At 45.0% G+C, this 71,776-nt stretch overlaps 1 protein-coding gene and 2 long non-coding RNA genes across 5 annotated transcripts in view; 1 reads left to right on the top strand and 2 right to left on the bottom strand.

Annotated features, from left to right (window-relative positions):
* Positions 1-16,515: 16,515 nt before the first annotated feature.
* On the bottom strand, positions 16,516-46,472 carry HS3ST1 (heparan sulfate-glucosamine 3-sulfotransferase 1). 3 transcript variants are annotated; one of them, XM_074350273.1, is made up of 3 exons: positions 45,802-46,472; positions 45,419-45,502; positions 16,516-17,977 (listed from the first exon to the last, which is right to left on the bottom strand). In XM_074350273.1, exon 3 carries the CDS (start codon positions 17,865-17,867, stop codon positions 16,932-16,934), a length of 936 nt encoding a protein of 311 aa, XP_074206374.1. In that variant the 5' UTR covers positions 17,868-17,977; positions 45,419-45,502; positions 45,802-46,472; the 3' UTR covers positions 16,516-16,931. The 3 variants fall into 3 exon arrangements, with proteins under 3 accessions (XP_074206374.1, XP_074206366.1, XP_074206376.1); XM_074350265.1 differs by having other exon boundaries at positions 45,419-45,499; XM_074350275.1 differs by lacking the exon at positions 45,419-45,502.
* Positions 46,101-50,479, top strand: LOC141574639 (uncharacterized). The gene is made up of 2 exons (XR_012501563.1): positions 46,101-46,238; positions 46,504-50,479. It is a non-coding gene; the product is annotated as an uncharacterized LOC141574639 (long non-coding RNA).
* A 20,979-nt stretch (positions 50,480-71,458) lies between these two features.
* The window catches only part of LOC123613686 (uncharacterized), a 5,950-nt gene continuing 5,632 nt past the window's right edge, over positions 71,459-71,776 (bottom strand). The window contains exon 3 of the long non-coding RNA XR_006721073.2: positions 71,459-71,568. This is a non-coding gene — a long non-coding RNA (uncharacterized LOC123613686). The remainder of the gene's footprint in view (positions 71,569-71,776) is intronic.

The raw sequence follows: 71,776 nt of genomic DNA, 5'->3' as shown, positions 1-71,776 counted from the left end.
GAATAGCGGTGTGACCACAAGCAAGTAACTCAGTCTCTCTGAGTATTAGCATTTTATCTGCTGGATTCAGATGCCAGATGAGACGGTGTCAGAGAGCTCTGTGATCAAATGGAGCCAAAGAATATGATCCAAAACTCCAGGGATGCAATACAGCCTAGAGGGGAAGGGAGCTATTGGACCAACATCATTTGTTAGTCTCCATGTGATGGAGAGCAAGAGATGATGCCCAAGAGGGGAGATGCTGGACCCTCTGCCTGGGTTCACGTGCCCAGCTCTACCACCCACAAGAATTTGCCAAAGAGAAATTGCACTGGGACAAAACATACCCTATTTCTTTGCCAGGCTTTACTCTGTGCCCAGAGTAAACAACCAGGAGTGTATATAGAGTACAGCTGAGCTGAAGAAATCCGGGAGACTTCAGAAAAATCACACACATGGTCCTCACTGGGAACTTTCATGTGACGCCAAATAATGTATTTTCCCACCTCAGGGCTGCACGCTTGCCCTTCTCTCTGCTGAGAGCCCTCTTCCCCACCCTCCACAGGTCTGGCCCTTTCTCATCCCTCAGATCTCAGCTCTCTTGCTTCAGCCCACTCCCCTGTCACTGGCAGCCCTGTCTAAAGACACACATCTGTCATCACAATCTCATCATCCCGGGATGTTGTCCTCAAAGCAATTACCACCCCCGTGTGCATGTGCTCATTTCATTTTCTGTCTCTTCAACTAGATTTCAAGCTCCAAGAGAAAAGGAACACCTCTTTCTTGTTCACCATTGTGTACTGATGTCTGCCATATACAGTAGCTGTATAAATATTTGCCAAATAGATAAATGAATGAATCGACAAACGAATCCTGGGAGGAACCCCTCAGGCAGGACATGGGCAGATGCATTCTGCATAAGGGAGGAAATCATGGGAGGGCAGGAGGAGGAATATTTTATCACCAACATCATTTAACATCACCAGTGCACGGCAGTGATAAGAAGCAAACCTGCTTTTCATGACTGCTTTTAAACTCTGGATGTACAATGTGCCCCTCGGTGTGATCATCGAGGGCAGAATTCTCCCTCTGCCCTGCCCTTGAAATGCCCCTGGATTCAAAAGTAAGTCATCCTCTCAATGTGGAGAAAGAAAATGCTAAATGAAGGCATGTGGGGGAACACCAATATCTATCAACTGCCTACTAACTACCTAAATATTCCTTCAACAAACCTTTCTTGAGCACCTGGTGTGAGGCCAGTGCTGTGTGAGGTGCAAGGGAGACAAGGGGACACAGGCCTCCTGACGGGCTTTGCACCTGGTTGGGGACTTGGGCCCATGAGTGACCATGACACTGAATGGTCAGGCCTGTCCCACCGGTGATATTTTTATAAACTGCTTTGGGGATGCTATGGAGGTGCTACGTCCTTCCACTTTGAGGACCAGGGGAATTTATATCTAAGAGGTGGTATATCAGCAGGGCTGTGAACACCATGCGGGCCACTGCTGGGTAGCAAAGGGAGGATCATGTTTTGAGCAAGGCAAAGAGGTATAAAAAATTGAGTCCTGTTTGGGAATCTAGGCTAGTGTGTCTGGCACTCTTCTGTCTTAAAATGTGACCAAGTACATAGACGAGCAGAGAAAGAGGACAGGAAGGTAAATTGGAACAATCTTACAAAAGGCTTTGAATGCCACATTTAAAAACCAAAAAGCAAACTTACCTTCCATCAACGGGAAGCCGTCAAGGCATGTAAAGTAGGACTAACTCCCCTGTGAGGTCACAGCCAACGCAGAAAACGTGAACTCCACGCAAAAGCCAGCCAGCCAGGGAAACGGAGCTCCCGACGCCATCCACCTGCTTTCTGCATAGATGTTCCAGCCATTTATTTACTGCCTTTTATCTAAACTCAGAAACTCATTCATGCTTATTAATGACTGTCTATACTATATGACAAGTGTGATATTTAAAAACGAGAAGTTACTTGAAGTATGAGATTGCCAAAGAAACTACAAATTCCTCCACATTTGAAATCTTCTCAATTCTATCAGCCCCCATGGCGTCGGAACCAGAGATGAAACTCCAAGCATTTTTCATAGGAAGAGGAACCAAGCATGAAGCACTGCAAACATCAGTTGCTGTTGTTTTATATGCTATGAATATGCCAAGGTCTTCAACAGGAAAGGTCCATTGTCTCTAGTGTAGTGATAGTAAAATACATAATGTGATATGATTATGCATATATTAAAGTGATGCATATGCAAGACAAGGGTGAGAGCAGGGAAAAAGGGGAGACAGATTCTGTGTTGTATGATGGGGAAAGTTGGCTTAGCATGAGACAGTCCTGGATCAAACTCCAGCCTCAGTGTCCTCTCCTTTTAGGAATCACTGCCACGTTTCAAGGAGACAGAATGTATCGAAGACATTAACTCTATGTCCAAGTAAGGTATTTACACATATAATCCAAATGATGGTGCCATCGAACCCTCCTGCCTTAATTACAGGGTCTCATTTCTTCTCAGTATCTTCCAATTCTTTCTTGGATCCCCAAAAGGAGTATATTATGTGCTTACAATTATCAGCTCATTGTCACTGCCCTGTGCATTGTTTGTCTGGTTAAGCTTAAGTTGTGTCATACAATGTAAGCTTTCTACAATAGCAAGACCCCTGAATCTCAAAGCGTGACATCCGCAGTCTGTTTGGCTGGGGCGGAAAGTGCTGGGATGTGGACACTGGCTCACTCCCCCATATGGAGCTACCTTTTTCACTGGACCCTAAGGAAACTCAGAATTCCACAAACTCTCCCATGAAAGCAGCTCCTTTAGCTACCCTCTTTCACATCCCCTCTTCTGCATGCAAGTCTCAGAAAACAAACTTTCAAACAACACCTCCATTTCTACAATGATGAGGTGTGATTTGCAGAACATTCTGAATCCATTTCCTTTCACTAGTCCCTTGCCAGACCCCATCTCTAGACCAAGACAGTTCTGACTTAGCCATTCACACCACACCAGTGACTGACCAATGTGACATGTGAAACAGAAAATAAGTTTGCATTTCCAAATCCATGCTGAACTCTTGTCGCTAAATCCTGCCAGGATGGAAGGATGACTTCGAGGAATAACATCTGTATGTAGAGGTTCTCAGGATGAAGGCAGCAAAGGAATCCTTCAGTTTCCCTGTCTAAGAGCATAACAAAATGGTTACAGCTTTTAAGAAGGTTTTTTTTTTTTTTTTTTTTTTTTTGGCTTCTACCCAGGACAATTTCAAAAATTTAAAGTCCTAATTTCAGGCAGAGCAGATTGTTACTTAAAATCTTGGCACAAAGAAAAAGGAGAAGAAAAGAAAGAAAAAGAAAAAAAAAAAAAGGAAATGAAGGAAGATAAGGAGAGAAGACAAAACTTTCTTCTTTTCCGTAACTAGGAGAAGTTACAACATTTTAGAACTTGCCAGGGACTTAGAGATCATCTAGTTCTATGACCTTTTTCAGAGAAGGAAATCTGAGACTCAGAGATGTAAAGATATTTGTCTAAATTCACAGAGCCAGCAAACAGATGAACTAAAACTTTGTGTAGCACTTTTTGCAACCCCCTGTTGTCTAGATAAACAACAGGTTAGGTGAGAGAAAGACTCGCTCTGGGATTTTCTTACCCAAATTTGAACTGGAGAATCTAGCCGCCCACCCATTGGTATAGAGGTACTTGCTATCTTGTACTGAGAGAACCATGCTTGTTCGAGCTCCTGGCCACCAGCCAGAGATGCTGGGGTCTGGAAAGGCATCAGGGGGACTGCAGTGAATGGGAGGGAGATGCCCAGCTGGGAGGAGAATCTTGGCTCTCCACTGAGGATTGCGTAGGAATCCTCAACAAGAAACTGTTGAGAAATCCCTCTAGGATGATGAACATCAAGTGCGGAATTGCAGGCCAGGGTGAGACACTGATGTGCACAAACAGTCCATCAAGCTCCCTACTTTGTTACTCTTGTTTTTCTTCCTCCTCTCCCTCCCCCTCCTTCTTTTTCTCCTTCTTTCATAAACACTGAGGTGATTCACACTTTCAGGTATCTAAACCCTAGTGATTTAGACATCCTAGCATCTAATTTACATGGAGTGCGTGGTGGTACCCATGGTGTAGAGAGAGACCTTGTACATAACTGAGGTCTTTGCAATCCTTCACTGTTCCTTCTGGTCACTAATCAGGAAGCATATGCTGCCCTGAATGGATAAAGTGTATAGAACACAGAGCTGGGGATCAAATAGACTCTGTCCCTGTCTAGCTGTGTAGCTGTGTAGCTGTGTGTCTTTGAGGAAGTTATTGGTTGTCTCTGATTCTCACTTTCCACAGCTGATGACAAGGACAAATCACAAACCTCAAATGGCCCTTAAGGTTGGAAGGCAGAAAGAAACTTAAGCCTCAGAGCTGTTAAAACCAAAATTTCCATCCTTACCACCTCCACTTCTTAAACAGCTGCACTCCCTTCCAGAGGCCCCTGGGTGTGCCTGAGGGGCTGCTTGAAAGGAGTTTGTTGATCTTCCTTTTATCTTGTGTCCTCAACCCTAGGCTCTTCAAAGACCAAGAGTCGGCATCTTGGAGCACATCAGAGCTCTGGTCCAGAGCCCTGTGTTTAACGAATAATGGTCCCCAAACATGTCCACGTCCTAATCCTCCGGAATCCTTGAATACATCACATTATGTGGCAGAGGGACTTCGTGGATGCGATTAAGGTAAACATCTGAGATAAGGAGACTGTCCTGGGTTATCGGGGCGGACCCAATGTCATCACATCACAAGGGCCCTCATACGAGGGTAGCAGAGGGCAGACCTGAAAAAGGGTGGGATGGGGGCCTGCTCACCATGGAATGGAGACAGTTTCTAGGAGCTGGAAAAGACAACGAAAGGGATTCTCTCCTTGAACCTCCAGAGAGAACAGATCCTTGCCAGCACTTTGACTTTAGCTCACTGAGTCTGATTTTGGGCTTCTGAGTTCCAGAGCTTTGAGATAATAAATCTGTATTGTCTTAAACCATTAATTAAGTTTATGATAATTCATTAGAGCACCCATAGGAAACAAACACAAACACCTTGGTGGACCTTCTGGGTTAACCAAAACCCACCTGTAGGTGAACAACCACTCCTCTACAAGGCAGACACTCTGGGTCCTTATTGTTATAAAAATAAGCCAAAGAGGATTTTCGTGTATTGGTTTCTAGGTTGTTTATTTCTTCCTGGCAGGCTGAGACCTGTTAGCTCAAAAGCCTGCTGGCCCCAAACTTAAACTTTCGCTCACCCAATTATTTTAAACGAAGCTCAAACAAACAGATTTTGAGTCATTTGGAGCCTCCCTGGTTTTTGTACTCTGGGTAACCTCACCCAGAAACTGTTAACCACTCATAAGGGAGGGCCTCGTAGTTACGAGTCCCCAAGCAGCGGTGGCCCGTCGGAGTTCTCTGACCCGGGGACTCCCAGCTATGCTGCTGGTCATGTTCCCTGGATACTTCAGCCCCTTTCGGCCCCCCGTCTCCCCCAAGAGTTCTCTGGCTTTTCTCCCCTTCTGAGTGGTGGACCCCTTGCCCTAAGCCTCTGGATCGTCTCATGCTATGCAGACAGTCCCCTCTCACACCACCCCATCCAAGCAGCACTCAGTAAAGCATGTTATGTTTTTGCCTCTCATGGTCATATATATATTTTCCTTTGATAGCCTATACTCACAAGCTTCTCTTAGGAGAAATGGCCCCATGTCCAAGACTGCTTTTAAACTACTGACTTTTGTAGGAATCAAACTAAACCCTAAGGTGTAAACTTCTCTCTCTGCATAAGACTAACGTATTTGTAAACCATACATGTATATGTAAAATATACGTAGAAAGTTAAATACAGAGCAAACTCGTGTCCAATTATATCACTTTTTTTCACTTGCTGTCTAGAGGGAATTGTTACATGAGACAGTGTTACACCTTCAATCAGTGCGCCTACATGCCTCATGGTTGTCAACAAAAAATATAGTTTAAGGTCCCCCTTATTTATTTGTTCTTTCTGTTTTTTTTTTTAAAGAGAGATTATGTGTATCATCTGCTTTTGTTTAGTAAGGAGCTAATCTTTTTTTTTTTATATATATTTTATTTCCAATCGTTTGGTCAGCTAAGCTCAGCTCTTGATGGGAATTTTTTGTCAACCAGAACTGACAGAGCCGTGGGTGAATGTTCATCCTGGTGAGCTCTGACTGATGATCACACCCACTGAGGTTGTGAGGCTGAGCATTTTGCAGGTAGGTTGGGAACAACATGATTTGGAGAGCCGATAATGTACTTCTCAGGAATGGATGACATTGAAAACTGTGTACAGTAGCTGAAATTCTAAATATAAATGATTTATTTGGTTTGAAGCTAAGTCACCAGTTAGGCACGCAAAAAGTGAGTGCAATTAGGCTACTTTACATTAAATATCATACTTATTTCCCATCTATAAACTGATAAATAATGCAGCAATTGGAAACTGGAATGTTCACGCAGTGAAGTCACCCAGAGTCAGCACTTCTGTGGAAGTCCTTTTGCATAGGCCGCAAATGAGTCAGGAACGTGACTGCCCTGCTTGCAGTTAAGTAAAAAGTTACCAGAGGGCCTAAGATTGGATTTATGTCTTTTCTTATGTATACGCATATTTTTGTATCTGTGGTAAGAAATACAACATAATTTGACATTTTAACCATTTTTAAATGTACAATTTAGGAGCATTAATTACATTCGAATTGTACATCAATCCCCACTATTTCCAAAACTTTGTAATTACCCCAGCAGAAATTCTGTACTTATTTAATAATAATTGTTTATTTGCTCCTCCCTCTCCAGCCCCTTAATAACTTCTAATTTACCTCCTGTCTCTACGAATTTGCCCATTTGATGAAATCATTCAATATTTGCTCTTTTGTGCCTGGTTTATTTCAATCAGCATAAAGCTTTCAGGTTCCTCCATGTTGTAGCATACATCAAAACTTCATTCCTTTTCATGGCTGGGTAATATTTCATTGTATGGCTAGACCACATTTGTTTATCTAATTATCTGTATACAGACACTTGAGTTGCTTCTACCATCTAGTGGCTGTGAATGAGGGGCAGATTGAATTTTAATAAACAGATAGGCATGGCTAAAAATATCCTTTGAAATTTAAAACATTTTCATGTCTCTTTTTCAAAGTTGCCATACCCCCGAGTCTGGGGCATGGCGGTTGAGAATTAAGCAGGTCATTGTACATTGAGAGAGGAGGGAAACTGAATTTAAAGGAGTGATATTGGTACAAATGAAATAAATGACAGCTAATAGAAAAATAGTCATTTTATGTCCTTGGGAAATTGTTAGGTGCCTTCCCTACCAAAACAGGTAAGTTTCCAAACTATTTAGTGAAAGAAAATTTTTCTTTCTAAATTACCTTTAATTTGTATCTGTCATGTGTAGAGAAGAAAGAAGCAGCGAGGCCATTCAAATGCATCTTCTTCATTATTTGAATATTTCAGAAAAAACAAATAGAACTTTATTACCTAGAGAACTGTCTGAAAAATTGTGTTTGCTTGTCAATGGCCTGGATTTATGTTTATAATTAGAGGCACAAGAAGATCTCACTGATTTTGGATGTGTTGACCTTGATGTTCATAATGAGCAGTGATACCTGAAGGGTGTTGTTCTATTTCCAGCAGTCAGTTCTTTATTCACAGACCCTTTGGTGGGAGACACAGGAAGTGTATTAAAAGAACAATGAATTCACATGTGTTGAATGCCTACTATGTGCTTGGCTGTGCGCACAGCAGCCTTTAAGATGCACAATTCCTTAAATAAAATCATATTCCTATTTAACATGGAAGCAAACTGATCCTTAAAATAGTTAATCACATTTGTCCAGCATCACCCACAATTAATATCAAGATTTAAAACCTAGTTTGCTTACTAGGAAGCAGGTAAACAGTTAAATAGAAGGGAAAAAAAGTAAATCACAGCTGAGTTGGGTACTTGAAGTGCAAATCAGAACTAGTATAGTCTTTAATTGTGTGGAAAATGTAAGATTGCTACTAAAGATAGAACTTCCAAATTAAAGGAAGTAGAAATGGAGTTGGCCATGCATTCTCTCCTGAATGCTGTGCACAGCTTCTAACACACAGTGTTAAATGTCTTTGCAGCTTTCTTTTGTGTTTGACAAATTATCTAAGAGATCCTGTAGGTCTGCCTACATAGAGGACAGAGTTTTCCCAGCTGATTCCAGTCCACAGTCTGTTCTAAGTGTTTCTCTTTCTCATATAGTTTGATGGGGCTATAATAAAATACAGCATAAGCAACACAGTGTACGTGCCTCCACTCTACTTACGCAACAGATGATTTATGCAAAATCACTTAATCACTGTCACATACCATCAAAAGGTTGGAACGAAAATAGGCAAATGCCTTAGGTCAAAATGGTTGAAATTACATAGGAGGCTCGAGGACTCATAATAATGATAACTTACATTTGTATAATGGACTCTAAGGTCCATGAAAGCTCACACCTATATTAATCTCCCTTTAAAATATGACCAAAAATCCATTAAGTAGGTGTCTGCCCATTTTATTGTCAAGGAACAACCAAGTATGGCAGCTTGTCTCCAAAGAGGTCCCCCAGGGAACCACACCTCCTATTATTCACCTCCTATGGAGTCCTGCCCACTGAATCTGGGCTGGCCCTATTGAAACAGTACCCTGTGGGGGCAGTTTCACTATGCAACACTTGCAACTTTGGCTTCACTCTCTTGGAACACTCACTCTGGGGAAAGTCGGCTATCATAGAAGAAGTTCCACCAATGACCATAAGTCTGCCAAATTGTAAGGAAGCCCAAGTTGGCCACATGGAGAGACAGAGAGAGACAAAGAGAGAGAGGGAGAGAGAGAGAGAAAGAGAGAAAGAGAGGGTAATGTCCAGCCAGCCCCCAAGAATTGCAGTCATTCCAACTGAGGCATCAAATATGTAATTAAAGAAGCCATCTTGGATTCCCAGTCAAGTCCGGCCTTCAGGTAACTTCAGTCCTAACCACCATCTGACTACAACTGGGTGAGCGCTCAAGGAAGAACTGACCTGTTTCCATCCCACCCACAGAACTATAAGGGATAATACCTTGCTGCATTAGGCCACTAAATTTTGGGGTAGTTTGTTACGCAGCTGTGAGTAACTGGAGTATCAGGTCTACCTAGCTTTTATTGTTTTTCCCATTGCACCCAAAACACTGCTAAATGAGGACTATAGCTTTAATCAGCCACTAACAACTGGATATCTGCTACCTGCAAAAACCTGTGTGAGGCACTGGCTTCACCTGGGGACGGCGGAGAGTTAGACAAGTGATTAGACATCATACATACAGTGTCGAAGGTGTTAGGAAGTAGCTCTGAGTTCTCACCTGCATTAGGCTGTAGCTAACTACATGAGCACCGACAGTGATTTAGCTCCTCCAGGGCTCGCAAACTTTTTTCTCATAAAACAAGAAAATTAGCTTAAATGACTTCTAAGACCCCTTTCAATTCTATCAGTGGATAGGTATCAGCTGATATTTATCTTGAGGTTGTTGAGTGGGTTTCAAAAAAGATGTAATTTATTTTTAAGACACATACATACACACACATTCATGTGTTGGAAAAATCTGGAACAATACAAACCAAAATGTTGACAGTGATTATTTCTGAAAAATCTTACTTGAAGTATCTAGTTTTCCTACAACGGACATGTATTCCTTGGGCAGCAAAAAGTCATGCATTTTGTTTGTTTTTAAGAGAGAGTAAAGTGAGTTTAAGCTGAGAAAAATGGCTAGAAAGTAGATTTAAGTCTTTGTGTTAGTTTCTTATTACATAACAAGTTACTACAAACCTAGCAGCTTAAATCAACATGCATCTCAGTTTCCACGAGGCAGGAGTCAAGCTCTCAGCCAGAAGCATTCTCATCTGGAGCTTGGGGCCCTCTTCCAAGCTCACAGGTTGTTGGAAAATCTGAGTTCTTTGCTACGGGAGGAATGCCACGTTTGTTTTCTTGCTCATTGTTGGCTGGGGACACTTTCAGTATTGCTGGCCACTACAGTCCCTTGCTATGTTCCCCCACTCCTAAGCCTCTCACATGGCAGGTGATTTCTTCAAAACCAGTAAGAGAATTTGTCTCTCCAGCTGCTAAGTTGGAGTCTTAGATAATGTAACAGAGTCACATCCCAACAACCTTGCCATATAATGTAACCTGTTCTGCAGAGTAAATATCCCATCTTATTTACAAGTCCTGCCCACATTCAAGAGGAGAAAATTACATAGAATGTGTGCACGGGGGAGGGGAATCTTGGAAGGGGACATTCTTGACTTCTGACTACTATGTCTTTTTTTACTGATATTTATCATAAGTTCCTAATATCTATTTTTTTCCTTCTTGGTGCTCTACACTCTTCATGGGCAGGTATGTTGGGGAAAGGATTCTCTTTTGTACAGAAAGGTAGGGAAGCCTGGAGGTCAGATATGCCAGCCATGAAGACAGGCAACCCAGGGAGCAAGTCTGGCTCTGCTATTTACTAGCCATGTGACTGGGAAAATTACTTAGTATCTCTGTGCCTTGGATCCCCCATCCATCCATAAAATGAGGTTAATAGTACCTGTCTCAGAGGTTGATGTGAAGATTAAATGAGATAATTACACACCCAGCTTTTAGTTAGTATTCAGCCATTATCTCATTACCCTCTGTAGGGGATGTCACTGGTCATAAGAACTGAATTACTTTTCCATATTAGAAGAGGTTTTATACAAATACGATCTCTTATATTTGTACATTGGCCACTAACCATGCAATGCCCACAGAATCTCTGTGAAGAAGACATCATTCATCCTGTTTTACAGAAAGGTACCAGAAGTTCAGAAGTTAGAGAAATTGCCCAAGGTCACATAGCTGTGAAAAATCTCCCTGTTCTTCAGAATCGACAGGCAGTATTCTTTGCAGTATGCCGACATGCGAAAGCGGTCTGAGACTTGTTCTTCATGACATCATGTGGTAGAACTCATATCCACTGGAGGAAGCTAGGGGAACAGAGATTTAGTTACAGGAAGTGTGAATGTCAGTGGCCAATTTGGAGATGTAATGGGTTTCCCTGGAGAATACTGGATTCTCCCCTAGTGCAGTTTCAGGAAGCAGCTGTGTAGTGTGGCACAGTGGAAAGGGCTTGGGCATTAGGATGATTCACTTAGTTAATAAATATTTGTAATTCCTATCTCAAGCACTGTTCTATTTGCTGAGGATATGACGGTAAGAAAAACCAATGAGCTTGGATTAATTATTTCTTCCCGGCTTTTGTAAGAATTAACTAAGACAGTATACTGTGAAATGCTGTCCGTGCCTGGCCCAGAAGAGGTGTTCCCAGGAGGTCAGTCAGATCACGAGGCTGGGATGTGGTACAAGGGTTTTCACTTCAGACTGACAGCCAGGCTAGAATTACAATTCAATCTACAAACAAGAACTTCCTGTCTGCCATGTGCCAGGCACTGTCCCAGGTGCCAGGGTGTTGTGGTCAAGAGGAAGAGACATTCGTGCACTAGCTCTAAGTGAAATACTTATCAAGCAATAGACAGGCAACATCCTGTAGCACAAGTAAGATGGAGTGATGCCCTCATTTGTGGGAACCAGGATGCTCTCCTGAAGGTGGAGTTTGACGTTGATGCATTGACACTACATTGATAGTCTGGTAAACCAAAGAAGAGACTACTCCTTGGTAACAATTGTGTCTCTTCTTGTATTTAGCATTTGTATGTGTCAGAGAATACAATGGACTCATCCCCTATGGTCTGTTATTTAACTGGAAAAATTGCTATAACTCTGTGGGCTGGTCATTATTATTCATGTGAAATACAAACAGAATAAGACATTTAGGCAAGTTTACTATCTTAGATTGGATGCCCTAGAAGCAAAGCCTGAGTTGGGGATTCCTGTATTCTGGGGCAAGTCATTCCCTAGGAGTGGGGTTACAGAAGTCATGAATAAGGCCATGCGGAACATGGGATAAAATGGAAGAAATTAAGCAAAAGTGTAATTTCAGGAGAAGTCTAACCTCAACCCGATCCAAGGAGGAGTTCTGGGGCATGAGCTGTACCATCGAGGCTGTCCTGCCTGGAGACCAGGGGGCCGGGCTGCTACCCGACAGCTTGACTTCTTGCCCCACATCGGTCCGTCTTTAGTCACAGGCAACCCCGAGGGAAGCAGGAAAGCAGGGCGGACATAACTTCCCAGGTACCTCCAGGTAAGGTGGCTTCTGACAGCTAAGAGAAATGCTCCAGGAAACAGTACAGACTGAGCAATCAGCAGCCAGCTCCTCTGGTGGTGGGGATGGGAGCACTTCCCTGGTACACAGAACCTGGATGGGGCACCAGCAGCCAGGGCTCCAGTCCCGAAACTGGGAAGTGGATGAGGAAACCAAGGCCATGGGTGCCTCTGACTGTTTCAAAACCAGTCTGGGTGTATTTCTCAAAGTCCTAAATGCTCTTAACCACCAAGCCCCATACCCACAGAGTTTAGTTTTACTTCATCTCATTGAATTCTCCCCAGAAGAAAGTTAAGTCAGTGTCAGCCCATTTATATCAAGAATGGAACAGGTTGTGAGAACTGGAACCTAAGACCACATGGTCAATAATTGGTAGAGTTGGGATTTGTACCTGTCTTCTGGTTCTGTTTTTTTTCCTCTCCGGTTACCTAACTGGGAAAACTGGGGAAAATGGAGTGAAGATCTTGGTATCAGGGTGACCTGAAGGACCGAGGCCATGTCTTACATGAAAATATTGCAGTCAAGCATCTCAGTCAGGAGAGTCTGTAGCTTTGGTCCTCACCCCTTGTCTGCCATTTGGAGAGCTCCTTTGTTGTGCTCTGATCTTTAGCTTAAGCTCAGACTTCCTAAATGAACGTCTGCCAGGAAGGAATGGGCTTTATCTTGTGCCCTTTGTATCAAATCCCAGCCCCTCTTTGCTTGAAGACAATCTGATACACCTCTCTGTGCATCCTGGCGTTCTACACGCCCATCACTTTTCCAGGAGCTGCCTGACACACACTTGCGCTTTATTTCACCCTCCCCGATCCACAATTGCATAGACTGAAAAGTAGCGGAGCGTGGACATTGGACACTAAATTCTGGTTGTAGCAGTCAACGGCTCTGGCATCGTGGGCAAGCCCTTTAGTCTCTGACTTTGAGTTTCCTCTTCTGTAAAATTAGTGCTATGCCATTTCCTATGTCTCAGAATTGTCACATAGATTAGAAGCGACATATTTAAAATGCCAAGCACGTCGCAGGTATGCAATAAGTGGTAGTTATTTTTATATGACAGATACATCTGCACAGGAGACAGAGACACAGCGGTGCCTGCTAAGTAAGCTTCCACCACTTGGAAAAGTGGATGTCAAGGCCACAGTGTCTGACCCAGAGTGAGTTTTCAGTGTGTTTAACCCGTCTCCATGCCCTGTAGACAAGTCTCTTGCCTGCTTCTTCCTGCCGCCCTTCCCCTCCCCATCACCCAGGGATGATGGATGTCTTGATTCCTCAAGCTGCCCTGGTCCAGAGTGCCCTGCTCTGGTTACATCCATTGCCTCCTGTGCTCCAGCTCCCTGGCAATTCCTCCAAGAAGCCCTCCTGTGGAGAGAACAGGGTCGTGTGGCCCACAGGTTAAGTGATCCGGGTCACAGCTCTGCCCCATGACCTTTGGGAAGATGCCTCATCTCTTGTGCCTCCTTACCAATGGTATGGCAGAAGGTGCCTGTCATCTCTCACCTTGATTGTCGACGATACGTGACGACTCCTCCCCCTTTCTTCTAAAACAGTGAGGGGAGGTGCAGTTCTCATGCCCCAGTTTCCTCTTCTCTCTAAGGGGACCAGTTGATTTCTCTCAGGGATGTTCTTGTATTAAATGAGAAAGTACCAAACACACAGCACTGGCCAGCAGCACACAGGTGGAGCTAAAGGCCTTTCCTCTGCTTTTCAAGCCCTTCCTTTTTTTTTTTTTTTTTTTTTTTTAATTTAAACACGGAACAGCCTCCCTATTCCTTCCATATTCTATTGTTGTTGTTTTAAATTTAAACACAGACTAGCTAATGGCTATTTGTTCCTGCATTAACATTCTCTTTCACACTCTTGAGAGCTTAATACCATGCTAAGCACATAGTAGGGCCTCAAAAGAAATATACAATTTTAGTGAATACTGGAACTCTTGGCAGCGACCTCTGATCCCAACCCTGTAAGTAGCAGGCGCCCCGAGGGTTGGTCCCTTCTGCCCTCATCTCTCTCCCGCTGAGCACAGTCTCCCGGGGGAGAGAGAGCAAGGCACTGGTGCTCAGAGGCACATCACCATTTTTGCTAAAGTAGCAAATTTTCAAGCTGTGAGCTGATAACCAAGTAGCATTAACAGGATTTCAGCACTATCTGATCCCTGGGGGAAGGGAGGGGGCTGTCCTGACTCAGAAGCATCCAGTGAGGTGAAGACTCCACATGCATAGCTGAGGCTCTGCTCAGCTGCTCCCAGCTTCCTATCTGGAAGGTCATCACCCAAAGGCCCCCAGGCAGCCCCCGAGCCTGGGCCAGTCAGGGCGGCAACCTCACTACTTCCCATCAACATCATTCTCTCATTGTAAATAGACTTAGTGTCAGGCATGTTTGGAGAGGGATCAGGTGCCCATCTGGCTCCGGAGCCATTGCCTCTGGGCATCCGTGAAGGTGGGCCTTGGTCTACTGCAGGATCTCCCGGCACCTGACAGTGCTCGGGTGAGACCTCAGTGCTCTGTCTGGAGCAATGGCTTCACACTGCTTGTACCTTCCAAATGGCTGGCTCAGGTGGTACCCTAAGTAGATGAACAGAAATAGCCACTAGGACCCCCCTGCCCCCTTGCCCATTGTGGACCTCCATGAACACATTTTCAGTCAAGACCCACACCCCCAAATCAACGACTGAATGTATACCTACCAATATTTAAAGTGGATCATCCCCTGTTATCAGCTGGGTCAGCCGCAGCAGCTTGATCATGTCTCCAGTGCTTGGTCCTCCCCTCCTCCATCCCTACACACCACCTCTTGCCCCGACAAGGTGGGCTTCAAGCCCTCCATCCTGTTAGGTACAGGCATTCATAAGTGCTTTGCAATGAGCATCCTCTTAGGAATCAGAAAATTCATATCAGGGTCTCCACTCAGTCTCCAAATTCCTGGGCATCTGTGATAACTCGATTTCCCCTTTTGGGGCCTCCCATTTTTTTATTCTTAAGTGAGGGTGATAAAAACAAGATCCAATGATGTGTAACGGGGGGATGTGCTTTGCAGGCTGAAAAATACCCTGCTGGACGCCTGCTTTATTTCCGCCGCACCCTCTGGTAAGTTGGGTGTTTATTGACAACCTCAAAGAGGGTTGAAGAAGGCATTCTCTCTGCTGTCTGGGCAAGGCCAGGCACGGGGCACGGGCCAGGCTAAGGTCAAGCCTGCTGCAGCTGCTGGACTCCAACCAAGGGGACTCACCTCCCACAGAGCACTTCTGAGAAACCCTCAGCCTCACCCTTGCTCCTTTTGAGTTTAGAAAGAGTCAGGTAGAAAAAACAAAAAATACAAAAGACCTGTGCTTTGGCTCTAAGTGAGCTCTGAGCCCTGGCTCACAATAAATGCGACCTTGGGCAAGTTCCTTACCCTCTTTGTGCCTATTTCTTCCTCTTTGAACTTGCCAAGATAACCCCTACTTCCTGGAATGGCTTGGGGAAATTTCAGTGAGTCCTCATGTATGAGGCCCATTTCACTCCTCTGCCTTCAGTGTAAACTATGTCAGGAAAAGGGTTTATTTTGCTTGCCTATATTTTTGGTTTTACTGTCATGAATATATTTTGCATTCACAATAAGAAGAACTCCCAGTTTATTTAATTCTGTAAAAGGCTGGCAGAATGGAGAATGCATGAAAAAACTGAGGCTCCGAGGGTCTTCTGTGACCACTTCCAACAACCTAGTTGCTCGAGGCAGAAGTGAAACTGAAATCAGGCCTCTCGCCTCGCCTCTTGGAGCAGGTGCAAGGCATTGCCAGTCCTCTACACCCTGCTTTGCATTTTTCTCTTTTCCATTTTAACCCTTGGGAGTTTAAATGTCTTTTCACCTTCAGGACTCCAAATTTGGAGTTGATTTTATTCTATGTGGCTTTCTGGAGACCCACTGCCAGCTGGCAGCCCAGAGATCATTCTGAAGGCCGGTAACCACTGTTGGGAGTTTCACCGATGGCTGCAATCAGACATAAGTCTAAGCCTTCTTTGAGGCAAGTCTTTCGTTAGTTATTAACAACTTTCCCAGCCTTAACTACTTTGTCCACTTTGAGTTTACACGGGATTAAAATCCACACTACCTGCTGAAGTTGGGAATGGGTGAAACTGGCACCTCCCAAGAATAAGAGGGGACCTCAGGGAAGCTAAATCTCACAATGCCAGTAAAAAATAAATCTGATGACCACAGTGAGGGATTAAAAATTTAGAAGGCAATGAAGAAAGGAGAGGAGAGAATTACACAATAGCTGTGAAAAACATTTTTTTTTTTGAGTAACAAAGGAATATAGATTGTTCTATAGATTGCTTCATAAGTGAACACCGACAAGCTATTTTGAGTTGGGGGCAAGTTAATTACCATCAAAAAAAAAAAGGGAGCATCTCCAGATTTTTTTTTAGCAGTGAAATATTTTAGTTCCTTCATATAGAGACATATTACACAATGTTAACATCCATGAAAAACAATACAAAATGCCCTCGATTTAACAAGTAGAAAAATATAACTAGTATATATGGCAATTGTGAATCTAATACTGTACAGAAGTAATTTATGGATTTTACAAATAAATTATAGCTTAAACGCCCTTTTAAAATTCTTTGTTTCCCCCCTCCCCAGATGTACATCAGAACTTACAACAGGAAATGTTCCGAGCCTAGCTTATTGCAAATCAGTGCCAGTCAAATGTTCTGCCGACAAGCTCGAAGAATTTCTTATTTGGCTCGTGGAAATATTCGTGCAGTTTATTGAGGAGTTTGGGGTCGATTTGGGGGTGCGCCCGGCCTTTGGACTCGTGTAAGCAGCGGTCCCGGCCGCCGTCCCGCAGGCAGTAAAACCCCTTGGTTTTGTTAAAGTAGAAGTTCGAGGCGTTGATCTGCGGCGACAGCTTCAGGAACCTCTCGACCTTCTGGATCTCGGGGAAAGGGTCCCTGATGAGGCGGTCGCCGTCGACGATGTGGATGCGGCGCAGCGGGAAGAAGCGCAGCCAGTTGTGCATGTGCACGTGGTACAGGCTGCGGTTGAGGGCCTTGTAGTCCACGTTGAGCCGGCCGTCGCGCACCAGGAACTCCTCGATGGACGGGTAGGGCTTGTGCTTCTGCACGTGGTTGTAGAACACTTGGGTGTAGTCGGACAGCACGCGCTCCGACGGGTCCCGCAGGATGAGCAGCAGCCGGATGGACGGGTTCATGCTGTGCACCCGCTCAGGCACTTTGGGCGACGTGAAGTACGCGGGGGTCTTTTCCACCGTGAGCTGGTGCGGGGAGGAGAAGGGCATCTGGCGGAGGTACCAGCCCAGGCCTTGGCTGTAATGCTCCTCCCAGTCGAAGAAGTGCACCTCGTTCTCCGCGGCCGCCACGTCGGGGTGCAGGCTGAGCATTTCCAGCAGCGCGCGGGTGCCGCCCTTGCGCACGCCGATGATGATGGTCTGCGGGAGCTGCTGGGCAGAGCCGTTGGGGGCCGCGCCCTCCAGGACCTCGCCCTGGAGGGTGGCTGCTTTCCCCACGAGCTCCTGCTGGCCCGGCTCCGACCCGTACACGGCGGGGCGGGAAGGCACTGGCTGGAGCTGGACCGCCAGCATCACCGCGCCCAGGAGCAGCGCGGCCATGCTGGACACCACGGTGGCTTCACTGGGCCGGGCGCCGCTGGATCATGAAGCGCTGCCGCAGGGGGATGCTTCCAGATCAGTGACACATGGGTGTCGCAGGCCTCCGATTACTAGGAAACAAAGGGGAAATTATTAACCCCAAATAAATGCTCGGCTTAGTCAAGCTGCCCACTCTGCTGTCTTGGGCATGGTTGTTCACCACCTTGGGGTGTTCTCAGTTTCTGTGTCCTGTGAAGCAGGAGTGGCAGTTTCTGTAGAAGGCAAGATAATAAATGTTTTAGGCTTTTGGGGACATGCAGTATCTATGGCAACTCCAACTATGCTGTTTGGCTCTAAAGCACCCAGAGAAAATGCACAGAGGAATGGCTGTGGTTGTGTCCCAGTAAAACTTTATGGTTGGACACTGACATTTGAACGTCATATAATTTCCACGGGTCATTAACTATTACTCTTCTTTTGATTCTTTTTCAAACATTTACATGTGCAGCGCTTTGTGGGCACAAAAGCAAGGCCCGGTTTGGCCTGCAGTCACATTTTGCCACCCCGTGCGATAAAGGAAACAGTTGAACAGGTCTTTTGGCCCTCAGTCAACATCCGTGAAATAACTACTAGCTGCCAGCCCCCGGCAGAGCGGCCAGTGATTAGAAGCCGGCATTGTTCCAGCTCCCCCACCCACCGGGGGCTCCTGATCCAACCCAGGGGACAGAAGTCCACTGCGGGCAGCACGGCCATTGCCCTCATGAATGGGAGTGCCTGCCTGTGGTGGTAGCTGTTGAGATTTGTGGTGGTTTATATTCCAGCACAACTTTGGCAAAGGTTAACTGATACAACCTGACTGCAGGCATCAGTGAGATACATGCTACGATTCTAGCGTAGGCAGGCTAGTGTGAGTGTCTACATTCATTCATTTTGCCCTAAACAATGAAGTATGGCTTCCTAGCAGAGGAAGTGTTTGAAGTGGGCCTAGAGGGATAAACAGGTGAGGGTACCAGAAAGAACAAAAAAACCTTCACACATGCAAAGTTTTACTGTTTATAAAGTGGTCTTGCAGTCGGCTTGGTGGATCGTCAGCATAACAAGGATGGGTAAGGGAGGAAGGCAGGACAGTTTTGGACGAGAGTCTTCCCCAAGGACACAAAAATTTAGTCCATTTCAAAATTCAAGGCCCACATTTAAAACTCTACATGCAGGGCTCTTCCTATGAACTGCCTCCTTCATTCCTTCTCCTCTTTACCTGTCTGAGATTCATCACATGTAGGCATGAAATTTCCCCGTGGATGCAGGCCCTTCTGGGCTAGTTGGCATGGAGTTCCCAAAGACAAATGAGCCATGGTTGATGTTTTTAGGGGGCTGATAAGCAGCACTCTGTGTTTGACCCTCTCCCGGAAAGAGGAGATTGGAAAGTCTCTTTTAAGTAATCTCTGTCTAAACACCGTTCAGGAAGAGCTGGAGACGGGCCCAGTTTGGGGACTGTGGGATTTACAGAGCCAGACAAATGTTCTCTATCAAGAGGGCCCATCATCTTCTTTATGCCAAGTTTAAAATACCCTTTTTAGTTTAAAACGTGTCTAAAATATACAAATGAGGAACAACACTCAGGGCTTCCGTGTTTATGATCAGACTACTTGCTCCGCCTCCCTCAGACACTAACTGCATGAGCTGGTTGGAAAGATGTACATAAAAGACCAAGCAATCGAAAAGCTGGAAACCTTCAGAACATCACAGAACACTGGAAATGGGACTTGCAAAATCACCTGACATGATTATTCAGGGGAAAAAACGAAAAAAAAAAAAAAGTTTAAAGAGGGCTGGCCAAACAAGATAGGTTCAAGGTTGGTCTTACTGACTGGATGAGCTCAATTTAAGGGACCACTTGCTTTAGTGAACTGAACATTTTAGTATGTCTCAGTGAAATTCCATTTCCTTTTCAACAGCCCATGTGGGTCGACCCGACAGACCGACTGTGCTTGCTTTTACATGTTTGGGGTATGTGTGGGTGCACTCGGGGGCTTGTGTCTGTGCATCGAATGCACGCGTATGCCGGTGTGTGTGTGCAGGTGTGGCCTGTGCAGGGGGTGGGGTGGAGGGAGCGAGGGTAGCTTCTCCACGCTGGACAGCTGTACTCTTAGTGGTGGGCAGTGTTATCCCCACATCACAGCTCTGCGTCCAGACTCAGGAAGCAACCCAATCATGCAACGCCTGAGGGACAGAGTCGGAGCCCAGATCTGAAATTGATATTGTCTGACCATTCCTGCTCTCTCTACTCTTTTATAAGGCATCCTGGTGAGTCCAGTGCACATCTGAGCTCTTCTTCCTAAAGGGGAATTACCAGCAGACAGTGGGGAGAAGAAACTAAATACAGTTTGTTCTTTACAAAAGCAAAACAAAAAAACAAACAAAAAAGCCTGTGTACTTAGTACCTTAAAAGCTCCTCATTTGCGTATAGTTTCTAAAAGTGTATATTTACTTGTTCTAACCCTTCTACATTACACTTAAAAAATATTTGAGGTATATGGAAAAAAATTTAGTTGAAGTCGTATATGTATATGTGTCTTATGTATGAAACTTTAGCTAAGTTTGATGTATATACATACATATATATTATGTATATATACACACATATATTTGTACATCTAAATATATATATAAAATATATCACACACACATAGTGGCCACTGAGAACCAAGTGCCTCCTGCTGTAGGGTGACAGTGTGTGTCTCAGTGGCACAGCCAGAATTTCTGTGCCTTTAAGTAACACTCTCAGAAAAGGAAAGATGTCCAAGCTCAGGTGAATCTGTAAGCCAGGACATCTGGGCCACGCTGATCTTGACAATGGAGTGGTGAGCATCAGAGCAGAAGGGTGCTATTGAGTCCCTGCTTTTCATCTATGGTTAAGGAGGCCCTGAGGTGATGGGCCCAAGGTCACATGGAAAATTGGAGCCTGGAGGGTGTGGCTCCTGCATCCCAGTTTGGTACTCTCTCTGCGAGAACTGCCATCTCCTTGGCACGTGATCTTAGCATAAAATCATGGCAACGTTTTAGGGGTCCTGAAGAAGAATCCCCCCCAAAATCCCAGCAGTGGCAAGCCCCAGCCACCAACTCCAGAATCAGTGGATACACAAGCACACGCATACAGAACGGAGTCAAACTCCTTCATTTGTTCTGCTCAGGAGGAGGGTCTAAAGGAATTACACAGGGATCCTGACTCTAGTTTTGACTTTCATCGAAGTGACTTAACCTCTCTTAGCCTCAGTTTCTCATCTGTGATGTGGTAATGATTCCACCTGCCTCAACTGGTTACTTTGGGACTGAAACGAGATGAGTTGTCAGTGCTGTCCAACAGAAAAGCAACGGGAATCACATATGACCTTTTTTCATTTATTACACAAATATTTATTGAATGCATGCTACATCCCTAGCATTTTGGCTAAGCGAGGAGATGAATTCCCCAGTACCTGCCCCCCTCCATCACGCCAACCACAGCACCTTCCCCATCAGAGTCACTGCAGCAGATGAGTTGTGTAAATAAAAGTATAGCACACAGCTTTACCACATTCTCAGAAAAACTCAGATCTCCAGAGGCAACTGAGAGATGCTCAGGAAGGTAACAGCAGCCCGTCTCAAAGGTGATAGTAACTGCTATTTATGTCCCCGACACTTAGTCATAGCTCATCCTATGACAGGTCATATCTTATTATTGCTTTTATTAGAGATGTTAAAATGACCCACCTATGTACTGGTACATTTTCCAGGAGCCCCATTAGAAAGAAATATTTGCCTCACATAACCCAGTGTATCCAAAATGTCATCACTCCAACATACCATCACTATATATAATCAAGGGGATATTTTGCATTTCTTTGTGTTTTACGTCTTCAAACTCCAGGGTGTATATATTTACTTCTACAGCACATCTCAAGGCCACAGGTGGCTGTTGGCAACTGAGGTGAACAGAGCACAGAACACAGAGATGGACAACACTGCAAAGAGTTGCATTTCTTACTTGAAAGCTCTTTGATTGTGGAAAGTACTCTCTTAATAGTAAGACCTCTTACCCTGCTCACAAAATCGGAGCTTCCCAAACAAGAAAAAGACCAGGAAGGCAAGTTTGAACTTGTAAGCAGCATAAAGATAAATTAATTTGTCTCCTTCCAGAATTAAACTAGGCAATGCTAAACAAAGGGAATCTTCTGGAAGTCTGGAGCCCTGAGCCAACATGGGAACAGACACAGACGGTTCAGGAGCACCTGGAGCCCGGGGCCACATTCCTCCCAAAAGCAATGAAGATGGCTGCCACCTGCCACACTTGCTACTGAGCAGACCCTGGGCTAGCAGCTCTGCACACCGGACCCCTGTGATGCTCACCGCAGGTCCTCAAGAGAACTGATATCATTACAGCGAAGTGAGGCTCACGGACATTAAGTGGTTTGTCCACAAAGTTACGGATGAACTAGGATTCAAACTCAGTCTGAACAGGCAAAGTCAGAGATCTCGCTGCTCCTTACCCCGGGTGGAAATACCCACAGTTAGTCTACATGCAGGTGCTGGGCTCCTTGGTGCGAGTCTCTGGTCCTGGTGAACCTTCATGCTGGGCACTGATTCTCTGATGAGGAACAAGATTCCTCAGAAGGGAACAGACTGGCTGGAGCATAAAATGAACCTTGTCCCTCCCTTTGGAGATGGATTAAAAGGTCCCACAGAGAGATCCAGCCCCTCTCTGTTCAGTCCCTTTTATCAGGGAGACCATTTTCTTCATCCTGCAATGATAAACCAAGCCCTGAGTGTCAAGAATTTGAGAGTCTTTCCCATCAGCAGCAGCAGGCTTCCTTGGGCCCCTCTCCGAAGATGCTGACCACGTGCCAGGCATGGGGAGCACACGGGAGAGGGCACAGGCTTTTCCAGGTGGAGGTCCCTTGCACTAGGGATTAAATCCAAATTCCTTTCCAGGCCTTCGGAGGAACCTAGGATGGGACCCGCCTGCCCCGCCCGTCTCAGCTGCTCATTTAAGCCAAGCCCTGACCTTTCTGTTCGTTTGAACACACCAAGTTCATGCCAGCTCTGGGGCCTGGCATTTGCAGCTCTCTCTTTCCAGGATGCTGGCCCCAGGCTTTCTGAGGCTGGCTTTCTCTTGTCAGGTTTTATTTCAAATGCTGGCTTTCCCCGCCGCCACATCAGCCCACCTGCTCTCCTTTCATCACGTTCTTCCCTATCATCCTGTTTTATACTCCTCATATACACTCCAAAATTATATTTGCTTGTTGATTGTCTGCCTCTGCACCAGACAGTATCAGTTCAGAGCTCCTCTATTGGTGTCCTGTCTCTCTCTGTGGCATCCTCTGGGGCTGGCATGATCACCGGGACACAGCAGGTGCTAGAGAGCCTATTTGCTGAATGAACACGTCAAATGTGGTGGAAAGTTAGGCAAATGGCTGAAGGCACTGAGAAAGGCCTTCTATTCAATACTCCTGGGCATATATCTGGAGGAAACTATAATTCGAAAAGGCACATGCACCCCAATGTTCATAGCAGCACTAGTTACAATAGCCAAGACATGGAAGCAACCTAAATGTCTATCGACAGATGACTGGATAAAGAGGATGTGGTATCTGTACATACATAATGGAATATTACTCTGCCACAAAAAGAATGAAATAATGTATTTGCAGCAACATGGATGGACCTAGAGATTACCATATTAAGTGAAGTAAATCAGACAGAGAAAGACAAATATCATATAATATCACTTATATGTGGAAACTAAAAAATAAATACAAATTCTATTTACAAACCAAAAACAGATTCAGGGACATAGAAAACAAACTATGGTTACCAAAGGGGAAAGGGTGGGGAGAGATAAATTAGGGGTTGGGGATTAACAGACACATGTTACAGTATATATAAAATAGGTAAACAACAAAGACCTAATGTAGAGCACAAGGAACTATATTCAATTTCTTGTAATAACATATAATGGAAAAGAATCTGTAAAGAAAAAAAAATACATATATATGTATGTATATGTACAACTGATCACTTAACTATACACCTGAAACTAATATTGTAAATCAACTACACCTCAATAAAAAAAAAACATTAAAAAAAGAGAAAAGCGTAACAGTTTGTCCATTTCTGAAAATGATTACATCAAACGGGAGTGAGTTTTTTCTCCCTAGAAGGTCAAGCAGACACAAGATGTTGAAAGGGAGCCTCAAAACCTCTCATGCTGATTGACCAAGATGACCTGAGAATCTAGAAAATATTTGAATGAAAAAAGGAGGGGAAGCAGTGAGATAACCCTTCAACAATATTTTAATTTTCTCCTTAAGTCTTCTCATTACAATAATGCACATCGTGACCTAAATTTCAAATGTAATTAATACAATTCTCTCGGTCCCACCACTGGAATATATTCATGGATGAAATGAAATGACCAGAATATTTCACAAGAGGGACATTCAGTGCATCGGAACAAGGATGCCCGTGAACCCTCCATCTGCAGGAAAGCCTCCCCAGCCTCTCAGCCAAAGCAGGAGACACAGCAGACACAGGCAAGAATCTCCCCTCGGATAACCAGGGTGATGAAAACACGGACACACGAGTCATATAAAGGATTTGACAAGAGTATTGGAGAGGGAGAGATTACTCCTGAGCCCCCATTGTGTGTCAGGAGGTAAACACTCATGTATGAATTATCCCCCGTCATATTTGTAGCAATATGAAGAAATACTTCTTCTCATTTTATTTGATAATTTTTAAACAGTGAAAAGGCAGTGTGTAATTGTCAAAAAGCAAAGAAGCTTTTGCAGCTGGACAGATCCAGGCTAGAATTCTTAGAGCTAACTGACCTCAGAGAAGTTTATCATCTCTCTGGGGCTCAGTGTGCCATTCTGCAAAATGGGCTCAAACCAATCTCACATGAATGCCTTCATGATTAAATAAGATTACCCAGGCCAAAGAGACAGCACACGGCCTGACACTCGGTAGGCAGTCAGCAAATGTTAACGGCCTGTCTTTCTCCTCAAGGCAGATACGGAAATATGCTTTGAAGTTTAAGTGACCTTTTCAAGGTCACAGACCAGGAAGCATGATAACTAAATTTCTGAGGACCATCCCTAAAGCCTGCTTTTTCCCAGAGCTCTGGCTTCCCCATTAGAGTCGCCAGGCACAGGGCTTTCCAAACTCACGCCTGCACTCCAGTCCCCTGGGGATGGAGCTGAAAATGCAGATTCTGGGGGGAGGGTATAGCTCAGCAGTACAGTGCACGCTTAGCATGAACGAGGTCCTGGGTTCAATTCCCAGTACCTCCACAAAATAAAAAATGCATTTTAAAAAACCTTAATTACCTCACCCCCCAAAAAATTTTTTTGAAAAATGCAGATTCTGATCCCAGAGGTCTGGGGAGAGGCCCGAGTCTGTGTTTCTAACAAGCTTCCACAGGAACTGGTCTGCCCACACACAGCCCTGGGGACGGCAAGAACCCGTGAGCTTAGAACCTCTGTGCCAATTCAGAGCCAGAGTCTGACCCTCTCCTTTGCCCTGGGCTGGGATGGCTCATGCTCCTTTGGGCTTTGTTTCTTATGGTTGTCGGGGAAGTTTGTTTTCAATTCCAGGACTGTAAACGATTGCGGTAGGCAAAATAGAGGGGGATCCGGCTGGCCACAGGGGCGGTATTATCTGTGGAGAAGGGCAGAGGGGAGATGTTGGAATTCAGAGGATTTAGAAGCAAAACCCCAGGCTCCAATCTCAGCTCTACAACTTAAAACCCACCAGACAGCAATGAAAACTCAGTGCCAGAGAGCCAGTGCGTTGGCCAATATATCAATTGTGAGGATTAAATAAAACAGTCCACGTGGATGCTTACAGCAATGCCGTGTTGCCTGGCCCGTGGCGAGCCCTTCCTTCAACTGTGGTAGCTACTTTTATCCCTAAAAATAAAAGAGGGCCGTGTGGTATAAATGGGTTCAAGAATGATAATTAGTCAAACGCATTTGTTCACGATCTGAAGTCCTGCGGTGACTCAACCAGAAAGAGGCTCACGGAAGAAAGGACAGTGACACACGGAAACGATCCAGGCTGTCTGTCTGGGAAGGGGCGCTCCGAGGGCCCTTCCCACCTGCCCGAGTCGCGGCTGCCAGGTGTGCGCGGCCCCGAGCGAGGCTCCCGGGAGGGGAGCCACGTTTAATCTGCGGTGCTGTGCACAGAAGGCAGCGGTGACCTAAATAAATCCTTCATTAGAAGCAGAAACACACTGGCAGAGGCAGAGCACAGCAGAGCTCCGTGACAGGAGGGCGGACGGGCCCTCTTATTACTCAGAGCAGCTGAGTGGGAAAGGGGGGCCGTGCTCGCAGACGGGGGTGGGCAGGAGCCAGGCTGCCTCTGCGCACTTGGATGTGCATGGCTCACTCCCTGCTCGGGTGTGACCCAGTCTTCTGACAGGTGATGGGAGCCTCCCTGGTTAAGGGGACAGTCATCATCTCCCCCCAGGTGGCGAGCACGCAGAAAGTCCCTGCATTTCCCCAGAAATGGCCAGGAAAGACCCACAGAACATCAGAAGCCAAAGAACCCTGTGCCATCATCTTGTCCTGTCCTTATCCCTGTCGATGGGGAAACAGGCAGGCAGAGAACGGGAATCCCAGGTCAAGCGTGCAGGGGCTGAACTGAGTCAGCAACCGAGGTCCCCTGGACCCCACAACCCTGGACCCCAAACGCATGGAGATCAGCACTTGTTTTTGTTGGGGGCAGGGAACATTAGAATAGTTTGCAGCTGAAAATAAATATACAAACCAGAGTAAATTCTTCCCCTGTTAGAAGGAGGATGTGTCTCATTTCTTGAACCAGACTGGATGGACTGAATTTTGTCCGCCACCCCCGCCCGCAGATTCCATATGCTGAAGCCCTTATCCTCAGTGGGTGGATATTTGGAGATGGGGCCTTTGGAAGGTAATCAGATTTAGATGAAGTCATGAGGATAAGACTGACAATGGATTAGTGTCCTTAGGAAGAGAGGAAGAGAGATTAGAACTCTCTTCTGCCACGTGAACACACGAGGAGATGGCAACCATCTACAATCAGGAGAGAACTCTCACCAGGAAGTGAATCCACTGGCATCTTGATCTTGGACACCCCAGGCTCAAGAGTTGAGAAAAATGAATATTTGCTGTTGATTAAGTCACCCTGTCTATGGCATTTTGTACAGCTGCCCCAGTAGACCAATACACAGCCCTCAGAAGAAACAGTAAAGAAAAAGAACCTGCCTGGAATTGCTTCCACTGCTGTAAGTCTTCCCAGGGGTAGCACACAACGGTCTCCTGGATCCAGGCAGGTGACATCAGCCTAGGAAGCCGGACGGCCGGCTGGGACCACAGTGAGCAGCCCTGTGCATATGTGGTCTGTCTAAAAAGCCAGCTGCTGCCAACTCCGGCAGGTGCTGCCGGAGACGAGGGACCGGGGCTGTCTGATCTTTGCATTTTCCAGATTCAACTATGGAGACTTCTGTGAAAACTCCTGATTTTTATTTTATGAGTGTAATAAATGGATATTAGTTGCCAAGTGAAGTGAGAAAAAGAGAAAAGACTGGAAGGCAAATCTGCAAAGACTGACGTGTCAGGTCCATTCTTCGCCCACAGGTGATCACTCAGACTTGGACAAGGCACCTACCATGTTTCTAAGTTTGTGCTGAGCTCCCCGGGACACAGAAATAGCCCAGTCACTGTCCTTAGAGCACCCTGTAAAGTCGGAGATACTCGTGCAAGAAAACCTATTAACCATGCTCAGTGTGAGCAGGGATCAGGCACAACTGCACCAGAGCCCAGAGGAGAGAGGTTGCACAGGCGGAAGACAGGGGAGGGCCCTGTTCATCCCACTGAAAAGCAATCAATGGCCAGGCATAATCTGGGAGGAGGCTTGGGAGTGGCTTGGCAGGAAGTCCCCCAGGGGCAATCACCCCAGGTAGAGTTTGCAGCAGCATCAGGGCTGGAGGTGTGGCATGGGGGCTGCTGGTGCTGGCGGTGGTATGGAGGTACAGTCTGTAGGGGAAGGTGGCAGCTAGGAGGCTGCAGGAGCTGGCAGGGGCCACAACCTGAGATTCAGAAACACAGCGGAAGGGAAAGCTCTATGGCAGTGGGACAAAGGGGACAAAGCATAAGGTCCCGAGCTTGAATCCCAGTAACGCCACCTGCAGACTCCAAGCGGGATAAGCTCATGGAAAATCTTGGAAACTACTGCTCACTTTTGGTCCAAGAGCTTGGTTTTGTCTTTTCTTTTGGATATGAGTGTTCTTGGTTTAAGGTAATCATTTAAAAACAGTTAACCTATTTTTTATATAGTAGTTAGTATCTGCAAATCCCAAACTCCTAATTTATTCCTCTCCCCTCCCTTTTTCCCCCAAACCATAAGTTTGTTTTCTGTCTATGAGTCTGTTTCTGTTTTGTAAATAAGTTCACTTGTGCCATTTTTTTTTTAGATTCCACACGTAAGTGATATCATATGATATCTGTCTTTGTCTGACTTAATTTCACTTAGTAGGATAATCTCAAGATTCACCCATGTTGCTACAAATGGTATCATTTCATTCTTTTTATGGCTGAGTAGTATTTCATTGTATACATACAAACACACATATATATGTATGTATGTATGTGTGTGTATATATATGTATTTATATATATACATCACATCTTTATCCAACCGTCTACAAGGTCCTACTCTCTAGCACAGGAAACTATTGAATATCTTGCAATAACCTATAATTCTATAGAATGTGGAAAAGAATATATATGCATAGCTGAATCAATATGTTATACACTAGAAACTAACACAACATTGTAAATTAACTGTAGTTAAATTAAAAAAGCAGACAGTAACGTGAGCGCTTAGGACTGACCTGCACTGTGAAACATACCGGGGCGGAGCGAGGACTGGCATCCCTGCCTGCAAGCCCCTGAGGCGGAGGCAGGCGTGGACGGAGGTAAAGCACGGCACCACGGCTGGGTTTGAGTTTGTACTGTCTGTATTTTTTTTCCCTTTTCCGAATTAAATTGCTGCTGCTCCTGTGATAGCACTAAATAAAGCAACAGTGAATGACTTTCCTTCATCCCTCACACATACACACACGGCTGTGATTTCTGTTCATCCCTTACTTTAACAAAATTTTTGAAACACTGTTCAAGTTCAGTATTCCCTTTTTCTTAAGCTATAGGCTTTACAAAATGAATTAGTGTCTCATTTGCCTCTGATTCAAGCTTTAACTTATCTATAATGCATTTACCTTAAGTAGGAAACACCTGCCTTATTATCTCAGTCATCTTGAAATCTTTAATCTGTCCAGAACAGCACCTAGATCTTGCACTCAACACAGCCTTCTCTGTGATCTCATGTTACCTTGTTACAAATTCAATTATCATTAGATGAAATATAATTCTATACAGGACGTTCAATCATCACCAGACTGATCATTTATTCTTTCTGAATGTTGATGCAAAGTGATTTATATTGCATATTTTTAAAATGTTGTTAATTATTATTGCTTAAATAACATATTTGAAACAATCTGGCATCTGGGGGAGACATTCAGGAATCCTCAGGATGAATTATTACAAGAGCTCAGAGGTGGGAGGCGGGTGGTTAAAGGGGTGAGTTTGAATTGCACTCTATCCCTTACTTCCTCTTTGGGACCAAGAGCAAGTCATGTGACCCCTATGTGCTTCATTGTTTTTTTGTTTTTTTTTAACCTGAAATGTAGGGATGGTAACAGTATTAATTCTGTAGGATTGTCATGAGTATTAAAGGAGGTATTACTCCACGAAGCACTAAGAAGAGGGCCTGGCAAATAGGACACCCTCACTGAATATTATCATCAACACTGTCGGATCCCTGTTTTCCACTGCAGTGACTGAGAAAGGTCGTATTCAGGTAATCAAAACTGCCAATGCCATGACTTCAGGCATATAAAGTGCATCTCCACCAAGTCGTCTTTGCTTGAAGGGACCAATGCACAAGAGTGAACAGGGTGCTGGGCTGGGAGTTGGGACCCGGAGTCTAGTCCCAGATTCTGCCCTGACTTTTGTATGACCTCGATCAAGACGCAGAAATATTCTAAGCCTCGTTTACAAAAGGAAATAATCAGACCATAAATTCTAAGACCATCTGCCTTCTTATAGCTAAAAAGTGAAGGCTTTAGAGAATTAAGAAACATGGCAAGATACTATTATCCAAAATTCTGAACAAAGCAATCACTTAAAAATAAAGTTTTACCATTTGGGCCGGCATCAATCTAACATTTCACGGGTTAAAGCCGGCAACATATGTGGAATTTCCACACTCCTGAGATTCTGTTAATAAGGGAAAATAAGACAGCTTCTAGCAGGAAAGACTGACTCTTGGGTAGGGTCTCCCCTACCTGCCACTCTGGTTCTATTCAAATCATATTCAGTGTTCGTTTACCAAACATTCACTGAACTAGGACCTGATTAAGAGATGGATCAGCTAGATTAGAGGACCATCTATAAAGGATGCTTCGTCATCGCTGGGCCAAACTACAAATGAAGAAAAGCAGCATTGTATAAAAGGCTTCTCAGTGATAAGAAAATATACAATTAGACCAAGCCCTTCAGGTTGGGGTGGGGGCAGAGGGGTTGCGTGTGGTGGGATAAGACTTTCCTGCACTCAGCCCCAAAGGGTCTGCTTCACGACCTCTGAGGCTGGATGGAGGCAGTTGACTCTACAGCTTTTGCTTGTGTGAGTGCGGTATGTAAGCTTGGAAGTGAGCAGAATTGCTGAAGACAACAGAAAAGGACAGAGTCTTGCCACAGGGGTCCAGCCTCTTGGTTCTCACCACACATCACATTCATCCTCTTCCTAAAGAAATGAAGATGCATTTATTAATGGAGATGCATAATTAATTACTATTAATATAATATGGTTATTCTTCAAAGAGCTTGATGAGTAGTAGGATGAGTGAAAACCCAAAGATCAGCCTGCCCAGCGGACCCACCATTCAGTCAAGACCTAGATACACTGGCTGTGTATCCAGCACTAGAAGATTGGAGCTACAGTTGGCATCCTGTTTCTTCCCTCGAAAAAGGGTGCATGCAGGGGTGCAGGGTGTGTTGTGGGGCAAATGCAGGGAGAGGAGGCAAAACTATGTGATGATTGTGCTAAGGTTAGGACTGAGAGAGGGCTAAGGGTACCCTGCCCATTAGCAGTGTGGAGAGATTCGTAGACAACAGAATCACGGGTACACATACATCACACACCAAGTTATTTTGGTCATATTCACATGTCAAGATGCGAGAAAAGTTGTAACAGAGCTACATTTAGAAATAGTTCTTTTTTTTTTTTTTTAATGTGTGTGTGACTCAAAATCAAAGAGGAAAAATGGTGTGGGAATGAATGATCATGTCCCCATACTGTATTTCTTCCCCCAACTCTTAGTGAACAAGAAGGAAGAAGCAAAGGAAGAGGGAGGGGGACACAGGCGTCTGCATGTGGCTCTCTACACTGCTCCGTCTCTGGTGGGGTCAGTGGGATTGGATGGGACTTCAGTAGGGTTTCCCCATGAGATTCCCTACTCTACTCTGAAAGGAATTTGCTGAATAAAATCTGTGTGTGTGTGTGTGTGTGTGTGTGAGAGAAAGCTCCAATGGTGAACTAAGTTTTCAAGACGTCCTGCGACTCTCACCCTCTGAAAGCCATTGACACACTAGCGAGGCCAACACGCACCTTGAGGTCCTGCCACGCGATGCTTCCTTGATGACGAGTTTCCAAAGGTGTCAAAAGAATAAAGCTGACTGTAGCCCCCGTGGGCACTGGGCCACCTGGCTTTCCTCCTTTGACCACCACTTTCCTTCCCCATCAGCTGCTGGGAAAACACAGGCCTGGCTTTGTACTCCAGGCAGGCAGCAGACCCAAACCAGCGCTCGGGGCCACCGTCCCACGGGAAAGGAGGGGCTTGGCCAAAGAACAAGGGTTCAAATGAAGTGTTTTTAGCTGCAATTTCTGCTCTGGCTTTCGACAAGTCTTCTTCCAATGTTTAGGGTCACAGGGGGCAAGACATTTCATAATGCGAGTCACTAAATTAGATTTCAAGATTTCTCCTTCCACGTATTACCCCTGCTCTTCCATCAGGCACCACTCAGGAGTGTATGTCATTCGCTCGGGACGCAGACACCAGGCCTCCTGAGAGCAGGTCCCTTCCGGGCGTCACCCAGGGATACGGGGAGGAGCTAGGTCTCTCCTCAGCCCCCAGAAGCCCACTGTCAAAGGGGCAAGATGGGTGTGGAAATAAATACTTCCAGCCGAGTGAGATGGCGGAGGCTCTGGGATGGACACTTTTGGCAACTTAAAGGGAGCCAGGAAGAGAAAGCTTGGGACATGCTTCATGGAAAACACCCGAGAAACATTCAGAGGTCTGATGAGGACAAAAACCAAGTTTAACACTTTTTAAGTGACTTCCAGGCTAAAGTATATAAACAGAAAAATAGAGAAATAAACAGAATAATGTGGGACGATCAAAGCAAGTGAGTTGACGTCTGCTGGGGTTTCAGTCCTGGCTTAGTTATTTGATCGCAGAAAAGCGACGCGCCTCTCTGGGTTGTAATTTTTCTCATCCAAAGAAAGGGGATGCTTCCTACCAATTTGAAAATTAAATGTAATATTAAAGAAAAACGCCTTGGCCCACCTGACACAGGGTAGACCCTCCAAACATAGGAGCTGGAGAATAGTCATGCGATCAATAGTAGCGTGATGATGTTCGAGAAGAGAAAAATAGAAGAACAATAATCACAATTAAAATGTAGATTTTATAACAACTAGGCTTCCTAAATGACTTCCAAAAATTGACAAGAAAAACCATTCTTCAGGGAAAGTGGAACGTTTTGAGCATTGAGAGCGATGTGGAGAGAGAGAGATGACAAAAAACAGCAGAATGAAAAACGCCAAGTGGCTCTTAGTCTAATGTGTTTGAAGGACAACTATTGTAAGACAATTAGCCTTTGCCCCATCTTTTGCAAAGGACAGTAAGGCCTCCTTAAGGAAGAGAAGGCAGCAGGTGAAGGCAATTCTGAACATGTGCGATTGTTTAAATCAGCAGAGCCGCAGCCGATGTAACCCGCATCCTGACCAACGGCTCGCTGCCAATCCAGAGCCCTCTGCCACTTCTGCTGGGATCTGTGCGGAGGGGGACGCGTGGCTGCGATCAGAGCAAGGCCAAGGCAGCTGCCACGTTCAAGACTAAACAGTGCAAAGCCACCCCTGGAACAGGGGCCTGCCAGGCCGGGGAAAGGCTGACACGCGCAGGGTGGCCTGCGATCAGGAAAGGACAGAGAGCCGGCTGGCACTGACTTTACCCAGAGGACATTTTTTGGGGTCACTTTCACTCCTTAGTGGGCCACCATGGATGGCTGCCCATCAGAGCTCAAGAAATCTGAACTGACACATCAGGCTTCTCTCAAACATGGATATTTCTGTGTAAGATAATGGTGCTTCCCCTCCCAGCCACTGTGACCCGAGGCTGTTTTCCTTCCTTCTCCCCACGCACATCCACATTCCACAGAGCAATCACGCACTGAGACCGTGGACCAGGCACCAGTGGGTGCAAATCTCTAAAAGCAGCGGTTTATCCCGCTCTCCTGGGGCAGCTGTTTCCTGAGGGATGCAGCCAAGACCACAAGCAATTAGAGCAACGTCTCTGTGCCAAACGGAGCACTCCAGGAGGACTGAGCAAACCCTGCCCCGCTGGCTAGGGAGGCTCAGATAGACCCCACATCTCAGTGCTTCCTCCCCTCGGATGCGTGTGTACACCCAGGTGGGTGGCAGGACTCTATCCACTCAAGGCTCTTGGAGACTCAGAAAGACAGGACACCGGCTGCCTTGGACGGTGAGGGCACCGTGCAGATGGAGGAGAAAATGCGGAGCCTGGGCTGGCCCTTCGTTTCCCCTCACATCCACTGCCTGCAGCGAGTCACAGGGCCACACTGACCTACAGATAGGAAAAGTGCAACCCTACTACGTGCCTGGAAGAGAGAGAGCCACCGGGCTGCCCCCATGCAGTGGGGGGATGGGAGAGCATCCAGTACAGACCTGAGGGAAAGACAGAATCTGGGCCTAATGAGAAAGCGAGGAGGCTGGCGGAGGAAACAGCATGGGCTGAGGGTGGGAGCGTCCAGGTTCCTGATTTATCTGGGGGACAGTGGGCAGCCCTACAGTTGGAACACAAGGTGTGTGTACAGAACAAAGGATGGCGAAGGATGAGTCGTGAAAGATCAGGACTTGAATTGCATCGTCACTTGTACTATATTAAAAAAAAAAAAAACAGCAAAAGAAAAGCTAGGTTCTGTGCAACCGCCATGTGCATTAAATGCTCTGTCTGCATCACCACATTTAATCCTGACAAATCTATAAAACAGAATATGTTGCGGTCCTTAGTTTTCTTAATTCAACAATTATTTCTTGGGTGCCAACTGCCTGCCAGGCACTGGTTCAGAATTGATCCAGGTCTGAGGGGTCCAGACACAGCCTCCATCTTTCTACAATTCCATCTACTAGAACAGATTAAACATTAAATAAATAAGTGTATGAAAAAATACATAATTAAAAATTACAACGAGTATGTAAGGTTTAGGGAGTTGATTACCTTGCCCAAAGGGATACCGTGATGAACAGATGTGGCTGGGCCCAGATCGCTTCTGCATTTAGGAGTCCTGCACGTAAACACTAACATTGCAAATAATAGGGGTCTATAGGACATTTGCATCAGGGGACAGGGCAGGGACCTGATGATGTTTCTCTTTTGCAAAGACTGCTCAGGTCAGAGCTAGAGAAATCAACATAGAGAAATACTGCAGACGGCAAATGGTTGTAAAAGTTATGGAGCTGGGGATGGAAAGAAAAGCAAAGCCAGAAGAAGACAAGATTCGCATTTTAGCTGAAGACAGCAATGAAAGAGGCATTATAAATCTTGGCAGAACCCATCACCAACTGCAAGATACAAACATAAACGTAATAGTTGTTCAAAGACAAGAGGGACCTGCTCAGGATTAGCGTATTCAGTTAATGGTCCTCTTCCACGGGTGGCCTCAGTTTCTTCTGGAATTCTGGCCTGTGGGCATGTGACCATGTTTTTGGCTGATGGGACCTACAGAGGAATTCTCTGTAGGCTTTTGAGAAGGGTTTCCTCCCCTGATTAAAAGAAGACGGTTTCCTAGCATTGCTCTCTTCCTGTGTTAGAGCAGGGTGATGAAGGAGGCTGCTGGGGGCACCGTGGTCCTCTTACCAGGGGGACGGGGATCGGCAGAAGGAGGAGGTGGACTGGAAGGCGACACACAGCTAGACCCTTAATGACACCTTTTATCTGCTTCTCTCACAAAGTCAGGCTAGCCAGCAAGAAAAGCTAACAATCACTACAGAGTGCGGCATTAGAGATACTTAGTAACAGATCCTCAAATCAGTGTTTTACATGTGTTATCAAATGTGATACAAAAATAATTAAATAACACCATTTGCAGCAACAGAGACGGACCTGGAGATCGTCACACTAAGTGAAGTAAGCCAGCAAGAGAAAGAGAAATACCATATGATAACATTTATATGTGGAATCTAAAAAAAGGCACAAGTGAACTTATTTACAAAACAGAGACAGACTCACAGACACGGAAAACAAACTTATGGTTACCCAGAGGGGAAAGGGAGGTGGAAGGATAAATTGGGAGTTCAGGATTTGCAGATTCTAACTACTATATATAAAATAAACAACAGGTCCAACTGTATAGCGCAGGGAACTATATTCAATATCTTACAATAGCCTATAATAAAAAATCATATGAAAGGATGTATGTATAATGGAATTATTATAATGTACACCAGAAATTAACACAACATTGTGAATCAACTATACCTTCATAATAAAGAACATTTAAAGTTTAAAAAAAGTTAAAATTAAAAAAATGTGATTTTTTGAAACAAAATTTCCGTGGGGAAGTATAACTCCACTTAGCAAGTGAGGCAATTGAGATTCAGAAAAACAAACTCATTTCCCCGCCTCAAGTCAGATACCTCAAGTAATACACTGCCTTCTGGAGCTGGAGCCATTCTCCTGTGCTGTGAACTCCGAAGTGCTCTGGCCCTGAAGGGGCTCCCCACTCGCCGAAGGTCTGAGGAGGAGGCACCCGTCCCCCCAGAAAAGGTCAGTTCCTGTGATGCGTGTGTAGATGGGGCTGAGAGAGCAGGAGGGAGGGGACCTTCCCAGAGAGAAATTGGGGCAGGAGAGGTGCCACCCTGAAACTCATCTTTAAGAAGGCCCCTCATTTAATGAATGGAAATATAAAACCCAACACAAACAACAAGCCCCTTCATGGCAAGAGGGGCACCATGGCTGGTGCCATCACCAGATGGCACTGGGTTCTCTTGTCTCCAGTTTTCATCCAGGACTTTGTGCTGTCATAGGACAGGGAGAAAGGCCGGAGCTCCCTGTTTCTATTACATTCCGTATTCTTTCCAGTTTCACCATAACAGTTTTTGCATTCTTCCCTCAGGGCCATGGGCATTAAGTCAGGGTCCTGAGAAGCCTTGGGAGGGGGAGAGGGCATGCCATTTACTTAAATGACCCAGTCCAGATTTAGTCAGGGACTCTTGCCCGTTCTTTGAATCCTCCGCTGCTTCTAATGGTTTCCTGTCCTGTCTTCTCCTCTGTCCTCTCTCTTCTCTGGTTCTCTCTCGCCCTCCCTTTCTCTCTGTACTTTGTCCCTGTCTTCCCCTAACACTCCTGCCATACCTTGTCCGCACTGATGCTTCTAATCTGTTGATCCAAAAAATGAAATACTAAGAATAAGGTTTGCTTGAATTCTATAAATTAAGACTAGAGAAACAAAGGGCAAAGGACTTAGACAGTCTCCCATGAATATGATGCAAAGACTCAGTCCATGGTCTCTGTGACATGACACCGACTTTGCAATCTAGAGGTCTACACTGCTTTCTTTTGTCATCTCATATTAAGAAGTTTTCAAAGCACAAAGTATCTCTTCAGTGAACTCAGTGGAGCTATTAAGCACTTTAAAAAAAAAATGCTGACTATGAGCCAAACACTGTGTAAATGCTTACTTGGTTTGATGTGCACTAAGCAATCCTCTGCTATAAATTTTAATTACACCCATTTTGAAGAGGTGGAGACTGAGGCTTAAAGATGAGAACTAACTCGCCTCCTATTGCGTGGCTGAGAAGAAACACAGCGGATCTAACCGGATCTCTCTGGTTAATTAAGGCTACATGCTCAACCACCACCCTGTTTTCCCTTTCTGGTCCACATTCCACATAAACACACTGCTAGGAAGCAGCCCAGGTTAAGTGAGGAGTTAGATGCAACAGAAAGGGATTCTTTTGGCGTGAGTAATATTTCACTGCTGAAGAAAGCATAAAGCTCTGCTTGAGAAAGCCGGCCCGCGACCAGAGTCTTGCTTCGTTAGCTCCCCGCCAGGGTATTATCTGACATGGAAACACAACGTTTTCATAGCCATCCTCAGAACAATATATTCATTCCAGCAGTCCTGGGGAGAGCTTGGCTCAGTTTATAACCCGAGGTCACCTACTCGGGAGGAGTGAGTCTGAAAGGGCCTCTCACTGTTTTATTAGCTTTGGATTCTTCTGATGAGGGAGAAATTACACGTGTGAGTCCTCAAAGCACAAAGTGTCCCTTCAGCGTGCTCAGTGGAGCCCTTGTATGAGCCTGGTTGTTTCAATTCCAGCCCTACAGTAACAAGCTCGGAGCAATATTTGTTTGAATGACGTGCTGTGTTAGTGGACTGGACGCTCTCCCCAGGTGGCCTCACGGGGTTGAAATGCCTTCTTCCCAACGGGTGTTGGGAATAATCTTGTGTGTGCACGGGAGAGGAACAGACCTGCTTATTAAACACCCTGAGAGATCTGGCTTGGTCCACACTTCTTTTAGCAAATAAGTAAGCATGCTTTGGTTTGATCTGTTGCTTGGGGTGATGTGTTGCTTAGCTCATCAGAGACCAGACACATTTTCTCCTTGGCCCATAGCCTGGCTAAGTCATTTTGCCTCCAAATCACCACACTCTCCCCTCTTTAACTGCCTTTTCACCAAAGGCATCACCCAGAACTGTCATCACAAGAATAGAGATGTTTTAATAAAATATAGGACTTCCAGTTACATTTAAGTCTCAGGAAAAACAATGAATCATGTCTAAATATTGAGTATCTGGGATGTACACCTAGACTGACACATTATGTGTTATTTATCTGGAGTTCAAATTTAACGGAGTGTCCTTATTTCTGTTTGTAAAATCCGGGCACTCTGCACAAGAAGAATATAAGTTTTCTCGAGCATTATGCTTGGTGTTTTAAATTAGCAATCTCCTTTAATCCTCATTAGAATGTTGAAAAATCCGAGCCCCAGAAAAACTGTTTTATTTCTCAGGATGATACAATCAGTAAGGCAGGAGATCAGAAGTTCAAACAGATGTGACTTCAAAAGCCATGCTCTTTCCACCCCAAGAATAACTCCAGCATATAATTCTAGAAATCTGTCATTGACAGCTTCTCCCTCCCTCCTGTCCGGGACACTGGGAAAAACTGGGTTTCAGATGTCATTTAAATCAAGTGCAGGTGAGTTTTCCAGAGCAGGAGCGAGCCTGCTTTCAGTCCAGGCCCCTCAAGTGTTCATTTTTCTGAGCGCAGCAAGAAGAGAGTGCCTTTTCACTCCAGCTGCATCTGCAAACACCTTTCTCCCACTGCATTTGAACTGCTGAGACAGGACTCTGATTTACTCTCCTAAGGAGTGAAGACATTTACATAAAACACCCTACTGCAGGCTGGCCTAATTCACAGGAATTCTCCGGGAAATTCAGCAAGACACAAAACGCATCTCGGAAAGTGCTGAAATGGAAGTTCTGAACGGATAAAAGGAGGCATGAACGTTTTGAATCTAAATATAGTTCTCAGCTTATGAAAAGGTGGGCTGCTCCGTCCTCCAGGGATTGAACCATCTCCACCTTGAGCCAGCTGCTCACTGCAGGTGGAGTGTCACGACCACCGTGGATCCGGGGTCTGCTGCCTTCGCTCTGAGGATCTGAGATCTAACCGCTTCACTTCTGGATCTCAGTTCCCTTAAATATAAATTGAAGATGCTAAGAGCTCCCTGTCTCCCTTGAAGGACTGGGCACAGGAGGAAAACGAGACAGTGGATATTCGTGTACTAGATGGAAGTATAGAGTTATTGTTTTCATTCTTCTCTCTCTTTTTTTTTTTCATTTTAAAATTCTTTTTTAATTGTTTCCATTCTTTTTATGCCCAAATACTTTTGCGCCGACAGGATCTAGTCAGGAAAGGTTTTGTGTTTAACATGTCACTTACTCACCTGGGCTGACAGCATTGGGAACCCCTATAATGGACCACTGAGGTCTCACCTAGGGGTGGGGCCATATTTTGACCCTTGTATGATCATTCTTTGGCTTTTTGTCTCCAAGCCTCTCTCCTTCCTCAAGTATCTCTTTCCCCTTGAAGCCGTTCCTAATTCCCCAGACAGAAATGTTGCCTCTTGTTTCTTTTCTGAGCAACTACTTGGAACCAGACACGCTGCTCGGGACGGGAGAAACAAGCCCGCACCTGCAGGTGCCTGCACACCCAGGGCGCAGTCTGCCGGGGGAGTGAGAGGTAGTGAGCCAACCAAGTAACAAGGTGACTCCAGATAATCACTGCGGCTATGGAAGAGACTGTTGCAATGGAAGAAATAAATAGGGTGATTGGAGGGAAGGTTTTCTCAAAGACAATGTGACCTGATGACCGGCAAAGGCCCACGTAGGATGCGTTTCTCACCTCATATGCAAAAAATCGCTGATTTATCTGATCACCATACTAAGCTTTAAGTTCATCAAGAACAAGCACTATTTTTTAATCTTCTGCACAACTGCCCTGAACAGTCACTATCAAACGTGGGGCTGACTTGGGAGAGGGGGTATGAGAGTTTCAAAGGGCACAAGTACTTTTCATGCTTAGAACAGACTTTTTAAATAGTTCATTTTTGTGATACAAAAAGAAATTAATGAAATTTGGTCATAATACAAAATGTCATGGCTAGGTAAAAAAAAAAAAAAATTAAAGTTTAAAAAACTCTCCACTGATGATGGGGTACAGGCTTCAAAGAGGTTGAGAAGCACAGACCTAAACAGTTCCTGGTACATATCAGATGCCCAATTAAAAAAGTGCTCAAGGGTCAAAACTCAGTAGTTGCAACATCCTTCCCACCCTCCTCACTCATGTTCGCCGTCGACTCCTTGGTGGTCATTTGTTAACGTCCTCCACGCTGGTCCACAGCTTCCCTGAGGACTGGCCCTTGGTTGGTTTTACTGGTTCATATATTCAAGCACCTAATCCAGTGCCTGGCAGCAGGTGGACACGCAGTGAACATGATCGATAGTTGATTTCATTAAAATTAAGAGTATAGTCTGTTATTAGAAATTTATCAGCCATAGCAACTCCCAGAATATAATCAAGGGTCCAAACCCCCAACACCCTAACATCTTTTATGTCGGACAAGGAAACCTGACTTTGGTTATGTTGAGTCAGAGACTGAACTTGGAGATTCCTGGCCACTTGCCTAAGGTTTTATCCCAGCACCTAACATTTCATATGGCTTTCCCTGGACTTATTTTTCCTTTTAGCACATCACTATCTAATCTAGGATGGATTGTCCATATCCATCTTGCTTTTTCCTGTCTCTTCCACTGGAAGATAAGCAGAAGGGCAAGGATTTCCATCTGTTTTATTCCCTATTGAGTCACCAGGGAGTAGAGCAACACTTGGTACATGACTGGAACTCAATAAAACACGGGTTAAAGGGGTAAATGTGATTGGCGTAACTGCTTACAGGACAGAGAAGAGGCAGACCACAAATAAACCCTCTGTAAAAGTGAAGGTTAACTCATTGGTACAGGGTCTACACCACACTCTCGATACACCCCGGCCTAGATTTTCTGAATAACTGATTTTACTGAGTCTCATATTCCAACCAATTTCTTTTCTATCCTCAGAACCTGGGGGCCATGAATTGGGGCCTGTGGGACATAGATGAGGAGGCCGACCTTACAGAAGTGTTTTCTTTGGCCCACACAATAAATTTTTTTAAACACTGAATTAGCTGCTGGCACTGAAAAGTCAGCAGAATCTACATAAAATTGTGAACACAAAGCCTATATGGAAAAGAAAAAATCGGATGCCACAAGACAGGGCCTGAGTTCCGACTTGTGTGCTGGTTTGGAGCTGAAGCATCCCCTGACCCAGCCTGTCCCGGGTCCCTTTTCCTTCAGGCTATTACTTGCCAGGCTGCTGAAGGCATTTGAGTGAGCGACCCCTGCTGGAAAGTTCCCAAAGTGCATATACAACATGGGAGGGGAAAAAAAAAAGTAAAGATGCCCACTGGGATCTATTTCTGTTATGTTCAGGCTATTTCTTGGAAGAATAATGCATTCATTTCTCTAGAACTCTTGTCGTATCACATAACTATTGACAAACTATGGCCCAGTAAATGTGATTCTAACGGCCTGATAAAGCTATGCTATGAGCTCTAATTCCCCGGGGATAGAGGAAGCTGAGAAGGCTTCATGCCAGAGGCAGGACCGAAGATGAATTGTGAGAGGCTATGTATGCATCAGCTGGTTACAATTTCGGCTAAATCAGATAGAGGAGGAATTTACTTGAAGACTATGAGTCACCGCTGGGAATTAACGATAAGCTGAAATGCCAGCCTGGAAACAAGAAGGAACGAAGGGAACCAGGGAACGCGTCAGGACCAAGCCACAGGAACAGCACCCCTGGGACATCCTGGGACATTGAGGCTGCTGCTGCTGCCACTTATTTCATGACCCATGGTGGTAAAGAAATGCTCAGCTGTCCTTTTGTCCTTTAGCTAGTCCCTCAAGTTTCCAAGTCTCAGACAGGATCATCCACCTGAGCCCTGGTTCAGAGCTCGGAGATATGGAGATACAGACACAGAGGAAGAGCCCTGCCTCCTATGGAAAAGTCCCCTTAGAAGGGGAGGGTGGTATCCTCTGAATACGAAGGCTGTTCAGTTTCTGGGAAACTTCTAAAATGCAAAAGTGCATGGAGTAGGAGAACTGTGAGTGGAGGTGGAAGGGAGGGGGCCATGCAGGCAGTACAGTGGAATGGAATGAGAACAGACAGACCTGAACTCCAATCTGGAATCCTCTGTACCTTCAGAAAATTAAGTAACTTTTCTAATCGGCAGATTCCAAATCTTTAAAATAGAAATGATGCCATCTGCCTGTGCACAGCACAGGGTTGCTGTGAAGATCCAGCTCAGTCATTCATTCACTTATTTCAAAAATACTTATCAAGCATTTATTAAGTGTCAGGCCCTTCGCTAGGTCCTGGGGACCGATGTGGAACAACAGAAATGCAATAGAGAGACGGTGCTTTATGCTGATGACAGACTTCGACAAGGGAGACCTAGGTCATCTCCTGAAACTGATCATGCATCACTTTTTCCCAACTGATACACCCATTTGCAACTTTCCTCCTTTTCGGTTAATCAATATTAGGGCCCTTCCCGAAACATATTTTCTTAAGACATATGAAATGCACTAAGCTAAAAAGAGAAAAAAAAAACTTAAAAACTTTAACTCTGATCCTACAATCAAGAAACTAATGGCTCTGAGAAGCCGTGAAGCCTGATGCTGGTGGGTTTCAGGTAGCATAATCACAAGGAGATACTGGCCTATTGTATGAAATCCTCTCCCTCATTTAATGTTTAGCATATGCAATCCACACAGATGTTCACAAACTACAAAATTAGCATTAAAATAGACCAAATGAAATTTGCAGGAAAAGCAAGTTAAGTAATTCTGTACATTTTTTCACCAGTGTTTTAGAACTGCCATAATGCTCTGTACATACATTTTTTTTTTTACTTTCTCATAATAATCTTTCAATCTATATTTTGCCAGGGAAGAGTCTGAGGCCCAGAGAGGGAAAAATAATTTGTTTAGGGTCCTGGGGCAAGAATCCAACTCCAAATCCAGCTAGCCATCTTACCATTCATTCCCCACTTGATTGTAGGAAAAGGTTGGCCTGGCTAGGAAGTAGGGATTCATCCCTGGGATTGAAGGAAGATACTCACATCCAACCCAGATCTCTCCCAGTAGCAGCTGGAAAGTTACAGCTTTCCACAAGAGCTGGAAAGTCACGGCATTTCCCACAGAGCAGCTAGAAGGCTGCTTCTTTCCAAGACTGCTACTCGCCTTTACTTCTCCAAGACTGCCTTTCAAACAAACATCCTGGCTTAGTAGCATGCCCTGAAACCTGGATTCTCAGCCCTGACCCCAAATACAGACTCAGTTCCATCAGGACATCAGTACCTTTCATTGTCCCTCTGTCCAAACTGGCCTCAATAAAAAGAGCATGACTCAGTACTCAGTGTGGGTTTGTGCCACCCTGGGCAGAATTCTGGAAAGGGCACGGTGCACCAATCGAGCAATTTTATGTCAGCCAGTCCATATTCCTAGCCCCTTTCTAGTCCCATCAAATTTTAATTCAAGATAAAGACTTCCACATTGTGTTTCCCTTCAAGGAGCTCTTAAGGACTTTTCCAGTAAGATAATTTCTTCTTTTGATAACAAAAGCACATCCCCCGTTAATATTGTAGAGTCCAAGTAAAGGGTTCCTGAACATCTACAATGCGGAGGACTTGAAGTTTTATACAGGGCATAATAACAGCACAGCTAAGAGCCCTGGGCTTTTCCTGATCCTCTGCAAGTTCAAGGTAGCACTTTCTCACCAGTTTCCCAAGCAACGAATCTCCCATCTTAAAGCTACAGTGTTCTGTACACCAGGCAGCTTCAGTCTGGATCTGAAGCCCAGAAACACTGCAGAAGATGCCTCAGTAAGGTACCCTCACTGGATACTACTGTCTGTTGTAATTAACTGCTTCGACTTAAGAGTGCTTAGTCACGAAGTTGTGGATCCCAGTTGAACTTGGCAGAAAGAGTTAGAGGGACCCACTGAAGCCCTGTGAGGCTCCTTGAGAAGCTCATCTTTCTCTGCCTAGCGCTGGAGAAAATCTTATGTAACACAATGGTCCATTTCAATATGTTATTTCTGCAATCCTAAGGCAGGGGCAAAAAATCTAAGCACTGGAAATACAAAGAGTAAGTCGGGGATTTGCAGCTGAAGAGTCCACCGCCTGGAATTTCACTAGGTCAGGCTTATTCGCATCACACCCAATCATTATTGAGAAACCAGAAAGCAAGACAAATTCCGAACGCCAAAGGATGGGCTTTAGAAATGCAGGGAGGCAGAAATTGTGTTATCTCCCCCTCTTTTTTTTTTTTTTTTTTTTGGATGAAATTCCTGACATTAACCCTTGGGTGGAAGTTGGTAACTGCATTTCAACAAAATAAGGTAAGATTTGGCTGCAAAGCAAGAACGCCAAGTAGGACCCAAAAGATTCTGCGGCTAAACGTGCGATGGCCACAAAAGCAGCCGAGGACCGGCGCCCGGGCGCCGAGGGACTCTCAGAGGATCTGCTCCCGCAGCGAGCGGAGAGCGGAGCCGCCGGGCAAGTGGTGCCTGGTTTCGAGAGCTCTGGCTGCCAGAGGAGGAGCGGGCGCACTCCCTCCTCATCCCTTGGCTGTTCCTCGCGGCTGCTCCCTGCTAGCAGGGAACCGCTTCTGGGGGAGCAGCGAGAAGGCAGGAGATTTGGAGTCGCCTCCCCAGAACCCCCCCCCCCCCAAAAGCATCTCTGTACAAGTAGTGGATAAAAATAGCCAGCGGATAACGCTGGGGGGAGGAGCGAGACTCGAGCGAGGCAAAGCAAGGATAAGACTGGTCCTGCAAAGTGGAGGGCGGAGGAAGAGAGATGCAGTCTTCTCCCGAGAGAGGGGCCTGGGTATGCGAGAAAGCGTGGAGGCCCACCCGGCGGAGGGGATGCGATGGAAGACGTACAGAGCCGGCAAACAACTGCAGAGCCCAGTACACCTAACACCCCATGCCCTGCGTCCCGGGTTTGCTCCCGCCTGCTCCTCCATCCCGTTTTTTGCCGGCTCTAGAAGCGGTCCTCAGGCTCCCGGGACAGGCTGGGACCGAAAGAGGGAGCAGCGACGGTCTGCCCCCTGGCTGGGAGAGCGCACCTGGAGACGTCAGGCTCCGCGAGCGAGCGTGCCCCTGGTTCGGAGCAAGGGGTCTACACGCTCCCACCACGGGTTGGAGCCCCGCCTCCCCTCACCCTCATCTGCCGTCACTACCCAAGGTGCTCGAAATAGAAACAGAGGCAAAAAAAAAAAAAAAAAAAAAAAGGTAAAAAGTGACATGAAAAATCAGAACCGTGCGTAACTGGCATTAGGGAAAGAGGCTTCTTACAGTCTGTCGCCTCAATCTCTCTCCAAGCATCCCCACCCCTCGGGGGATGCCCCATCCCTTCTCTACTCCAAAAGCAAACCAGAACAAGGCTTCCCCACCCTGGATGCTCCCTCAACAGACTGACTTTTTGCTGACTGCATCCCCGCTCCAGTTCCCAGCCAAAGTGGTACCTGGGCTTCGCTGCGCTTTGCGGTCCTGCTGCCCCGCACGATCCTAGGGAGAAGCGTTGGGCAGGAGCGAACCTCCTGACTCTGCTGGGGAGTAAGAAAAAAAAATCCAGTCCACTAAGTCAGAAACCTGGGTACCTGCCGTAAAAACCCGTCCCTGAAGACTTGCAGAGCTGAGGGGCCGAGGCAGGAGGTGAGGAGGATGGGGAAACCCCTGGTCTCTCTTTCCTTTTCCCCACTACGTGTACTCCACTTGCTCCAGCCCGGGCTCACCTTGGGCTCTGCGCTGGCCCTAAGTCCGGTATGCCAAGTCGGGGCACCTCGATCGCCCCTCGCCTTGCCACTCCCCAGACTGGCGGCCCCCGCCCCGCGCGCGCCGCACTCACCTGAGCCGCGCCACCTTCTAGCCGGTCCGGGGCCCGAAGTCGGCTCTCGGGCTGGGCCATGGGCAGCGCCGTGGAGCTCCGGCGGCCGGCGGAGTGAGCTTCGGCACGACCCTGCGCAGGCGGTGAGGCACGGGCGCCGGCACCCACTGCGACCCGGCAGTGGCGGCGGTTCGTGGCTGCCCGCGCGCCGGGGACTTTGCAGACGCGAGGCTAGGAGATCAGACCCGCGAAGGGGAGGAGCAGGAGGAGGAGCAGGAGCAGGAGGAGGGGACCGAGGAGGCCGGGTCCTGAGGGAGAGCGCGTGGGGCAGTGGAGGAACGCGAGCGCCCACTGCTGCCCGGCCCGCTCCGGTGCTGCCCCGAGCAGGGCCGCTTGGGGCCCGGCTAGCTTCTCTGCGCTCCAGGCGGCCGGGCTGGGCTCTCGGCTCCCGCTGACAGGTATGGAAAGAGTTGGTTCCTCCCACTCGGCGAGGCAGGTCCTCGGGTTTCAATCCTGGGAGGTTAGGGGTATTGGGGAGAGGGCCAGCACGGCCGGGAGGGTGGGGTCGCCGCAAACCTGGCACGTCCCGTCTATCCCCTCACTCTTGCTAGGGAAGGGTCGGTTCGAACCTCGAGCCCCCATCTTCTTCCACTTTCCAGCCTCGCAAGGTCCCCGGGACCTGCGCCCCTCCCACGTGCGTCAGCAATGCCTTTTTCCTTCCAGGCAGGTGCCCCCTTTAGGCGTCGCTGCTCCCTGCACCGCCCAGGGGGAGCCGGGCTGGGACGCCAGCGGCCACGCAGCCTGGGTCGGAATGCGCGCGAGGAGCCGGCTCCTGAGCGCTCCGTGTCGCCATTGAACGCGCCACCCCCCTTCGGTTTCGAGTCCGGGAGTGGATGCCGATTCACCAGGAGTGCCACGGCTAGTGCACCAGAACTGCAAACGTCAGCTCGGAAATTAAGCAGGGTATCCCTGCCGCCTCCCCCCGTTCTCATAGCTGGGAAGTTTTGTGTGAGAACTAGATCGCAATCAGTAGTTCAATTTCAGATTTAAGATTTCCAGGCGCCTGGAGTCTCCTTGGAGAAGCTGGGTTGCCTGCTTACTCGAGCCAAAGCAAGTCGTCTTCAAAGGAAGATCAGCCAACACGTAAAAAAGAAAAAGAAAGAAAGAAAGAAAAGAAAAAAGAGAAAAATGACAAATGAACATCAAAGAAATTTATTTTAGATGAGATTTCACTTGATCTTCCATCTTAAATGTTGGAAGATAAATATTTGGAAGAATTCGAGTTTGTCCTTTAAGATTAAAAAAATAACTTTTCTTAGATTACAAATACTCTCCCATCTAAGTAGTGGATCTTATAGGAAATTGACCATCTCCTTATGCAATGTTACTCTTTTAGAAAGCAAAGCCATGACCAGCATTTTCTGACTATCTAATAAAGCCAGTGGCATCTGAGAGGCCAAGGCCAAGTCTTATTTTGGAAAATAAGCTTTTAGGGGTTTTAATGATCGTGGTTGCTTCTCTGAGCTAGACTAATGTTGACATACTTATTTTAGGTAAAAATAAATAAATAAGTAAATTATACAGGAAATTATATATATATATATATATATGTAAAAGAAAAAGAGAGAAAGAAAAATACATATATATTTGTATTTTAAAAAGTCACTTTACTCAGACTTGTGGTTGGGGGTTGGGATTGGAGGAAGGTGGTCAAAAGTACAAACTGCCAGTTACACGTCCCAGAGATGTGCTGTACAACATGGTGACTGTAGCTGGCACTGCTGTATGGTATATAGGGAAGCAGTTAGTAGAGTAAATCCTAAGAGTTCTCATAACAAAGAGAACTTTTCCCTTCATTCTTTTCTCCTTCCTTTTCTTTGCATTGTGTCTATATGAGAAGATAGATGTTAGCCAAACCTATCCTGGTAATCATTTCACAGTATGTGTAAATCAAACCATCATGCTCTATGCCTTAAACGTATACAGGGATAAATGTCAATTATTTCTCAGTAATACTGGGAAAAGCAAAGTCAGTTTAAAGCCCCTCTTTGAAAAGCCTCAGCATTTAAATTTACATTCGCTTTAAAAGAAGTGTTTTTTCTCCCCCATTCTGTGAAGCTGTGTAAAATCATGTGTGAGGTTGTGCGGGTCAAATGGTAGTTTAAGATATGCCCCTGCCAATTCCTGGTGTCCTTGAGCCCCTACCAGCAGCTAAGCCCAGTGCAGATCATGAGTTCTTCAGAAACAGGGAGTGGCTTTGATGTTCTAAGTTGGCATGATTGCTTTTCCTTAAGAGTTCAAAGTGCTTTTGTGCCCGTAGTCTGAATTTCACAACTCATTTGTGAGATGCCCAGGGAGGCTGGCAGTGATTCCATTTGCACCCTGGGAGCCATGGGCAGGTTAGCCCATCTGCTTTGTTCTCCACAACAAGTCCTAAAAGGGAAGGAATGAGGACCTGTGGCCCCAGCCCTGAGTCTCTGTTACAAGCTTCACTCGCACCAAGTGACTCCAGGAAGATCCAGCAACTGGCAAGAACTGGAGGATTGGAATTTTAGCTTCTCTAATTTTTAAAATTTTAGCCAACATTCATTGATCAATGATCAATATTCTTAGATAAATAAGAAAGTATTCATTGGTCATTTTGTTCGTATTTAGCATTTTGTCTCTGCCAGAACAGTTGTTGTTTCTTCTTAACAGCTTTCCCTGACCTATTCCGGGCCTCCTCTGGGTTTTTTATCCACGCATTTACATATCACCAGAACTCAGCTTTGCTATAACAACACCAACAGTGGACTGAAAATATCTGCTTACAGATCTGTCTTCCCCATTAGATTAGAGGTGCTTTGAGCACAGGGACTACAATTTAGTTATCTCTTCCAGAATTTGGCATGGTGTCTGAAACAGTATACTCTCAAAAATGTATGTAAACTGAACTTCCCTGAAGAAGTCATGCTTTAGGTCAGATATGGTTCCATCTCAAAGCCATCAGGGTAAGAACGGAGGCTTACAGGAGACAGAAGGATGGCCAGCTAGAAAAGTGGGTGTCACTCTCAGATGTGTGGCCTAAGGCTCTCTTACTCAGTGTTATGGGATAGAAAATGAAGGGGCTTTAGTCGATGATTTCTGATCTGCTCTTATTCTAAGATACTGGTCTTTTTTGAGCACCTACTCTGTGTTCAACACTGTGCCAGGTACTGAGAAAGAGATGGAAAGGTGAGACATCACCACTGCCCTAAGGGAGCAGGCAGTCTTATCTCAAGGAGAAAGAAGACAGACACCCACAACCCATCTTCACCAGAACTCTCTGGCATCAGTTCACCAGTAAACTGTGTTCTGCAGAGGATAAAGGCTGCAGGAGGAAATGGAAGCAGAAGCCACTGGCCAGTGCATTGGGTCAACCATCAGGAATACCCCAGCTGAGACTCAGCCAAGGCTGTGGTGTCAGGTCCTCCACCTGAATGGCATGAGCTGCACCTTTGCTTCTTGCACTGACCTTCTTAGGGACTACAATTTCCTCATTTTCCAAAAAACAAAACAAAGGCACAGGAGTTTAAAGTTGTGACATGAGTGAGGGGGAGAAATGAGGGCACCAGAGGAGGAAGTGATTTTATCCAAGGCCGTTCCCCTTCCAGTAAACCTTAGATTCCTAATCCAGTCCTCTTTGTAATTAAACAGCTTGCTTCTGTTATTTTGGGTTGTTTTCTCTCCCCCAAATATGTGATGAAAGAGAGAGGTCAGGAGAAAGGGAGATGAGGAGAGAGAAAGAGAGAGAGCCTGCTTCTTCGGAAGATGTCCAGGATCCACTCTCACTCTACCTGCCCGGGCTCAAGCGGATTTTATCTGTAAGGCTACACTGTACAGCTTCAGTCTCTCCTCCCTTAATGGCTGTTTGAATCTTTCAGGTTAATAGCCTAAGTATTAAGGAGTCCAATGGGATTCCTTATAAGCAGAGGAAATTGAGATCAGGTTAAAAATCCAATTTTAATAAACTTTCCAAGTCTTGATTTAGATGGTGCACTAATGGCTCTTAAGTGCTGATCACCTGAAAATTCAAACGTATTTTGAAAGGATCCTTGTTGTATGGGAAGTTTGATGGGTATTGTTTAATTGTGCCTTCCTGTCTGTGTAGAAAGACTCGTGTGTAAAACTGATGAGAGCAGATATGAAATGTGTCTGTCCACAGAGCTGGCTGGGTAGAGGAGAGGGCTTTGGGTTTGAGAGGTAATTTTCACTCATTTGACCAAAACAAAGAGTGCATGATTACACCGTGTGAAAGCAGTATCCTCAGATAACTCCTCTAATTTGATGGTGCTGAGGTCTAGAATTGTTTCGGTTTCTTTTGATTTGCTAATTAGCTGGAGCAGACGGCGTGTGAGAGAGAAAATGAGGGTCACATCCAGAAAACGTGTAGGATTGTGGGTCCTTCCAATCAGCACGCGCATCACGCGTCTCCCCCGCCAGCCCGTCCATCTCCCACCTTTCTTTGTACGTCCTTGAAAACAGCCCACCCCTCTACGATTAACAGATGATGCGATTTCTTTTTTTTTCTGTAAACAGGATTTTCATCCCCTTCATGACACCAGTCATGTGTGGCTACACAGGGTTCAGTTCTAGCTTCTGCCTTTGTAAGAACTATCCTTCAACCAAAATTAATTAATTACTTAAGTCATCCTTTAAAAATAAAATTATATTTCATGAAGACATTGGTGTAAAGGTAAATATACTACTTGTAGGTATTGAAATATTTTCTGAGACTGAAAAGTCTTTCTTTCTTTTGATTTGAAAATAATTTAAAACATTTTTGAGAGGCCCCGAAATTACCTTGCGCATTCCTGACTCCTAATGGAGAGGTTGGCCCTGGCTAGATGCTGATCTTGTAGAGGACAATGCTTAATTGATTCGGGTAAAGTGTGTATGATAAATGCAATTTCATACTCATACTTTAGAGCCCATTTGTTGTGTTGGATAAACAACTCTAGACAACGCGCTGCTTTTATCTCTGATCCTGTGTCAAACTTTGCCCCAAATTACACCCATCAGTGCTGCAAAATTTACAATATTGCAGGCCTGAAGTGGTCCTCTTGTCCAAATTATTAGACCCTACTGAGGACTGGAAAGCCTCTGGGCAATGGGAAATTGTGTCACTAGCTTTGATTTCAGGTTAGCTGGGACCAAAGCTGACTGATGCTTTGATGAGCAGGTCTTGATAATTCTCTCTTTTAGGCTTTATTCAAGGATCCTGGGAGGTTCAAACTCTTCAGGAAGAAAGATAGACCTTTTCCTCTCTCACCAGCCCTATCAGCTCAGTGGACACATTTACTGCGTGCATCTTGCATAGCAGCCCTGTGGTAGGTACCTGGGCGGAGATTTACCAAGAAGAATAAAAGGTAATCCCTTACCCGAAGGAGCTCACAGATGTGCAGAACAGAAAAAATTACAATTCAATCTGATAATCCTCATGAGCTCCTGGTTCTCGGTATATGAGGAAGGTCAAAGGAGCATTTGGGCTGTGATTCTGCCCTCTTACATCCTACCCTGAACTCTCAGCTTCAAGCACTTCCGATATTTCTAGCAGCTCCCTCCTCTTGGAGTCCCCACTGAAGTCCTCCAGAGTGTGACCTTACTGCCCTGAAAACCAACAGGGCTGCTGCCCTCCTAAGCCTTGTTTTGATTCCAGATATTAAATACAGCCAAAGCTATGGGGAGAGTCTTGAAAGATGCTAGAGGTCTCTGTCTGACTTTTGCTCTCCTTTCCTTATGAAAGAGTTTACAGTGATGCTCACAAGAGCTAGCTACACATTTGTCTCCTTTATAGTAGTAACAAGTATTTCACAGAATACTTTGAAACTCCACAAATTAGCTCTAAATGAAAAAAAAAATAGCATTGTATATCTAAGATGATCAAGTTGGCATATCTCAGTATATTAGTAACAGTATTTGTTGTAAACTAATGTGAAAATGGCTAACTTGTACAAAGTTAGGAAAATCTATTAGACAGCATGGGAAACAAAGAGGAGGTATGTAGAAGTAAATAAAAATCACTGCATTTCTTGATAAGCTTTATGCTAGGAGACCGGAATACATGTTCCTTTTATTACCATTTTACATGTGGTCATAGACTAGTAGTTAAGCAAATTCCGGAGGGCATACAATTAGCCATGCTGGATTTAGAACCAGGTCAACATCAAGGCCTTCTATGTTTTTTTTTCTCCTGTCTCATGATGTAATTCTCTCTTTCTTTCTTAACTGCTTCTATGCATTTTATAAAACTGGAAAGAGGACTCCAGTGATTTTATGCTCTGCCTCTAAGTGGAAGAGAAGAGATCTGGGGTTCTCTTCATGCCTTGAAAATTCGCTTACTCTCTAGGACTTATCCACAAGATACTTAAATCCAATGTTCATGATATTGTTATAATTGCATTTAGTACACTAACGCTCATCTTAAAAGCTCAGTTCTCAGGGTAGCTGTTTTTCTCTCCCCGCACACCATCCGCCCTTCAATACAGTAGCTGTTAAGGAGATGCGTCTCTAGACAATGTTATCTCACATCGGGGCCCTTGATTTCACGTGGGCTTCAGACCTCAGCTCTGGTGTCCGTGGTGATCAGTTTGTTTATTCCAGCGTCGGGTAGTTTTCTAGCTCTTACTCTCTGCCAGGCCCAGGGGTGGGCCCAGGAGATACAGGGGTGAACTGGAGAAGGCGCCCCCTGTCGTGGTAGATCTGAAAATCACAGCGGAGTCAGGACTTCCCTTGGAGGACTGAATGCCCTTCCCAGCTCCTGTTCCTATCTGGAGTCAGCCTGTCTTTCTGGAGTCACTTCGTCCTGGAAGCTGCTCTGGTTGGCAAGGACCCTCCACCTGCCTTGGGAAGTGCATGGACTTACGTGTTAACAAATTGGGAAGAATAACTTTAGATGCTCCGTCAGTTCTGCCTTTCTTCCTCTTTAGAGCAAGCTGCCTGAAGGAAGCATCCAACTTGCTTGACTTCTCTGCTGCTTCTCCGGGGGCCTCCCCAGTGAGGGAAAGGCCCGTCCTGGCCTGACATTGTCTCATGTGGTTGCGTTCTTCAGCCAAGCTTCCCTCTGTAATGAAGTCTGTGTTGCATGGGCAGGGAGGAGGGGGTGTCACTTCTGCTGGTCAACTTAATATCCCCAAACGGATTCACTCCCTTGGTCTCTTTCTTTCCTGGTTGGTTCCTTGTTCACTTACCCCAGGTAGAGCAGCCCACGGTTAACGCTCATTATGCTATTATAAGTCTCTTGTGACCATGATGTAAACTCCCCCAAAACCGACATTCAGGAGACAGCACAGCCCCCAGGAGGGCCGGCTCCAGAGACAGGCTGCGGGGGTTCAGATCCCAGCTCTGCAGGATGAGTTCTGGGACTTCACCCAAGTCACTTAGCCTCAGTTTCTTCTTGGTGAAGACAGCAGTAACGATGTCCTCCTCACGTTATCGCATGTGCAGCATCCTGCACATGGTACCCGGTGAGTGCAAGTGCATCGTTACTATAAAAGGGAATTACATCAGACGGACCTACTTTCCTTAAAAAAAGTACAACAAAATCCGTCTACTTTCTTAAGCACCCTGAATGACCTCTTGGGTTACAGATCCTTTAAGGGAACAGTTCTTCTTATGAACTGACAACATCTGCCCCAGAGGTCATTGCGGCTTGAAAATCATAGCGGCAAAGGGAAGGCAAGTTCTCAAAGAGCAAAAGCGTTGGGGTCAGACAAAGCTAAGTATGGATCTGTGCCCTTCTAGTCCATTCACATATCCCCTCTGAACTTCATTTCTTCTTTTATAAAATAAACACCATGTTTCTCGCCCAGAATGTGGTATTTTGAGATTGAGGGGGGATGATGCAGCTGACAGCCACTAACAGTGTACGGCATGTAATAGGTCAATATATTCTGATTTCACTCAATATGGAGATTATTCTGTCTGTCACTGATGAAGTGTAGTGCCATTAACCGGAGCTGTTGGCACTGCCTGAGTTAACCTGGATTCACTTGAAAGGTAAGTGACAGGGAAGGGGCAGAGCAGAGCAAGAGGAAGAGCCCTTGGCCCCATGGAAAATGAAACAGCTGAGCCACTATCTTCCCCGTTACTGAGGATGGGAGGTGATTCTCGTACAGAGCACGTCACTCTCTAAGTTTGCCAGCTCTACTCTACTGCCAGGCATGACATGCTGGAGCATGAAGGAAACCTTCCATTCTTCCTTCTTCATCATCCATCCTTGATCTTGGCAGAGTAATGGTCCCCAAAGAGGTCCACATCTCAATACCAGAACCTGTGAGTACATTATCTTACATCATGTTATGAGTTGAATTGTGTCTCGTCCTCAAATTCATACGTTGAAGTCCTAGCTCCCAGGACTTCAGAATGTGGCTACATTTGGAGATCAGGCCTTTCCAGGGGGAATTAAGTGAAAATGTGGTCATTAGAGTGTGCCCTAGTCTCACATTACTGGTGTCTTTATCTGAAGTGGAGACTAGACACAGTCACGCACAGAGGCAGCCACATGAGGTCACAGGAAGAAGGTGATCATCTTTGAGCCCAGGAGAGAGGCCCTTCCAGCCCTTCCAGTCCTGGTTCCCAGACTTCTATGCTCCAGAACTGTGAGGAAACAAGTTTCTATTGTTTAAGCCATCCAGTGTGTGGTATTGAATTATGGCAGCCCTGAAAAATGAATACAGCCCCATAAACATCCGGTTGTTGGTTTGCAAGAGCATATGGAATTCCTGATTATTACTCTAAATAAACGTGCTGACTTCGTGAAGTTCTGTTTATACCACAGTGCTCTGTTTCTGTTTTCTTTGCTTCTTTTCTATCTTTTCATTCCAATGAAAATTCTTAGTGTATTTTTTCATTAAAGGGTAGTTAGTTTTCAATGTTGTGTTAGTTTCTGATGTACAACATAGTGATTCAGTTGTACCTATATGTATATACATATGTATTCTTTTTCAATATAGGTAATTACAAGATACTGAATATAGTTCCCTGTGCTCTACAGTAGGACCTTGCTGTTTATCTATTTTATATATAATAATTAGTATCTGCTAATCCTGAACTCCCAATTTACCCCTCCCCACCCCCTTTCCTCCCTAGTAACCATAAGTTTATTTTCGGTGTCTGTGAGTCTGTTTCTGTTTTGTAAAAAGCTCATCTGCATCCTTTTTTTCTTACTATATTTTTTAAAGACATTTTAGAACAATTATACTCACCACATGGACTTCCAATAATGCTGGTATCTCAGTTGAAGTGATGGCAGTTGGGTGTATTAGTTATATACATCTGTGTAACAAAGTAATCCTAAAGTTAGTGTCTTCCCATAACACACATTTACTATTTCAGTTTCTGTCGATCAGGAATCTAAGCATGGCTAAGCTGGGCCCTCTGCCTCAGAGTAGCTCCAGTTCTAATCAAGGCGTCTGTCTGGACTGCAGTCCTGTCAAGGCTCAGTGGAAGAGGGTCTGCTTCCAAACTCACTCACTCTACTGTTGGCAGGATTTAGTTCTCTGCAAGTTGTCAGACTGAGGGCCTAGCTCCATAGTGCAGTGGGCTTCCACTGAGTGAGCCAGTGAGACATCAAAAGTTCATCCCACATGGAAGGCAGAGTCTTTCTATAACCCAACCTCAGAAGTGACAGCCCGTCATGTGTGTTGCATGCAGCTTGTTACAAACAAGTCACTCGGTCCAGCCATATTCTAGGGAACGAGGTTACTGGAAAGTGTGAAGCCTGGAAGGCAGGGATTTTGGCAAGTTTAGAAGCTGCCTGTGCCAACAAGCAAGTCCATCCATGAGGAGGCAGCGACATCGACCTAATGCTTGGTCAACCACAATGGTAAGATGCCTCCAATTGTGGGATAATCCCAGATTCAGAAATATTAAAATGTAAAAAACAAATCTTAAAGTCGGTGTAAACAAGATGTTATTTCCTTAAATCGTGGATTCCACAGAGGAGTTTCAAATGGCAAAGTTCTCCACTGAATTTACTGAAAACGCAGGCGGAGAAGGAAGCGTTTACCGGCCCCAGGTGACGCAAGAGCAAGGGCGACGTGTTACTTTTAAACTTCCGCATCTCAGTATTAAGGGCTAAGCTAAATTTTAAAGTTTACTTTTGCATTTGTTTTATTATAGAGTCATACTTGTTCATGATAGCTAGTTTGGAAAATCACAGAAAATTAGAAAGAGGAAAAAAAAAAGACAGTAATTCCACTACCCGAAGGCAATTCCCCAAATAAGACTGTGTAGATAATAGCTGAAATTAAAAAAAAAAAAAAAAAAAATAGAAATTGCCAGTTTGTCGTACAGAGTATTTCTAAATCCGTAGCACATAAAGTTGTTTAACTTTATTAAACATAGCACATACTATATGCTTGGGTTTCTAATTTCCTAAGAACAGGGACAAGCAGGGGCTGGATCTTTGACCTAAAAAATATCAATTAGTATATAATACTTCAATATTTACTTTATATAGAAAAAGAACAAATGCATTCTTGTCCGATGAGGCATGAGAATCTGAAGAAGGGCCAGTAGTCAAACAGCCTGCGCTTCCACCCAGTTCTTGAACCAGGAATGAAGACGTGGGTTTGAGAGGAAGGGGTAGGTCTTTGTTTAGCTCCACTAGACTCCTATGCATCTTCCTCATCACAACACCCTCCCTCCTTCCCCAAAGTCACCCAGTCTCCTGACTTTATAAAATTAGAGATTACATTTGCAAACTGGAATGTTATGTACATGGAATCATCCAGTATTCTTCTGTGTCTCAGTCCTCTCATTCAACATTATTTACGAAATTTACTTATGCCATTGCTTGGAGATGAAGTTCATCGTTACTGTTGAACAGTAGCGTGTGGTAAGAGTATCCTGAATGTTTCTAGTCCTGTTGTAGATGGTATTCAGGTCGTTTCCAGTTTAGGACTTTCCCAAATCATGCATATGTGAACTTTCCAGTGCATGTTTTCTGGGTGCATCAGTGCAAGCCTTTATGTCGGCTTCACACTTGGGGGTGGGATTGCCGCATTGCAGGGCTTGCAAAAGCCCAACTCGAGTGGTTAACACCCTGTTTTCCAAGGAAGGTGGGCTGACTCCCCACCAGGAGCATGCATGTGGGTTTCCATTGTTCAGCTTCCTCTCCAGTACTTGGTACCACCAGTCTGTCTACTCTCAGGCACTCTGTGGAGTATGGAGTGCTGAGCCATTTTGCTTTTAATTTGGACTTGTGTGATTGCAAATGAAGCTGAGCACTTTTTCTATGTTTAATGACTAGTTGGATAGCTTCTTTTATGAAGTGCCTAGTCCTGTCTTTTACCCCTTTTTCTATTGTGTTTTTGTCTTTTTATTATTGATTTATAGAAAATCTTTACATGTTTGGGGCAAGTTACTGTGCTTCTGTTTTTTTTGTCTACAAAATGGGAATAATAATAATACCTACCTCACATGATGCTGTTGCAAGGAGTATATGAGTTAATACCTGTAAAACTTAGAACCCTATGTGGCACATAGCCAGTGTGCCATAAATGTTGACTCTTGTTATTAGCCAGGTTCACGGGGCTGGCAGATTGTGGACACGAAACTCCAAAGAGTCCTTCTAACTTCCATTCGCCAGACATTGCCTTGCAAACCGCAAGTGTATGCATCCAGAAAGACTGGAAACCACCATATTCACCCTGAACTGTGCCCACCCAGGGCGCCAGTGGAGCTTTAGTGGGGAATGCTGTTGCATTTTATTATGGTCACCATATACTCTGAAAAGTATTTACATTGTGCTTTCCCTCTGAGAACAAGGTAGTTTTTTAATTGAAAATTATTGAAGAAACATCAATCCCACAGCCACTGCATGGTACAATTGGCTTTTGGCATGTTGATCTCAAAGTTTCAGCGGAAGGATTTTGCACCAGGAGGTTAAAAACAAACAAACAAACAAACCTTCCTCAAACACAAGAATTAAAGGTATTAAAAATTGAAGGACATGCAAAGTGAGCAATGAAGTATTTTAGGCCAAGTGCTTCTTCCTGCCTCATCCAACTCCCCTTGGTTCAGCAGCCACTCTAAGGAAAAAAGGGACAATTTTTATTTTCCACCCTATTGGGAATTACTTTGCTCCCAGTGTCCAAGGCAATAAGAATTTCTTATAAACAAACAAATAAACAAATTGTAATCAGCCCACCTTTGCTTCCTCCATCTGTGAAATGTTCACAGGTAGATTAAATAAATTCTTCTTCAAGGAGAGAAATATGTGGAGGGCCATAATTTAGACCAAACTTTACAACCAAAAATGACAGACAATCTTTCATTTATTATTCCTCACGGAGAAGAGCTACTAATATCTTCCTTCTAGGTCCCTTAATTAAATTCGGCTTCTCATATTTTATTTTTTTTTTCTTGATTCGCTCCCTTTCATTCCTGGATTAACCTAGTTCTTCTTAGTTGAAGTTTCTCGACTGTTAAATTTCATTTAACTCATTTAAATTTCTGGAGATTTCTTTCCCACGTGGAAAGTTTGTTTATTTATTTATTTATTTTTTTTTTACTTCTCACCCCAGACAAGAAAACCATCCCGCTTAGGTCAAACGTTCATTTATGAACATTCACACTGAAATGTGTCATCCTACATCATAAGTATATGTGTGAATATACAGTGATTTTGGAAAGGCAGAGTTATTGGTCCAAGACTGTCAAGAAAACACTCGTGTCTACTCTTGAAGTCCCTTCTAAGGAGTTGTGTCTTCCACAAAACCTTGTCCTCTCAACTCCCACAGAATGTCTCCAAGGGCACTGTAGTCAACTCTGTTATTTTTCCCGATATTTGCCCCTGTGACCCTGTGGAGGGTTAAACACACACCACCTGTTGCTGTCTTACAGCGCCCCCTGTGGCAAGACGGTGCTTCTCCGTCCATGAACGTTGGCATTGGCAGTGTGACATGCTTCAGCCAATGAGAAGCAAGCAGAGCAGCCTCATCTGAGGGGAAGCTTTTGCAGGCATCACAACGCTCTTGTTCTCCTCTCCCAAGTTCCTGCGTCCTGCTTCCAGAGTGAGGGGGCACATGGAGTCCCAGGAACCCAGTTGTAGCCTCCTCCATGGGACACGGGCAAGAAATAAACGTCCGAGGCTTGGAGGTTGTTAGTTACCTCCAGTCATTGAGATTCTGTATTTACTGGTCTCATTCAAGGGCGTTCCTTGAAGACAGAGAATGCATCTTCGTTGTTGGGTATCTGTGTAGTTTGGTGCTTGGCTGTCAGTAGGAACCAATAAAAGCTTGTTGAATAACTGAATGACTCAAGGAAGACCTCCAGCCATAAGCATCTACTCTCTTCTATGCCAGCTGTGCCTTTTGGAAAATGTTTCTCACCCGGAGCAGAAATCTGACCGTCCAGGACTTCCACTAAGGGCATTAGCTCTATCCCTTGGGCTCACAGAAAACCAACGAATACCTCCTCCAAAAGACAGCTCTCTGTTGTCTGAAAGCAGTGCCAGTCTCCACTTCAGGAGTTCGCCTTTGCAGATTAAATATCCCCAGTCCTCTTCCTTTTTGTTATCGTCCATGCCTTCAACCTTCTCAACTGCCTTGGGGCTCTCCTTTGTACTTGCACAGATTTACCCATGTCCCCTCCAGAATGTGAGATCCGGAATTAGCATCAGCCCCTCAGAGCGGCACAAAGTGAGAAAGGGTTATCTCCTCTGGACGAATCCTCCATTAGGACTAATTGCACTGAGTCTAAGACAGCCTTTGCTGTTCTTGGCAGCCACATCACACTTCTGACTCATTTTGAGTCAACCGATCCCTTAAGCTTTATTCACAAGTCTTTATTACCAAGCTCTGCCCCAACTTGTGAAGTAGATTTAGGGGATCCAAATGTAGATCCTTGTTGAGTTCTCTTCCTCGTTTCATCTGGCTCATGGTTTCTGCCTACCTGGGAAAGGGAAAACTTTGACTTCTAGAAATGGGAGCTCAGCTACTAGCCAATAAAAAGGAGAAACAACTTTATCTCTTTAACTCCGGCATGATTAGAGAGTCCCATGGTCTGATCCAGCAGACTGTACGTAACTATGTGATAGAGTTCATTGCCAATCCTGTGGTGTCCTTGCTGAATTTCTCAAGGAGAATGGAAGAATATTGAGATCCAGCACCAACAAGCAGCTCTATTTATGTGTGACAGACTCCAAGTGGCTCCCATGATCTCCAACTCGTAGGAGTCATGCCTTTGCATAATTCCCTCTGCTTGAGTGTGCATGTGTCCTCTGACTTCATTCAAACAGCTAGAATATGGCAAAGGTATTGGGATATACGTGGCCGCATGTACACAATTATATTACATGAGATTATAACACTGTCTTTCTAGGAGACTGTCCCTTGCTGGCTATGAAGAAGCATGTATGTTGTTAGCTGTTCTGTGGAGGAAGCCATGTGGCAAGGAACTGAGAATAGATTCTAACTGACAGCCAGCAGGAAACTGAGGTCTTCTGCCATACAGCTTGCAAGAGAAATGGATGCTGTCAACAGTCACGTGGCCCTAGAAGAGGAACCTGCCCCAGTTGAAACTTGAAGCGAGACTGCAGCCCTGGCCAATACCTTGACTGCAGCTTTCAGATGAGACTCTAAAGTGGAGAAACCAGCAAAGCAAGACCTGGACTCCTGATCCACAGAAACTGTGATATGATAGATGCATGTTGCTTTAAATTGCTAAGTTTCTTGTAAATTGTTACTCAGGAATATGTAATAATATTCCATAAACTTAAGTAATAGAAAGCAAATTCAGTTGGAAGCCAAGATATCATGAGGCCCAGAGGACACACACTCATTGCCTTTTTTTGGTGGGTGAAACTGACTTACAAAACCTTTAATGAGCCCCATGTACCATATCACTGGGATATTAAAAGGCCACTTTAATATCCAACCTCAAACAGTAGAGTTTTTTTTCTAGTATTTGTTCAGAACAACCTTCTGCTCATCCATCCCATTCAATGGTCCCAGTTCTCCTCTTTCTCTGCCTTTGGATTCCTTGGTTCTATACCCAAGTCTGAACGCCCTTTGATCTCTTAAATTTGATTCCCCACTGCAGCAGGGTTCCTAGTTTTTATTCCTCCTGTACTTTTATTGAGAGACATCTCCATCTTGGTTCTTCTATACCTACGTCTTCCAGGTCTGATTCTCCCAGACCACCCGCCAAAGGAGAAGCATCTAATGTTCTAGGCCCCTTACTGTTGAAAAGCCTCCAGCCAGCAGTGTGACCTTCAGCACAATCATGGGTATTCTTGATGTCAGCAGGGTCACCTGGAGCCATTTTGTTATTTCCAGTGGGTTTCTTTTCCTCTCTGAGCAAGCCTTATTATTGTCACCATCACATTAAAAAACTGCGTATCCTCATGTACCAAGAGGAACTTGTAAGAACCAGTGGTTGGCTAAGAGCTGTTCGTGTACCCGTGCTGGTGGCCCATGGGTGTGACCCGGCCATGGTCTGTCGCTCCGGGGAGAGTGCTTGAATCCTGCCTGCCATTTCTGATGGCTCAGAGACTGGATGCTGGGGCCTGAGGGAGAAGTTGATGACTGGGCCTTTGGGGTTTCTACCAGCCATGCTATTTTTACATGCAGCTGAGCTTGCCAGAGACAGAAAGGGCTCCTGGATTTCTTTAGTCCTAATGCACTTTAAATACTGTGTATATGGAGACAGAATCCAGTAGCCCAGTTTCTACTCACCCAGGCTCGTTCCTTAAAAGCAAAGGGACCTTGAGCTTAGGGACATGAGTCCTCCTCATAGATCTGACCTTTCAGGTTCAAGAAATTTCCCTTAATGTATTACTGCTGAGGAAAAACATATGCTACGAGCAGCTTGAGTCATGCCCATAGAGGGCCTTCGACTCATAGGGAGACCAGAAATGGGACTGAGCTAACCACTAATTTCAACCCTTAATTTTGCCAACAGAAAAACAGACGCTCACAAAGGTTAAATGCCTGGATGGAATTTATGCCGTTAATTCATGGCAGCGTCCAGACTTGATTTCAGACGAGGGAGCCGTGGTGTTCTTTGAAAGGCCATAAAGAAATTAAAGTCCAGAGGAGAAAGTCAATCACTTCCAATTACTCAGAGGAGAGGTGAGTTAGGACACAGAAGGCCAGACCTGAGAGTACAGGCACCAGGCCCAAGGAGGACCATTCTCCGTCTCCCGTCTAGACTTTGAGGAGTCCAGATAACAGGCAGGGGCGAAAGCAGTCTCCGCCAGGCCGGGGGGACCGGGGTCTAGGAAGGGAAGGCGTCAGGCGTGATGACCGTGTGGAAGGGCTAGCCTCTTGGACAAGGTTTTGATATTACAGGGCTATTTACTTCCTTGTTTCTGCTCCTGAGCATTTAGTAAAAGGCCTATTGATTTTCATTATTTTTATTTCTAGCCCAGCCTCAGCTGTACAGTGGGGAGTTAATGGAAAGGTCTTTTCTGTCTGGGCCAGAGTATCTGAAGAAGATTACTACCCTCTGAGGCTAGCAGGATGGTGATAGCAGGAGCCAGAGAGGGATGCGAAGCAAAGGAGAATCTGAAAAATGAGGTCAGAGTCTCAGAATCAGGTGCTTCTTCCTCCAAGATACCCTCTTTCAAGCGCCCACCGTGGAAGACTGTATTTTTTGTTGTTTTGTTGTTGTTGTTGTTTTGTTCTTTGCCTACAATCCATTTAGAGCCCAGATTAAAGGCCACTTCTATTACCAAGTCTCCAAGATTTCCCATCCACCCCATCAGTTCTCTCTTCCAAATCCCCGTCGCCTTCACCTGGACACGGATGTCTGTGCTTGTAATCCACCTGGTTAGCTCTAAGTGGGTCTGCCCATCCTGCTAGATGACAATCTTTCTCAAGTCAGGGAAAGTGCATTTTTAATATAATATCACCCTCCTCTGGCCCCCACCCAAGGTGGCTAAAATAGTGACTTGATGGTGACAGATAATCATGACATATGCAGTCTGTTAAGGAGAAATAGTGGCACATTGATGTTAAGCCTGTAGTCTCTGCAGTCACATGACCTGAATTTGATGTGGCTCCAGTAAAGTGCTCAGCCTGTAGCTTCTGTCAGCATACTTGGCTTTTCTGGGCCTGATTTTCTTAATCTGTAAACAGCAATATTAATAGTACCTGCTCATTGGGGTTAGTGTGAATATTAAGGCAGATGTTTCATGAGAAGCATCTAGAGCATTGCGTTGTCCGCCATTCACAAATCCTTCCAAAGGTAGATCGCACTCACTGGGTTCCATGGCCCAATGCTACGTGTGCAGCGACGTCCCACCAGAGCATGGCTGCGTCAGGCTGGAAGCTCTGGCCTGGCTCTGGCAACTCTCCCCAGTCCCCGCCCCTGACAGTTTCAGCACAACCTCCCGTGCATCTCAGCTGTCCTCTCCCTGACACACTAAGGGAGGTGGCCCAGGTCCTGGGTGCTTTTAAGTCAGTTTCCTTGCTTTGCCTCTACGTGGGTCTCCCCACGCTGTGTCACAGAGACCCTCCGTACAGGCCCTCCTTCCAACAGCTTACTTTCCTCTTTATTCAGTGCAAGGAGGTTTAGGATTTGAGTGGCCTCTCTGAGTCTACCTGGTGGCCGCTCTGCGGAGTCTAGGTTTTATTGTCTGACGTATCATGGGGGGAGGCGGAATCATGGTCCCTGGTGCCCTAGGGCAGGCATTTGTGGCCTGAGGGTCTCCTGTCCTTTTCTGAGGGGCTGTTGATTGGGAGAGGGGCTCCCTTTTGGTGGGTTGGTGAGCGATAGTTACCACGGCCTGATCTGCAGTATGAACACCTGTGGACATCGTGCTCCTTCTAGGTCAGCCGTTCTGCAAGGGTGGTCCAGGAATGGTGGATCCAGCGTCACCTGAGAACTGGTTACAAATTCAAATTCTCAGACCCCACCCAAGACCTTCTGAATCAGAAACTCTGGGAGTGGGATCAGCAACGTATATCTGTCCATCACAAGCCCTCCAGGAGATGCTGGTGTGTTCAGTACCTAGAACCACTATCCGAGGCCTTCAAACCACCTTTTTCTGTGATGACACCGCCAATGTCTAGGGAAATCCCTACTAGGCGTCTATTTCTTACCTTTATCAGGGAAGAGACTTTACAGTGGTGTTTCTCAAACCTCCATGATGACAAATCCTATGGTAAAACATGTCTAAAAAACTCGTTCTCAGCTCTCACCCCGACCCTCAGAATCACAGTCACTGGAGGCAGCAGCCGGGAAGCTACGTTTTCAACCAGAGTTGCAGCTGAATCTTATCAGTGGAATTTCTGACACTCTTCTTGAAGGTGGGGTGGTGGCTGCACGCTGGGTGGACTCTTGTCATCTGACATGTTGGAGATGAGCGTTGAGGGGTCAGGAGCCGTCGGAGGAACAGACTGTCATCAAGTTGTTCATTCTTTTTGGCCGCTTGAAGTGGAAAAAACACAGCAGTGGAGTCTGCATAGGAGCTGCATAAAATGTCTGTCCTGGCATCCGCATTTGTCCCTGGAATTCCTGGGCAGGTACAGTTGCAGCCTCTGTGTCCCTTGTCTTTACTTCCCTGAAGTCCTGAGCCTCTGCATGATGTGAAGGTGAGAATGTCCTTGCTCCCGGTGCCTCAGCCATGCTCAGCAGCCTTCTTCCTGCTCCCTGCCATCCGGCAGCATCCACTGCGGTGTGTCCTTTGTTCTGATTCCCACTCTTTTTCACTCTCCAGGCCTCCATCCTCCCTGGATAATGGGTCCCGTGCTGAAAGAAATTTTGCACATTAGTTGTTTCCCATTGTTGTAAAGATAAAGTCCAAAATCCTACACGCAGCCTGGCCCTGCCCACTGGGCTCAGGCAGAGACATCCTCACAAGCACCAAGCCTGACTTGCGGCAACTTAGGTGAAGGGGGCGGTTGTTGAAGGGCTGTCAGGGTACAAGAAACTAACAAGAGGCCGGGAAAGCAGATGTAGAAACAGGTCACCGCCAGGGAGAGCTGGCCACCAGAGACGGCCGCACAGGTCACTGAAGGGGTGCGGGCTGCCTGCTCTGGCTGCCGCGGTGGTGACAGCGACCTCTGTCCCCACACTACCACATCGTTCTCTCAAGATCCAAACCCCGGAACTGGTACCAACTTGCCGAGCCCAGTCCACGAGCCAGCCTCCTGCCGACCCAAGACAAGGCGAGACCTGTGTTGCTTTTCCTTCTCTAGTGAGAGGCGGCTGCTTCTCATCATGACTTCAGCTAACCGGGGTTTCCCACGTGGGAGACAGGGGGTGGGAGACAGGGGAGGCTGGTTGTCACAGAAGCTGAAACCGGTGAGTGTCTGCTCTGCTGATCCTCTGGCTTTTGACAATGCAGATATTTGGAGAAAACATAAGTTACATGAGACTCCAAGTCTTTCTTGAAATTCATGGTAGCAAATGGCCTTCTCTTCCCTTTGCTTCCTAACCCTTCCCTCCAGTGCCTCTCTCTCCCCGCACCCACCTCCGTCTCCTTTCACTGGCAGCATTGTTCTTCTGCTCAGTATCAGAAAAGCTCTATATCCTTGGAGGTAAAGGTAGAAAGGCAATACTCTGAATTGTGAGAAAGAAGATTGGGAATCATGTTCATGGAAGTTGCTGAATTAAAACTAGCAGGAATTTATTATCTTGTTTTGTGGTTGATTTGGGGTCCTTTTTGTCATTCCACAGCACATTTATATTAATTTTAAAAATAGCTCCTTAGAGTTTGAGAGAGCTCCTAATCTTTAACCTAGAAATTTCCCTGTGGATGTTCCTCTGTTTAAAAAAAAAAATTAAATAATTGGAGACAAGGCTTATACAGAAAGATGCTCATTTCAGCTTTATTTGGAACAGCCTTCAAATTGGAAACAATCTAAGTAAGATGAATATCTATGTGGTATGCACACTTTATGGGATACTATGCTTACAAAACATTTAAAGTTTGTTAAAAAGTGAACTGAAAAAAATCAGTGCATAAAATCTGATCATAATTATATGGAGGATATTAAAGGAACAAAACCTACTAAGGGAGAAAACACAGGAACATTATCAGACAACATTATCACAGGGCTTGCCTTTAGATGATAGGTTTATGGGTGATTATTTTAAAAAAAGGTTTTGTTTGTCACCTCTTGCATTTCTTGAATTCCCCCAACTTTTACCCAGAACATGCATGTATTTCTTTACACCAAAATCTAACAGACTTTCGTCAGCAACAACAAGGAAATGTCCTTCCTTGGGCATGCGCTCTGTGTGCTGCACTTTGCATTGGGGTCTTCTGGGATGGCCACCCTCTTGCTGAGATGACCAGTGACATCCATCTCTGGAACCAAATCCAGTAGGCATGTTCTACCCTCATTTTACTCCAGCAACATTTAATGTTGTTAATCAGTCTTCTTTTTTTTTTTTTTAAACCAAAGTATAGTCAGTTACAGTGTGTCAATTTCTGGTTACAGTATAATGTTTCAACATGCACATACATACATATATTCGTATTCAGATTCTTTTTTATTACAGATTACTACAAGATACTGAATATAGTTCCCTGTGCTGTACAGAATAAATCTTTTTTTTATATATACAGTAGTTAATTTAATCAGTCTCTCTTGACACTTTGTCTACTACTTTCTGAAACACCATTTTCTCCTGAGAACAAGCTTCTCTTTTTGCCTCCTTCTCAGTTTACTTTGATTATTTTTCCTCCCCTGATTAAACTCGAAATGTTACAATCACCTCCCATTCACACCTTCTTTGGTTACTGAAGGGATCCCATCCACTCCTGTCTCTATTTGACACTTTGTTGGCTTTTGGGTCCAACCCACCTTGTCTCTCTGCTGTGCACGGAGATGAAATGAAGATCAATGTGCCCATTGATACAGTCAACATTGGTCAGATGTGGTTTTCTTATCCTCCTAAGTTTAAAAATGAATGGAAGAAGAGGTTCTAATATTTTCTCCCCAAACCTCAACGGTTCATCTTGGTTACTCTCTGAAGTACGTGCAATCCCCTTGACAACAAGGGTTTGCGTTTTCCAAGCTCAGAGATGCTTTCCTTCTCTGGGCTAGTTGGATTCTGATTCTTTTTAAACAAGAAATCCCAGGCATCAAAGGGTTTTTCTACTGTCAATTTATTTTATATCCAATGCAATATCAAGTAGCGTTTAGATTGTACCTACACTAACTCCTACTCTGTGTTTATGAGGTTTATAGATGAGGTCCTTGGATATCGGGGCACTATTCACCCACTCCTATCTCACTGGTAATAGGGGAAAACACACACACACACACACACACACACACACACATACACACACACACAGAAAGTTTTACTTCAACCAGTGACTACATCAAAGTATTTTAGGGTCAAAAAAAAATTGATCCCAATAAGGAACACTTATAACTATTTCTTCATTAGAATGACTTCCATGGGGAGATCTCTTTATGGCCTTTAGTAATAAAATTGAAAAAAAAAACAAAAAGACAACATAATTTTGGACAGATACCTGTTCCAGAGACTGTGACATACTCATTCAAGTTCTAACAGTATGTGGTGTGTTCTAGAGAAGAGATGCAATTATTTTAAGGTATTTGTTAATTTCATGTTTCATTTTCTTCCAGAAGAAAAGGAAGACTAAATTACATGATGAGTGTTTCTCAGCTTTGGGGTTAGAAAAGGAAATTTAAACAGAACCTATCAGACTCTTGTTAATCAAATGTGATGCAGACACAAGCTGCCTTAGCATCTCCTGGATGCTTATTAGAAACAGCAGTTCTCAGGCTCCACCCCAGACCTCCTGAGTCGGAATCTGCATTTTTCAACAAGATGTCCAGGCGATTTACCTGTGCACTGAGCTTTGAGAAGCACTGTTCTAGAATTGTGGATATTTGGACTTCTTAACATCCAGCTGTCTGTTGCTACCATTGATTCAAATCCTGTCTATAATAATCCTGGCCATTTAGCTCTTTCTTAGTTAATAAAAAATTGTAAGTGTAAAAATAATTTATTGAACTCAGGAACAAGGAAACAACATTTGAAAGTCAGGTGAAGGGTTTCTGTGTACATTTCACCGAAGAACATTTATTACGGCAAGTAAGCACATGAGTAGACGGCCAACATCATTAGTCATGAAGAAAATGCGAATGAAAACCACAACGAGATGCTGCCACACACCTCTCTGAATTGCTATGCTAATAGCACTGCTACTATCACTGCTCCTGTCAGTACCTGACGACGCTAAGGGTTGGTAAGGTTGCAGACTAACTCGGAATCTCGTACATTGCTGGTGGGGAAGCAAAATAGCAAAATCACTTTGGAAAACAGTTTGGTAATTTCTTGGAAAGTTAAATGCACACTCACTCTGTGATTCAGCAATCCTACCCCCAGCTATTTACTCAAGGAAGTGAAAACTTACGTTATACAAAAACCTATATGCAAAGGTTCATAGCAGTTTCACTGGTAACCCCCAGAACCTGGAAACAACCCAAATGGCTTTAACTGATGAATAAATGAACAAACACTGGTGTATCCACACAACAGAATGCAACCAGGCCATGAGAATCCCAAATGACATGACAACATAGGTAAATCTAAAATATATTACACATCATGCAAGTGAAGGAAGCCGGATTCCCGTTTGTACGACATTGTGTAAAAGGCAGAACCATAAGGATGAAGAACTGAGGATGGTCACTGGGCCTCAGGGCAGCAGGAGCATCTGAATACAAAGGGCAGCAGCTGTGTGTTGATGGAGCTGCTCTGTCTCCAGATCTTGGCGGTGGTTCCACTACTCAAGGCATTTGTCTAATCTCTAAAAATTGCACATCAAAAAGGATACTTCAGTGTATGTCTATGAAAAATAAAAGTACGCAAATCATGTCTCGTGTACAATGCATGATCTTCACTTTTCAGCCTGGCCAAGGAGACATGGCTCAACCAAAGTCATCTCACAAGCTGGACGTATAGGATGAGGTCACGTGATGGGAATTGAGGCAGCAAACATGCGGCCCTTCATCCCTCACCATCTGCAGACGTGGAGGAGTGCGGACTGCTTCCTTTGTTTTCCTTTGATCGCGCCCCCTTCTCTGAGCTGTGTTCTCTCCTGTAAATAAGTCACAAATGTTACCACAGAAGAGAGAAATGGGAGCACAGTGATTTGCATACTCTAATTAAACGGCTGTTTCATGCGCCTTCTGTCTTGGGTTATATTGGGATGGAAACAAAAGTGTGCCTCTGATTCAGAGTCTGGAGTGTTATCCTTGGGAACTGGAATGAGTAAAATAGGCCAGGAAGCTTGCTGCCTTACAACCTAAATGGGGCTGGCGTGTGGCACTGCTCGGGGCAAACACCTGGCGTCACCGTCCTTAGCGGACTGGCCTTTATCTCAGGTAAGTAGGGCCTTTCGGTTGGATCTCTTCCCGACAGGTGTGCAGGGAACGATGAGAGTCTGGCCCGTGGGTGAATGACTGCTTCTCATCCATGGAATTCATTTTCTTAGTTGAAATGCTGCATAATCTGGTGGAGAGGGCACTGAATTGGAAATCCAGGATATGGGGACCTTGCAAGGACTTTGCTGCTGACACCCAGGTGAGCCCTTTCACAGCTCCATGCCTGAAAGAACTCAATCATTATCGTGATTGGTAATTCGTAATAAAAATGCAGACGATTTACGCATGGTTTTTAAATTTATAAAATGCTTTCGCACAGGTTAACCCTTTTAAGCTGCAGGTTCACATCTGGCAAGAGTAGCTAAGTGGCCTTCAGCGTTTGGTTTTACAGACTGGGAGAGCTGTCAGCTCCCATCCTTCCTTCCATCTTCATTCTGTAAAGATCTTTTAGTTAATGAAGCAGATTTGATACTGGACCGGATGTATTCCTGAATCAAAGAATTTAAGACCTGGCCTTTTCTTTTTCTTTTTTAGTATTAAAAAAATACATTATAGATGAGTTAGTGAGGTCCAGAGAGGGGAAGAGAGTGGGTAAAGGTCATTCCACCAGTAAATTACATTCTTAGAAAATTAGGCCTTAAGCCTGTGAAATATCACCTTATGGGACCTGAATGTGCTCACAACACGTGTGAAAGGGGCTGGATTGCTTTGTGTCTATCCTGACAGTGAGGGAGGATAAATAGAGGCAATTTATGAGATGCTCTGGGTTCTTTAGAGTCAGTAAAGTGATTGCAAAGCAGTGGTCGATGAGACATAAAAAGTAAGTAAAAAAGGAAACATGATTACGATTGGAGTGATGGGTTAAAATTTAAGTTAGGTATATTGAAGTGGAAATCAAGTAACTCATTAATATTTTTATAACTTATTGATCTTAATGTTAAATTAGAGATTGACTGTGAACCTCATGATCTTGATAAGAAATACATGTTCTCAGTCCTGTCCCCAGGGTGGTCCAGCAGTGGTGTCTTCCTGTCCCTCGGCACTTGTGTGGAAAGCATGGTCAGGTCATGGATACTCAGCACCCACGTCATCCTGCAACACTAGGTGGTTCTTGAGCTGGGGAGGCTAGGGAGAAGCAGGACTCCCTGGAGGTCAACTGATCCCATGTCTCAAGATGGAGAAAAATTAGGATGGGCTTTGAGCTACAATGAATGCCGGAAGACAAAGAAACTTTAAAAAATTGTCGAGGGTCAAATCGCAAGGACAAAGGAGATAGTGCTAAGAAACTCCTACTTGCCAAGTTATAACAATTGAAGCATCAAACGAGAATAGTAACTCTCGCTAATTGGAATGAATTGAGTCTGTAAGGAAGCTATGACATTCAAAGATGAAATAAGTTCATTAAAATGTATAAGATGATAATTATAATACAAAAGAAAGGTGAATGAAATTTTTAAATTGACTAAGATTGGTAGAGAACTATTGACATATATGACAGTGACATTTTGTTTTCCCAAGTACGTTTGTATAAGTAATATGCATTTTTTTCCCCTTAGGAAAGATAAATTATACCTAGAGCAGCAAAGGCTGTTCGGCTCAAGAGATTATGGACAAAAACTAAGTGGAAAGCATTCCAGTGGGTGGACACATGATAGACTGGCCCAAATTCAAGATGAAGTCCTGAGAGGTCCACTCAGCCTCTCATCTCCTACAAAATGAAGGGTCTGGATGACTCAACTAATTTTACTGAGATGCAAAACCTGTAAGTTGAGTGAAACTTTAATTTGAGGCTCAACATCCTGTACTAGTTTGTTAGGGCTTCTGGAACGAAGTACCACAGACTGGCTTAAACAGAAACTTCCTGTCTCTCACTTCTGGAGGCTGGAAGTCCAAGATGAAGGTGTCAGCAGGGCCGGTCCCTTCTGGAGGCCACAAGGGAAGAATCTGTCCCAGGCCTGTCTACTTGGCATAGAGGTGGTTGTCCTCTCTCTGTGTGTTCATACTGTCTTCCTCTGTATGTGTCTGTATCCCAATTTATTCTTCCTGTAAGGACACAAGTCAGGTTATGGCCCACTCATAAAGGGCCTTGCTTTAATTAAATTACCTCTCTAAAGACACTGTCTCCAAATATGGTTTCACTTTGAGGTACTGGGGGTTAGGACTTCAAAATATGAACTTTGGGGGCATATGAGTCAGCTCATAACACATCCCATGACACAGACATAATGATGGCAAAGAGCAGAGACACCCAACGCAGGAAAAGAGGTGGCTGTGAACACTCATGGACACACTGAATCAGTCTTGCTGAGGAATATGTGCTAGGGTTTGACTCACTTCAGGAGTTCAAACTATGGCCCTGGGTGTGGTCAATTCACTGATACTTCAACAATCCCAGCTGATCAATCACAGTCTTTTTGTTTTATGTTCAATAGCTCACTGTAACCTGGAAAGATACATTAAAGTATATATAAGTATGTGATTAATGGAGAAATTAACTAAACCTACCGGATCACTAATTTTCTCACAGGTTGAGTATGAATATAACAATACATTTTATAAGCATTATGATGTTTTGTGAATATTACATGTTTGTGAATGTATTTTTTAAGGTGTTAAAGCACTTAAGGAAATGTGTCACTGTAGGCTTATGC

This window comes from Camelus bactrianus, chromosome 2 (genome assembly GCF_048773025.1).
Source record: "Camelus bactrianus isolate YW-2024 breed Bactrian camel chromosome 2, ASM4877302v1, whole genome shotgun sequence".
NCBI lineage: Eukaryota > Metazoa > Chordata > Mammalia > Artiodactyla > Camelidae > Camelus > Camelus bactrianus.
This window is presented reverse-complemented; position numbering and strand designations above follow the sequence as displayed.

What these genes read in the sequence shown, in the direction of transcription:
- HS3ST1 (XM_074350273.1), bottom strand. Translation starts at nt 17,867, where the DNA reads ATGGCCGCGCTGCTCCTGGGCGCGGTGATGCTGGCGGTCCAGCTCCAG.